The 70,653-nt window shown below is 38.8% G+C and overlaps 7 protein-coding genes across 8 annotated transcripts; 4 read left to right on the top strand and 3 right to left on the bottom strand.

Annotated features, from left to right (window-relative positions):
* Nucleotides 1–18,697: 18,697 nt before the first annotated feature.
* On the top strand, nt 18,698–19,390 carry LOC122004249 (putative disease resistance protein RGA3). Its single transcript, XM_042559169.1, has one exon. The coding sequence runs from the start codon at nt 18,698–18,700 to the stop codon at nt 19,388–19,390; it is 693 nt and encodes a 230-aa protein (XP_042415103.1).
* A 1,114-nt stretch (nt 19,391–20,504) lies between these two features.
* Nucleotides 20,505–26,416, top strand: LOC122005551 (5'-adenylylsulfate reductase-like 5). The gene is made up of 4 exons (XM_042560628.1): nt 20,505–20,761; nt 24,985–25,166; nt 25,280–25,404; nt 25,725–26,416. The coding sequence occupies exons 1-4, from the start codon at nt 20,588–20,590 to the stop codon at nt 26,150–26,152; spliced, it is 909 nt and encodes a 302-aa protein (XP_042416562.1). The 5' UTR covers nt 20,505–20,587; the 3' UTR covers nt 26,153–26,416.
* A 1,805-nt stretch (nt 26,417–28,221) lies between these two features.
* On the bottom strand, nt 28,222–30,694 carry LOC122005552. Its single transcript, XM_042560629.1, has 7 exons — nt 30,280–30,694; nt 29,981–30,067; nt 29,650–29,904; nt 29,419–29,583; nt 29,287–29,340; nt 29,001–29,147; nt 28,222–28,875 (listed from the first exon to the last, which is right to left on the bottom strand). The coding sequence occupies exons 1-7, from the start codon at nt 30,448–30,450 to the stop codon at nt 28,498–28,500; spliced, it is 1,257 nt and encodes a 418-aa protein (XP_042416563.1). The 5' UTR covers nt 30,451–30,694; the 3' UTR covers nt 28,222–28,497.
* A 1,328-nt stretch (nt 30,695–32,022) lies between these two features.
* Nucleotides 32,023–37,997, bottom strand: LOC122005553 (O-fucosyltransferase 36-like). The gene is made up of 3 exons (XM_042560630.1): nt 36,478–37,997; nt 32,614–32,863; nt 32,023–32,504 (listed from the first exon to the last, which is right to left on the bottom strand). The coding sequence occupies exons 1-3, from the start codon at nt 37,839–37,841 to the stop codon at nt 32,328–32,330; spliced, it is 1,791 nt and encodes a 596-aa protein (XP_042416564.1). The 5' UTR covers nt 37,842–37,997; the 3' UTR covers nt 32,023–32,327.
* A 20,061-nt stretch (nt 37,998–58,058) lies between these two features.
* Nucleotides 58,059–60,999, top strand: LOC122005554 (primary amine oxidase 2-like). Of its 2 annotated transcripts, none has more exons than XM_042560631.1 (5): nt 58,059–58,989; nt 59,229–59,598; nt 59,662–59,775; nt 59,855–60,384; nt 60,456–60,999. In XM_042560631.1, the coding sequence occupies exons 1-5, from the start codon at nt 58,229–58,231 to the stop codon at nt 60,661–60,663; spliced, it is 1,983 nt and encodes a 660-aa protein (XP_042416565.1). In that variant the 5' UTR covers nt 58,059–58,228; the 3' UTR covers nt 60,664–60,999. The 2 variants fall into 2 exon arrangements, with proteins under 2 accessions (XP_042416565.1, XP_042416566.1); XM_042560632.1 differs by having other exon boundaries at nt 58,060–58,989; nt 60,459–60,999.
* A 1,542-nt stretch (nt 61,000–62,541) lies between these two features.
* On the top strand, nt 62,542–63,675 carry LOC122005555 (mavicyanin-like). Its single transcript, XM_042560633.1, has 2 exons — nt 62,542–62,848; nt 63,078–63,675. The coding sequence occupies exons 1-2, from the start codon at nt 62,671–62,673 to the stop codon at nt 63,506–63,508; spliced, it is 609 nt and encodes a 202-aa protein (XP_042416567.1). The 5' UTR covers nt 62,542–62,670; the 3' UTR covers nt 63,509–63,675.
* A 1,920-nt stretch (nt 63,676–65,595) lies between these two features.
* LOC122005556 lies at nt 65,596–67,571 on the bottom strand. The gene is made up of 3 exons (XM_042560634.1): nt 66,773–67,571; nt 65,970–66,041; nt 65,596–65,881 (listed from the first exon to the last, which is right to left on the bottom strand). Exons 1-3 carry the CDS (start codon nt 67,463–67,465, stop codon nt 65,879–65,881), a joined length of 768 nt encoding a protein of 255 aa, XP_042416568.1. The 5' UTR covers nt 67,466–67,571; the 3' UTR covers nt 65,596–65,878.
* Nucleotides 67,572–70,653: the final 3,082 nt, after the last annotated feature.

Below are 70,653 nucleotides of genomic sequence, written 5' to 3' on the forward strand. Positions count from 1 at the left end.
AAGGATTTATCAAGAATTGAAATGAAATCAAGAAGAACAATTAAAGTGGATGAAATATGTAAAAGAAAATAATTTAATGAAGAAAATGAAAAGATGAGAGTATTGGAGGAATATACTGTTAGGATGTATACTAAAAGCTTAGCTTTTTGTATGGACATTTATTTTGAAATAAGAATCACATTGGTCAAATATCTGCATTTAGTTAAATGCAGTTGTCTATTTAATTTATATTGTAGATAACATGGTGTGTGGTGTCACATAAAAGATCATGTTATCAGTTCCTTATAAATTATAAATAGTAGCTCACAACTAAGATGGATTGGGACAAACCATTGGAATGGTTGTAGTGTAATTTGGTATTAATTTATTTTGACTATAAAATTACACTAGTACACTATGTGTGTATTAAGCAGGACCATTTGAGGTTGTTCCTTTTATACTGACTGCATTAAAAGAACAGAACCTCTATTATTATAGATGTGTGTACTCTTAATCCCGATATAATAATAAGCACATATATTTAGTATTTATTTCTTTAATTTATCAATGGGCGTGATTTATTCGTTAAATCAATAGGCCCGATAAGTTGGAAAATAATATTATTTATATGGTGTATTGTTGATTATAGAAGGAAACTGTGTCCTAGTTATCTAGGTTGATAATGTCCCCTTGAGGAGCTCATAAGGATTGTCATGTAAACTCTGTAGGTGGACTTAGTCCGATATGACAATGAAGTTGATGTGAGGATGATCGGTGGTCGTCTTGAAGGGGGGTTGGATAGACGACACCCTCAAATCCTTTCTTTCTACACTTGTTAGCTTGCGTAGCGGAAATACAAAACAAACACGCTAAACTAAAGATAAGAATAAGAAAGAATGCAAACCGCTAACAAGCTCGTTTATGTGGTTCGGAGATAACTTGCTCCTACTCCAAGGCTGTACGTAAGGTGGGCGATCCCTCAATCCGTCGGTGGATTAATCCCCGGAAACTCCGACTAGCACAATCCTCCTTGTCGGTGGAGAAACCTCGCCACAACTCGATCAAGAGCACTTGGATTGCTAGGGCACTAGTTGACTACTAATTAGAGGTTACCCACCACTAATTTCGTCAACTATAACCAAGCTCCCAAGGCTTGGTTATATAGGCCACGGGTTGGAAACTCCGCCTACCAGTTGACTGCCAAAACATGCAGTCGACTGTCCTCTGTGGAAATTCGACCGTTACATCCCAACGGCTCGATACCAGTTGATTGCTAAAACTAGCAGTTGACTGATCCACACTGTCCGAACGAACAGAAGCATTCTATTCGCTCCCAATCGACTGCACGGTCGACTGCACCAGTCGACTCCTAAAACATGCAGTCGGCTGCTACAGTAACGCTATAGTACTGTTACAATCTCTCGTGCACTCGTACCCTCACCCTTATGACTCACTTGACGCTTCTTTGCAGCCTTGACCTCTTGCCTTCAAGCCTACTTCCTTTGGCTCTCGTCCCTCGTATGCATACAAGATCGCGGCTCGTCCCTAATGTCATCCTTCGCGTATGCCTCGAAGTCGCTACCCTCGGCCCTTGTCCTCGCTGCCTTGTCCACGGTCCCTTGGATGCTCCATCCTTTACCAGACCCGAAGCCGTCAACCTGAGTCACATGTGTATCCTGCAGTCCTGCACAACTCAAGTACACATATCAAATAACAAGGGTGAACCTAACTTAAACCCTTTGCCCAAACATCAAAACACATGGTCGCACAGACCATTGGGATTGCTCCAACAGTTGAGTGGTACTACTCTTGGAGCTCAATATTAATTAAGTGAGTTGTCAGTAACTCATTTAATTGATGTACATTAGGGAGATTAATGCACTCATGATAAGAAGGAGTCCATAATGTAATATAGGATTGGTGCGCTAGTTCAATAATAACTCTTTAGTAGTATGAGTTATTATTGATGAACTTGAGTTGGGTGTTCAGGTCGAACACAGGAAGCTCAAGTCCATTAGGAGGTCAAAATCAATTCCTCCTCTCGGTCTCTGTTTTAGCCTCTATATATAATTCTCGCATCCACCCAAGCCCATCTTGGTGTCCAAGATGTGGTCGGCCACAATCCTTGCTTGTTGTCCAAGCAAGGGGTCGGCCAACCCCTTGCTTGGTGCCCAAGCAAGGGGCCGGCCAAAGATAGGAATAAAAGAAAGATTTTAATAAAATTAAAATCTTTCCTTTTATAGTTCATATGGTTTTAAAAGAGAGTTTTAAATTTTAAAATCTTTCCTTTTTTTTTGTAGCCATCTACAATGGTTAAAAGAGATATTTTAATTTTGTTAAAACTTTCCTTTTTTATAACCATGATTTAAAAGAGAGGTTTTAATTTTAAAATTTTTCCTTTTTTTAGTCATCTACAATGTTTTAAAAATAGAGATTTTAATTTTAAAACTTTTTTTATAGCCATCTACAATAGGAAATTTAAAAGAGAGAGATTTTAATTATTATTAAAATCTTTTCTTTTTAGCCATTGTCAAGGATTATAAAAGAGGAGGAGGGGGTACTCCCAAAACATCCTAAGCTCTCTCTCTTTTATTTTCTTGTGGTCGGCTCTTCCCTTTTCTCCCTTTCCTCTTCATAAGGGTCAGCGGCACTTGGAGAAGAAACCTCACCTTGTGGCCAGTTGCTTGGAGGAGGAGAAGAAGAGAAGGAGTTTTCCTATTCTAGCATCCCTTGGTGGCCGAAAGTCTTGGAAGCAAGGGAAAGTTTTGGGTGGTGTTGTCTTAGTAGATCGTCGCCCACACGACGTCCAAGAGGAGGAGAGGAATACAGCAGAAGATCAAGAGGTCTTTAACTATAAGGAAAGGTACAACTAGTTAATTGTTTCCGCTACGTTCTAGTTTAGTTTTTCTTTGTATGGATCCTGAAATACCAACACAAGAGGCTATCGATTTTGTGTTTCGATTATGATCTCTGTAGTTAAATCTAATGTTACTGTAAGGAGTTTAAATATTCAATTTCTTTGAAAGGCTTTGTCTAGGAAGTGGTGGATGATCTTATACCCAAGAAGGCCGAGTTTCTTGCCATGACCTGGAAGTCAATCCTTGAAATAGATATTTAATCAACTTCTGTAAATTGGTTTAATTTTTGAAGAACACATAAGTTAAACTTGGATTAAGAATGTTAAGTTTCGTTTACAATCCAAGTTTAATTTTTAAAGAACACATAGGTTGCTAGGAAAAGTTCTGTGCTTGTACAAATTTTTGTACAGGGGAAACAAAATGAAATTCCAAGTAGCACCCAACATATACTTGATGAGTTGACCAATTTGATGTGTAAAGAGATGAATACCATTTGTCATTATTAACACAAAAGACTAAGCCAAACTCTCCTTCAATTTGATAGCTATCCAAAAATCTTGATACTCTATCTTCACACTTGATACACTTAGTCTTACCACTGTTTTTTTTCCTTTCACTATTTTTCCACTTTAATACTGCTTTTGCACTTTAATTCCAACACTTGAAAGCTCAAATAATCTTAACTCAACTTATGAAGAAAAGTTCCCTCCCCCACACTTAAAACATTGGTCGTCTTGGACAATGAAACATATCATGCTTTAAATTACTTAACACACTTTGAGCTACTATTTTTTTTATTCTTCATTCTGCATATCCTGTTCTTTTTCTCTGTTTCTGTCTTTGGCAGATTCAATAAAGGTGTGCATCTCTATTGTATTGGTGGAAGACCAAATCAAATTCCATTAACCACTAATAGCAGCTTTGATCACAAAATTCAACAATAATCAATCACAGCTCCAAAACCAACAATTCAAATCTATTTCTGCAACTCATAATTTTAGAATTTGAAATTTTGATGTACATTCGGACTCAACCTCAAATCTGATATTGGCTTCTGTAATCTGTTGCTATAGATTCTAATTACAGAAATTGTGAACCAACACACAGTTTTGAATATTGCAATTTCCAGTACTGCATTAGTGAAAATCCAAATCACATTCGTGCAGACTAGTAGTTTCACTACTACTAATTCCAGGATACCTTATTTCAGGAGTTTCAGTTTCAGTTTCAGAATTGAGGCAATTTAAGTTTCAGAAATCATAACTTATTAGAACCTTGCCCGAAGAATTTAACCTGATAAAGAATTTCATTCAGCAATGCATTGGTTAGAACTTGAATTCCCATTAATGTTGATCAACAACTGCAGTTCCTTTCTGCAGAATTTCTGTTTATTGAAATCTGAATAATAGAAAATTCACTGACTTGAGATACCTCATGTTTCAATCATATCTTTTGCTTTTCCAAAATCTTATTAACTTGATGTAAATCTCAACTGTTAAGCATTTCAACATTCATAAACTTTAGAAAGCAATGCCAATAGGAGCTTGATGCACCTTTAAATCTCATACATTATGAAGGATTTTGTAGAAGTTATGACACCTTTCAATTTCTACCCTACAACAGTTTCAAGCATTAGATTACTATTTTTACACAAGGTATCTGATTCAGATATCAGATTCTAAAGAATCTGGTTTTTTTTCTACAGCTAATACTCAATGCTAACCACTAATTCAGAGCCAAAGAAAACTCCCAATTCAAAGCCCTCAATTCTGTTTGCCTTCAGACTTCTTCTTGAAGTTGATTTCAATATTGACTTAAATTCTGAATCCACATCAATTATAGTTGCTTGCGTAAAATCATGTAAGGTTTGAAGAGATTAGAATACCAAATGGTAATAGAAGATCATCAAATTCACTCGGACCTCTTACTAATTAGAAGTTTATAACCAAGACTTGGCACACAAACCAAACTGAATTCTGGATTCTGGAATTCAGCTACAATCAGCAAACATATTCCTAAATTCAGTTTCCATGAAGTTTCTGTATTTTAGCAATTCAGAAATTAAAATTTGCAAGAATTAGAAGTTTGTAGCTACCCAAGGTTTCAAAATTCAATTTCAATTCTAGATTACAGTATCATTTTCCTTCGAGATTCGATTCACCAAAGGGTCCTATAAAGGGCAATCACTTTACATCAACAAGAAAGCAATGTGTTCCACTTAGACTTTCACTGAACATATACTTGCAATGGGTACTTGGCACACAACTTATAATAATTGACATATCAATTTCAGTATTGTCATTCTGCTAATTTGTTTCTTCAACAACTACACAGCAAGATAAATTATTGTGTTCAGCTGTAGCTTCCGAGATCATATTCCAATCTAATTCTCAAGGAACTCCTTCGGCAGCTACAATGCTTCTAGGATCCAATTAATTTCTGCAATTCGTGGACTCATGAATTATGTCAAATTCAAAAATACAACTGATTTCTCTGGTTTCCAGATTCCAATTTCAACATTTCAGAAATATGCTTTTTATCCACTCTTATTCAATCCTTCCTTCGAAAGACAATCCGTTTAAATCTCTTTCTAAGTATTCCAACTCACTGATTTCAGCTCAGAGGTGCAGTTGGCCAATTCCAAAAATTAGCTACTTCTGCATACTGCAGTTCCAGTAAGCTTAAGAAATGTATTCAAGTATCAGATTTAAAGAAATTACAAATCTTCACAATTGCACCAAATCAGTACCTCTTTTCCTTTCCTTCTCTTATTTCAATCTTTTCTCTTCCTCCTTCTATTCCAACAGCACAAAAAACAAAACTGAAAACAGAACTGAGGCTGATTCTGAATTCTAGTTCTAGTGATCTTGCTTGCTGTCCTGAATTGTTATGATGCCACCAATAGCTACAAAAACCAAATCAGAAATCTACACTATTGAAACTCTTTTATGAAATTCTCAAGTTACAAAGTTCAGTTTCATAATTCTAATTCCCAGTTTATGCTCTAAAGATTCAACTTATCAAAAGGTAGTATTTTTCACTAAGTTAACAGGAACTCCAATTGAGATTGTTGGCAAAAAAAAAATTTGGCAGCTTGAATTCCTGATTCTGGAAATCAGTAATTCAGAATTCAATACCAGCAGAATTCAGCTTCCTAATTTTTCCAAATAAATCAATGAGATTTTCCTACATCTTTTATGATTCCAGGATAAGTTTTGGCTCAATATCAACTAGCTATTACATTTCAAAATTCATCATCCAACACAGCATTTTCAGAATTGATCTGTAAATTGAATTCTCACTTTCAGAATTAAGTTCCCATTGTAACTCAACTTAAGGACCAAGGAATTCAGCTTGGATTCTAATTACCTTCTGCCAGAATTAAATTGCATGTTTGGCACAATGTTGTTTTGAAACAGAAATTGCCTTTTGCAGACCAATTATAACTCCTTGGATTAATTTCAGAAACTAAGAGTTGAGGTAATTCCGGCTTGTGTAATGAAGATTTCAGATCAAAAAGTCAGATTTCTGAAAGCTGGAGACAATTTATCAGGATGATCAGTACATCATCAACAACTTCTGAATTCTGGATTCCCAGATTTCAACTTCAGACTTCAATTCCAGTTTAAGTCTTAATTATGGATTTGATAAACTGTAATAAAATTTGGCATACAATTGCTACATCAATTTTAGACCATTCCTTGCACATTTTACATTATTGTACTAATCCAACAACTTTTTCCCTTTTCTGCTCTTGTTTTACTTCTCCCATATGCAGTACCCTCATCCAATGTCAATCAAGATGCAATTCAGATTCAAACCACTTCAAGCTGTCAAATTCATGCAATTGCAACATTCAATTATGTTTATCATCTATCTAGAATGCTGGATTTCGAAAGCTTGAGGATGTGTTGCCACTTGTTTCCTCATCCTCTTAATAGGTGAATCCACTTCACATTAGTAGAGAACTAAAATGAGGTTTATGACCACTAATAACAACTTCAAAAAAAAATTTCTGAAATTTCACTACTGAAATAAGGCTCAACAGAAAACCTTCTCTGCAATTTCAACATTAGAAATTCAAATCTATAATGCAACTCACAGTATCAGTTCTAGATATTAATTCTCAGAGAACTTAAGGTTAAAACTTATAGGATTTGGCTTAGGAGAAAGTATCATTTGACAGTGCCACAATTTATGAAGAAATTACTGATACATTTTCTAGTAACAAGATCTATTTGCAAAGCATCCTTTAACCTCAAGCAATGCATCCATCAACTTGAATTCACAGCTACAGAATTTCCAAACAATTGAAATTGGAAAACTCATGAATTTTAAGCATATATAATTCTCCCCACACTTAAAACTTTGTCCATCTTGCAAAATCTAACTCATCAAGAATTCAACCCAAACTCTCAATTAAATATGACAAGCAAAGATGATCAAAGGTTAAAATGCTAGATTAGAATTAAAGAAAATTGTGGGAAAAGAATTTGGAAATCATTAGGGAACAAGAATGAAAAATATCCTTCATTTTCATTCATACATATGCTATTGTGACTTTGAAAAAAAAATAAAGCAAGTTCTAGAGTTCAATTGCTATGAGTACATGCCACACAAAAAGAAAATAATGAAGTATAGGCTTTAAGTGGTTCTCTCTAGGTAATTTTCATGCAATCTAACTCAATTGATCAAAATAGAATCCACCACCAAACTAACCAATATCATGTAAGTAAAGCATCCAATCATGCCAAATGACCTAAAATTGATGATCAAATTTAAGAAACTTTTACTATCTTAAAAATATTACTTGAACAAATCCATGGAGAATTTTATTAAAAATGACATGCTATGAATACTAAATAAAATACAAAGTATGGAAGCAAAATGTAAATGTGAAATATGAAACTAAGGAAAGTCGCACACAAAGAATTTATTAAAGAAAAAACTAAACACAAAACATGAATTAAAATGCAAAAGAAAGCGAAATTGGAACCAACTCCCCTTTAATTCTCGGTGGTTGAAGAAGATTTAGAAGAAGAATCCATGCTGGTAGTGGAGTAATTGTGGTTCCAATCAAATCCTTTTTATTTATCATTTTTCCTTTCAAAATTCTTTCTGGAGGTCGAAGACGGTTCAGTTTAAGCATCCACTCCGGAAGCTTATAATCTCCTACATAATCAATAAAAGACAACACCTCCCACACGCATATGGGATAAGAAGAGGATAGGAGAATATTAGTTTTGATAGAAAATTTATCCAGCAATGAATCACATCTAATAAAATCAATGAGTGGTACCTCTATTATATTTTCTGATAAATCACAAGAAATACTAACCTTGTCATGTTGAAAGGTACCTGGAGTGGTGATTATTACCTCCTTTTCATCAAGTAATGGTTCAAGCTATGGTTTAGGTGAATTTTCAACCTCAAGTAATGATTCTTGGGTCCTTACCTCCATAGCACAAGTCTCTACACTCTCATCAACAACATCCGGTTCAGGTGATCCTTGGGGTATTGCTTCCAGTAAGCAATCCCCTACACTTATATCATCAAATAAATTTTCATTTCTTGGATCATTCACAACATCTAAAGCAACAACATTAGTAGAATCGGAAACTACATCATCATCACAAAACAATACTAGAAAAATCTTGCGAAGTAATGGAAGTAGGGTCAGGCCTGACAGAATCTCTACTTTCCATCTCCCCACTGGAGTTTTGTGTTTGTAACTGATTGATAGATGACGCAATTTGATCTAACTGAATCTGTATATGTTGTATCTTTGAGAATTGTTGCTCTTGATGTTCTCTCATTTGTTGCATGACCTCTTTGAATTTCCATGTTGACATTCCAAATTGAGAATCGTTCTGTTGAAAAGGATGTAGCAAAGAAAATGTTGAAACCTCTTGAAACTCATATGAATTCAGGTAGGTTGGATATGGCTCAATGAATTGTCCTTGTGCATTTTCATACCTGCAACATGAATGATCCACCCAATTAGCATTATAAGTATTAGAAAATGATTCATACCTATTTTGTTGATCCATGGTTGGGTAAAATCGATGCTCAGGCTGAAAATGCTGATGCTCCATTCCACCTCCAAAATACTGAAAATATGGATTCATGCTTAAGAAATCTCCTACTCTTGCACTACAACACTAACAGTCAATATTAGAAGACTCAAAAGCATTAAGTTTCAAACACATGAATATATGAACATTAAAGAAATTAACAATTCAAGAATAGCCAACATGAAAATACTAGAAGACAAGCAATCAAATCAATAAAGATTCTAACAAAGAAAACCAATCAATGCTCAATTTAAAATAAGCACACACTACTAGTTATGTTCCCCAGCAACGACGCCAAAATTTTGATGTCATCATTTTTCATGTCACAAGGCACTTCAAAATTAATAAAAATTGGAACCCATTAAAACTAAAGTTAAGGGTTGTAGTAAGGAGTCCCAAATCTTATTTTTCCAAGGATAACTAATAAATGTCAACTAAGCACTTCTCTTTGACTCACATTATAAATTGATCTTATCTAATAAAATCAAGATTTGAATCAAAGAAACGTTAATCTCAGCTAAACATGATTATTTCCATCTCATCAAATTAACAACAATTCATTTCATATTCTAATGCATCATTGAATCAAATGATTTAATTTCTATCTCTATAATTCACAATCACAGTATCCATTAAACTCAAAAACTCAATACAATTGCAAAATCGAAATTAACATTTCATTCACCATCACAATCAAATTCAACACTCAACCCAATCACCAAGTCTTCAATTCTCAATCACATTCAACAATGTCTATTAGAGGTAAACAATGAAAATCTCAAGTGATTCATTCAACATTCAAGCATGAACACTGTCAAACAAATCTAATGAATCGAACAAGGGGGTTTTCTAAATCTATAAATTGAAAATAAACACTAATTTGTAGAGAACGAAATAGGAAATTCAAACTAAGAAGTAAACTGGAATCTAACTATCAGATCATCATATCTGAGTAAATGTATGAGAAATGAAAAGAAAACACTAACTAATAACATTCCACAATCCAAATCCGGAACCAAACCTCTCCTCTTTGCTGTGAAACAGAGTTGCCTCTGGGAAACGCCCTTCCGGCAATCACTAGCGAAGAATCAAACTCCCAGCTAGTGCAAGCCTACGGTCACAGCTTCTGGGAACGCCCTTCGAGCTCACAGACTGGCTGACACTCTCATTGCACGAAGAACAGATGCTGAATTCTGGAAATTGCGTCACTCGATCGATTGATCAGATCAACTTGAGTGCAGCAGATGAAGTGGAAGTCGGAATGGAATTGGAAGCTTCTGGGAACGCCCTTCGAGCTCACGATCAGCTGATGAACATCACAAATCAGGGAACGCCCTCGATCTGGATTGCGGATCAGAAATTCAACTCGCAGACCGGGAAACGCCCACTGCCACTCTCTGACATCGGACAATGAACGACGGCAGCTCAGTGATCGCTGGCGATGAAGAAGACTCGCTCACAGATTTGGCTTGTGGAAGGAGCGTCGGGACGAAGGATGAACAGTAGAGAATATCGCGAGGAAAAATGAACGCCCGAGCTCGCCATCACCACTGTAGCTTCTCAACTTTTAAACCTCTCCCAATATGATCCAAAGGTTCAGAATGTTTCAGATCTCATCTAACGGTTCAAACTTCTCAGATCAGGATCAAAAGATCTAGATCTTGTTCGATGGCTATGATGTACTTCCTCTTGGCTTGGATGGATCAGATCCTTGCCAGATGGCTCAGATCTCTCCGATCTTCACTGAACGGTCCAAATCACTCCAAGGCTTGATCGTCTTGTTTAGTCCTAGATTTGAGCCCAATTTTGATCTGATTTGATCGGTCCATGATCCTTTTGAAACCTACAAAGAATATATCAACTATTAGCATCAAATACCATGATTATAAGCTAATTTGCAATTAAGTCCAAGATAAATGTAATGCATGAAATGTGATGTCAATATAGGTTTTATCTATGAACAAGATCATTAAAAACATGCATTATGAATCAAAATAATGTAGAAAATCATGATTATCAACCTTCCATTGAATTTAATGGTTAACTTCCTCAATTGGGACCTGCCAACTCCGATACCAACCGACACTAAGCATGATAGCGATTATCCTGCGAGCTGACGAGAAGTGGAAATTAAGAAGAAGATAAGAAAAAAAATGTTGTCCTTTAACTTTTTTAAAAAAGGAAAATATTATTTAATAACTAAGGATTATCTCCTTAATAGCTAAGCACATGTTTATATAAAGTCTAACTCTAAAATTCAAATAAAGGAAAGAAATTCTAATGTATATGATCCTGTCTTAAGATGACGCATTGGGTAAATGGCACTATCGTTGATTGGGAGAAGACTTCAAGCTAGCAAGCTAGAAAATAGGATGAAACTTGGCTCTCTTTCCTGTGCACACCAAAGAGATCACATAGAACGTTAGGGCGAGAATCAGGGAAGGGGTCCCTAGCGTAAGCACTCCGAGCTCAAGTCAAGAGGGTGATCGAGAGAAAAGTGGAGAAAATGAACAGTAAATGTGTATGCCTAAGGATGTTTCCACATACCTGACCAACGGAGAGGACTCTCCTTTTTATATCGCCTCTCATAACCCTCCCTCACAATAATGAGATGACAAAAAATATTCAATGTCAGAATATGTTATATGATAGAAGACATATAGTCATGAAGATGTACAGTCATCCTCCGTGGAGTCTTCCGTTACATGCATATGAACGGTTTTTTATAACCTCCATAATGAATTAGGCGGCTGAGAATGTCTACTGTCAGACACTGGAAGATGTATAGTCACGCTCATAAGAAGATTTTATTGCAGGTATAGTAGAATATTCCCTGACAAGTAGCTATTATTATCTGCCAGATTGTTACAATTCTCTAACAATGATGTCCCCTGAAGGTAGTCTGACCGACCTAATAGCCGGCCGATTGTATGATGAGAAACTGACTATAGAAGTAGGGAGCTAAGTCCCTTAAGTCCAACCAGCTCTTTGACCCAACCAAGTATATGCTTAGTGCTTAGACATAAGATAAGTTCTGTAAATCTGTCCGACTCTTAGGACGACTGCTATATGTTAAGAGTTATATTGTAATAGTGGGATGTGAGTTGTCCTCTAAGTCCGGTCGACACTAAGTCCAACCGATTGTATATTAAGAGACTGCTCTTGCTGTGTGTTGAGTGAATACCTCTGAAAGATGAAGAGTTAAGCCCCGTATGTTTGGCCAGCGTTAGGTTCATTCGAATTTATTCTATATATCTTGGTACTGAGTAGAACGTTAATATCCTCCATTCCGCCCGGCATTCATGCCGACTAGCTATATGCTGAGGAAATTGTGCTCAAATAATGGGGAGTTGGGTCCCTTAAATTCGAGCAGGCATAAGTTCGTTACTAATACATATTCCGAAGAATCTTTGTTCACATGTTTATCGTTTTCTCAAAACCATGATTATTTAGCATTTTGTTGAGCCAGTCTTAGTGTTTAATTTTAGGTAATGTTATGGATGGATATTATAACTTAATTTTATTACGGTAATAAAATAAAACTATAAATCACGAGATGATAATTTAATGTTAAAAGAATAAGTTTGACCAAATTACCATTTTTACGTACAATTTTAAATGTTAAATTACTTAGGATCTCTAATATAAAATTTATAAGAGGTTTATAAAATTTAAAATGCTGAATAAAATTTTAAAATTATTATAGAGGTGAGATTTAAAATTTATAGTTTAAGAGTAATAGTAGAAATTTGAATATACTCTTTTGTCTTAAAATTGATAAATATGTATGAAATCATATGACTTATACTATGAATTAAATCATAAAAAAATTTATTTAGAGTTTTAATCCTCGAAGATATTTCAATAAATTTTTATATTGATGATATAATATATTGAGATTATAAAAAATACTCATTTAAAATTTTAACTATTGAAGATGTCCTTAGGTAAATCTCAACCAAGCTTACATTATTTAAGGAAAAAAGAATTTATTTGTTTTTTTAAATCTGATTTGATTTACAACTAAGGGCACCTGCAATGGGAGGTTTATAGTTTGCAATTTATGCTATAAATCTCTCAATATAAACCCTTCCCCCACTACATAGGTGGGGTTTATAGTTTTTTTTATAAACCGATATTAAAATCTTTGGATCAAGTTTATAAAAAAAATAATGGAGAGAGGATAGAGAGAGAATTTTAAAAGAAGTGGAATTTTTAAAAGAGATATTTTATAATAATAGAGAGTGGTTTTTAAAAGAAGTAAGGTTTTTAAATTTTGATGTGACAATGATGTGGCAGAGCATAAACCTCTTTAAGAGGTTTACGACTACGGATGCCCTAATAAAGTATAAATCTACTTTTATATAAGCAGTAGGTTTACAAATTCCTAAGGTGGCCTTAGGTACACGATGAGGTAATGCAGGACCGGCTCAAGCCTATTTGGGACCCTAGGCGGAAATTTTTTTTTAGGCATTTGACGTTGTTTTAAAAAAAAAAATCTCTCATCTTTTTTCATTTAGACTTGGATCGAAAATTGTGGTTTAAATTTTTTTTTAACAAATTAAATATTAATTTTAAAAATATTTTTTTATACAATTTAATTTTCTTACTTTTTAGATGTAAAATTATTAATTAAATTTTCATATTCAAGATAATCAAAGAAATATAATTTTTACGGTATTAAATATAGATTATTATTAGATATAATAATACACCTCAAGTAGATAATAAGTTTACAAGTCACTTAACTTAAAAATGAAGAAGGATAAATGTATGTCTAATTATTTAAATATAAGACGGAAAGAACAACCCTTAAAAGAGGAACAAAATTGAGAAAATAAGAACAATGAAATAGGATAATAATACAAAAAAAATCATTCTCATATGCTCAACTCATCGTTGTCATCGGCAAAGTACAAAACTAAATAAAAAAAATAATGTAAAAAATGATAAAATTGAATACAATCTTTAGAAAATAAAGATCACAATGAGACTAAACCAGCCATTATGATTTATCAATAACTAAATAGAAGTGTTTTTAAGCAGCACAAGAAAAAATAAACTATAATTTTTATTACCTAAACTAGAACAATTATAAATGATAGAATGCAAACAAAGGGAAAATCGAATAATTTGTGACGGTAAATATATCTAAATAAAAGTTAAAATTAATGTCTATCAAGGAAGCGAAATGGCAAAGGTATCTAACTTGTTATTGCTAAAAAATAATAAAATCTTCCATTTTGATATGTCATAATATGGATGAATGCATGAACATTTAAATTTAATCAAGCAAGGAGCATTGTAATACCGACCGAATCAATGTATTAGTGTTAGGTGGAGATGTGGAGTTTTTCTTCTCGAATCTCAATGAGTAAGAGAAGAGAGGGGGAGTTGGAAAAGGAGAAGAGGGGGGACTTAAAAAAAACTAATATTTTTATTTTGTATTGTATGGATAAGATAAAAAATTTTAATTCATGTTCTTATTAATTAAAGAGAAAGCATCACCAATGAATGAGAAATGTAATGAGAGAATGCTATGATTGAGATATATTGAAGAGGAATAGATTAAGTTTTATAAAATAACATTCATAGTTAAAAATAAATTTAATTTGTTAAAAGAGAGTCCCTTTATAAAAAATGTGGAGCCGCCACATCAGCGGCCCCCCTAGAGTCGGTCCCACGAATATGAAGGGAGGTAAATGCAGATACACAGCTGAAAGCGCATAGCCGAGACGCTAAAAAAAAATGATATCTTTGTGAAATTTGAAGTTTGATAAATGAGATCATGTAAATATTTAATCATGTGGGTCTTATTCTTTTCAATTCTTTTAAAAAATATACATAAAAATATATTTAATATATTAAAAAAAAATGATCTCAATTTTTAGAAAATGAGATTGTAAAATCTTTTAGTATGTGGGCCCTATTTTTTTCGTTCTCTTTAAAATATATATATATTTAATACACAAAGGGGCATGGAATAACTAATGCAGATGAGTTGACATGGGGTAAATTAATTGTGCAATGAATAAATTACTCTAATTCAAAGTTAACCCCAAGTAATTAACGGTAAATAAGTATTCTTTTAAAGAAGCACAAAGTATTTATTGATTGTAAATTTAAATTATTTTATTAAATTTATCTTACTTAGATCATTTTTTTTAAAATTAATTTTATATGGGTTAATACTATTTTATTGAGTTTTGACCAAAATAAAAATGGAACAATATAGTACTTTTAGAATATTTCAAAGAAAAAAGGATAAATTTGCATACACTCCCCATTGGTAAACACAACTTTACATGCAGTCTCCATCCATGAAAAACTTTCTTTTCACTCCCAAGTCAAACATATTTACCTAATTGCCCATGATATTTTTATGTACAAAAAGTCCAAAAATCAGTATAAATCCTCTTAAATTCAGTATATTAAATTAGAATCTAGTATATTTTCTATTAAATTGAGTACGATTCTTTTTTCACCTCAAAATATACTCGATTTTAGTTTAATATGTTGAATTTAATAGAAAATATACTCGATTTTTAATATAAAGTACTGACTTTAAAAAGAATTATACTCAATTTTTGACTTTTTGTACCTAAAAAATATAGGTTAATTTTAATATAAAATATACTCGATCCTAGTATAGAGTACTGGATTATAGTGTAAAGTGCTGAATTTAACAAGAATTATACTTATTTTTAGACTTTTTATACCTAAAAAATAAGAGGGATAATTTTGATAGAAAATATACTCGATTTTTAATATAAAGTACTGACTTTAAGAAGAATTATACTCGTTTCAGACTTTTTGTACTCAATTTTGGACTTTTTGTACCTAAAAAATCTGAGGGGCAATTTAGGTATCAATATTTGCATGAGGGAGTTGAAACAAGTAATACTTTGCATGCAGAGAGTGGAAACAAAGTTTTTTAAGCATGAGTATTGTATGTAAAGTTATGATTACCATTAAGGATTTTTCTCTAATTTACCGAAGAAAAAATTCAAAAGGAAAAAAAACCCATTGCATTAATTAAGTGCTTAATTAATGTGATATCCATTACTTGAAAATTATATTCACACTCAAATGATGCAGGGTGATGCTGGAATATAAAATTATAAATAGATTAAGAATAATAATAATAATAATTCAAAAATGCATGATTAATTTTTTTTAAAAAAAATAAAATCAAAGAAGACTACAATGGAAAGATTTATTTATCTTTGACGAAGTGAATAACCAACCCAGGTGTCATAAATTAAATAGAATATGAAAGTTGTTTTAGCCTTATAAAATTGCTGGAAACAAATTAACCCCGCGTGTGGCTTCCGATGACCAGAATTTATTTCCTAATTTGATTATAATTTGATTTTGTACGTAATCATAATTAGATTATAAAATCACAGTCATTCCAATCACAATTAATTATACCAAATAAAACCGTTTATTTTCAATAATTTTAAATCTCAATCGGTTCCAATCTTATTTCCAATTATTCCAACTCAAAAAATCTATAAATAACAAGCCATCCTAATCTGCTTTGAGCTGCTCGACACCACCATGACGGCGAAGAGCGAGTCTTCCAGCGGCGACGGCGAGGCCACCCCCACTGTTCCGGAGTGGGTGGCCACCTTGGCGAGGCAGCAGTACTTCACCAGCGGCGGCGACGACGACGGCGAAGCCATTGGGGTGCCGGTGTGGTACATCGCCTCGAAGAGGGTGGAGAACTCCGACCTCGACACGCAGCAGAACCGCCTCTACCTTCCCACCGACTCCGTCGGGGCCAATCTCGTCGGCCTCCTCTCCCTGGAGGAGCGCACCATGGCCAGCCTCGTCGAAGACATCGGCCAGCCTAGTAAGCGGTGCCGCACGGAGGCAGCGGAAGAGGAGATGAGGGAGAAGCAGAAGGCGGCGGGGCGGGCGCACGGAGGGCTGCCAGTGCGGGTGTACGCACGGTGCGGGTTCGTGTTCTACCTTTGGCTGACTCTATGGGACGGAAGCGGTGACACCGTGATCCAGGGCCACGAGCTCAAGTTGTTCCGGTCATTCAGTTCGCTGAAGAAGGGTGAGGACATTGACGTTTGGGCCTTCCGCCGCCGCGGGGAACTTTGCTTCGCCATCGGGAGGCCATGAACTGCTAGCTGGACCAATCTCTCAAGTCAAATCGAGGAGTCACGTAGACATGGAAAAAAGAATTTAATATTTTTTAAATAAATATTAGAAATATTTAATTTTATTAGTTATAGTGAAAGGTGAAATTTATCATTCTAGCAACACAACACGATCGATCCTACGACCAAGGAGGTAAATCGAGAAGCTGCAATTGGCTACTGTGGGGAGAGTATTTTTATTGACTTTGTCGAGATTCGACATCTTACCCATTGTAACAATATTTACCTTGTATTAGCCAACTCAATTATGTCCCAGGCCACATTTAATTTTGTTAGTAAAATTTAAAAAGGTAATTTCATATATTATCAATGATTATTCATATAATTAGAAGCAATGACCAACTAGGTCACGCAATAATAACTTTATCTTATGTCAAACCTCACTTTATTAGTAAAATTTTAAAAATAAAAAATATTTTAGGTTTTCTAATTTAGAAACAGCAATAAATTATTGTAATACTATGAATATACATTTTAATTATATATATATATATATTTTTAAAAAATATCAATTATTTTTAATTTTGAGGAAGGAAAGTCTCAACACAATAGTAAAATTATTGTGTAACCTACATAAAATAAGTTCGAGTACTAGATATAGTCACTACGTATAATAGACTCTTCCTCGGAATCCCTCATTGACGAAAGCTTTGTGAACTAAATTATATTTTTATCAATTTTAATTTTGATAAATTATTAATAAAATTTATTTATTTATATATATATATATATATATAATTTTTATCATTAAAAAATTAAAATTACTAATTAAATTTTAATAAAAAAATAAAAAAAATTACCAACTAAAATCTAATTTTAAAAATTAACAATTAAATCTAACACAAGTAGAAAAAATAAAAATGTTCTAAATTTAATCTATAAAAAATTTAAAATTTTTTATCAATTATAATTTAGTTAGTAAAAAATTAAAATTACCGATAAAACTCAACTAAAATTTATTTGAACCATAATTTTTAATATTTAATATCCCTATTCATATGTTTTTAAATTAATATTTATATTAAATTTATATAAATATATATATGTAAATTTTATGGACCTAATATAACAAGGGCCTTAATCGTCTGTGCCTTGAGCCCGCCCTGAGGTAATGACCTCCTAGAACAAGTTGACTATTAATGCAACTTAAGGACACGCCCTGATGAAACTTGAATTGGAGGGATTGTTAATGCATCTTAAGGACACGGTTTATGATGGTGAGGATTTAGTGGAAAAGATCGAGCACGATGTTCTGCATCATGGAGTGGATCAGCATCAATACGAGGCACGTAGCCGATCATCATCCTCTTTCAATTCCTCTGCAACAAAAAGTGAAAAATGCATCTTCTCCTGTTAAAGTTCACACTGTGGTTGAAATTGAGGATAGCCGTGTTTATAAATTAAGGAAAATTTATCTAAGTTTAGACAAAATTGCAACTGCACTTGTAAAGATCATCAAAGTTGTGAATTCGACCCCATAGGTCATCCGAGTTAGTATGTGGTGGGATGCTTATCACATGAGGTCGAGGGGTCGAAATTCGAGGTAGCCAGGGCGTAAATCCCCGGTCCCTGTGCAACTCACCCCACCTGTCACATACTCGCTCAGGATGCTATGATTTATCTCCCTCGTGATGACCTTGGGTCGGATACGGCGGGGACGCTGGGGGCGAACGATTTCACCTTTTGCCACATCAAAGTTGTGAATTCAGTAGATGCAGATGACAGACAGAACATACATACTGCAGACTCCATAAGCAGTAACGCAACTTCCTTCTTGGTCAATGGTAAAGTGTATGGACGAGACATAGAGTTCAATACACTCAGACAACTGTTGTTGAAACCTTCTCTTGGTTCGGGATTCAGCAATGGCAGCCTGTCTTTCATAAAAATTTTGGGGGATGAAGGCGTCGGAAAGACAACTCTGGCTCAGCGACTATACAGCGATACGAGCATAACGGAATATTTTCAGTTGAAGATCTGGGTCTATCCATCAGAAAACTTCAACGGGAAAAGAATCACCAAAGAGATATTGCAGTCTGCAAATATCGACACTCCTGATTGTATGAATTTGGATATGCTTCAAGTTATGGTTAAGAAGAAGATAGCATCAAAAAGATTTTTGATTGTCCTCGATGACCTATGGAATAAGGACCGACACGGATGGGACATGCTTTGTGCATCACTAAGCTCCGGAGTGCCTGGCAGCAAGGTGCTCCTGACAACTCGCTTTCCAAGGCTCCCAACTGTGGCTTCCAATGAATGTGCATTCCACCTAAATAGAATGGACGAAGAAGAGTTCCAGTGAAAAGGTTTAAAGAATTCATCTCCCTAAAGAATTTGTCAATAAAGAACTGCCCCATGCTTATGAGCTCGACAGAATACAAGAGCGACGAACTTCTCCTGCCGCCTTCAATTCAGAAATTAACACTGCTAGACTGTGGAAGTCTCAGCGAAGCTCTGCCGCGTTGCTTGCTTAATCTCCCTTCAATTTCTCAGTTGGAAATAGGCCATCCTCCGACCCAAGGATGATGTCTTCCAAACCTTTGCAAAGGTACTTTTCATTGACAATGTACTCTAAGATGAACTTGCTAGACGTGCTTTTTACATTACTTTAGGTCTTGCTTTCAGAAACTGTGTTTGTTCTCATTTATGATTTCAGTATCATTCACCACCCTGCGAATCATACCATGTGATCTGCTATATTTTGCTTTGTAATCTGCTTCTATGGTCTACCAACTTCTTGATTGGACTATATGTATCAATAAGTCCCTTGTTCATTCCTAGAAAACTCATCTCTGCATGAATGATACCCAAAAAAAAAACACAAGTGAATCCTTTAGAAGTACTTTTGCTAGAGTTTACGTGTAGTTTGTGAATTCTAGCTCTAATCAAGAAAAAACCCGGCAATTTCAAAATTTTCTTTAAAAACACGTAGCTAATGCCCTTGGTCAAGTCACGTTCAAGTGCGAGGAAGCATCATATTCTCATGGGGCGGTGCCGTTGTCATACGCCTCTATTTAACCAAATATTGTTGACCTCTTCCATAACACGAGAAGAATCATTCCACTCAGATTGTATGATTAATAAATTTATAGAGCATCTACCTTTAAAATTAATTAATCATGTAAAATTTAAATATCTGAATTATTAAAAAAAAATACCTGTAACCTTCACTACATTTATCAATATTAATTATTTTGTTCAATCGTCCAAAAGAGAAAATGTTAAGTTATCTCAGAAAGTGGTCTTTTGCATTTTATTATATTATATTTCTCGTAAAACAACTGTTCAAAAATATCTCTCGTCGGAATTTTGTAAGAGATTCTTTTCTTTTCTCTGCACAATTTATCGGATTCGGATTTACAGTCTCGGGCGGATCCGATGTGTTACCGACCTGTTAGAAGTTTCGATTTAAGAATCGAAACCCAATCCAAATGAGAAGACGCGCAATTTAATAAGTAGGAAAGAGAGGTCGAAATCTCGCTTGCATTGTTCCTTCGCTATGGTTGAATCCTACTGCCATTTCCTCTCTCTCCTCCTCCTCATCTCCCCTGCCGCCTCCCTCGGACGCCTCCGATCCGCCGAGCAGCCGCTGTGTTCTCGATCGGACCACGTCTTCCTCATCCACCACGGATCTCAATGCCCTTCTTCAGTCAACAAGTCTCTGCCTGTGGAGGTACGCTGTCGCATGTTGCTTACTTGTACTCTCCGTTTGAGTATTTCTGTCCAAAGGTGGAAGCTTTCTTGTCGGAAGTAGGTGACGAGATTAATTACGGTTTGACTTTTATCGGATTGTTAGGTCTGTAGAAGGATTCCTTATGACTATTTACCGGGTTTCTTAGAATCTTTTTTTTTTTTGAGTTACTTGTGTGGGTTTTGTACTGAAATATGACAACTAGGCTTGTTGTTTTGATTTGGTTTGAAGGAAAGACATGCCTTTTCATTATTATGTCTTTGATTTCCGGTTATGCTTGATTAGGTAGGTTACATGCTGCCGATTAAGTGTAGAAAGGGCAAACTTTGATGTCTTTCATGAATTTGAGACTGTAGTTTCGATGATTACTGCTTGATAAACTGCTATTGATTTAACTCCTTTTTTTCTATAAGCAGAAAGGTGAAGAATTATAAGTATCTGTTTTATTTAGATACAAAGTGGGTTGCTGACCTCTTTTATTTGTTTCTCAGATTTCTTTCCACCCCTCCCTTTTTTTTTCCTAATTTAATCTCATGCTTTAATGGGATGCTAACTTTAATAGCTTTCACTTAAATTTGAAGTATGGTACTTGGTAGCTATCTGTTGATTGATCTCTTATGCTTCTTGAGGTGTGTGGTGTGCTTCATAGTTTCCACCCTAAGCTGAATCATTTTCATGCCTTTTTTTTTAACATTTGGGTTCGTGTGGCCATTCACTTTGGACTTTTGCTACGGTCTAAGTTAACGCGTGCTATGAAGGGAGTAATTTTTAATGTCCATTTTCCAACAATGGACAACCAGATAGTAGTTTAAGATATCTTGTCTATGCTGGTTTCTTTGTGGATCAACAGGATAAATTTTATTATATTTTACTTTCTCGTTATCATGGACTAAACTCCCACTATGTCAGTTGAAAGGGAAAAGTTGGATATTAGTGGACAAACTGAACGTGTCACGATTTTTCTTAGCATATAATCATTGTGTTGGCCTTTAGTGTTTAGATTAAAGTTAAACTTGTAAATAAAAAATAATGTATTAGTGTAATATATATGTACTGTTGATGGTTTGATTTGTGATATTGCCTCAAAAACTGCTTTGTTAGAGAATAAGATATATGTGGGCTGAATCTATGGAACCATTTGACATTATAATCACCATTAATTTGCAAAAGAAAATTATAAGCACAGATCTTAGCAACAAATGAAAATAACAATTATTTAAAACTGCACTTGCTTACCAGTATCAATGATCTTTTGACCATCACAAACTATCGATAGAGTTATACTAGGCACAAAGAATTCTAGTTGGAGATATGAAAGATATTAATGGAGATTGGACTAAATGGATTATATATTAGAAATAAGAGAACAAAAGGAAAAAATTTCAACGCTTGTACCGTCTCGGCCGCCTAGGCAGTTGAATTTTTTTTTTACTATTTTTATACATAATTAAATAATATATTAACTAAAGGATAACAAATTAAATAGAGGATCAAAAATTTTAAAAAAAAATACTATAAAATATATTAATTAAAATAAAAAAGTTAATCTAAATATTTTTTAAAATATATATTAAATTAATAGGATAATTTTATTGGATTTTAATTAAGCCTATTTAAATTATCTCAGTCATGATTAAAATTATTAATCAAAAGTTTCAATTAATTCCTAAATTTAAAAAAAAAACCTATTCTATTCGGCAATCGTCTTCGACATTTTGGAGTTGTATATGTCGTCGGACGCATCGCGTCCGAACTCGTTGTCAGGCCTAGACGACAAGTCCAAACCCGTCGCTCGTTTCTAGACGCAACACCTGAGCCTAGCAATAGGCCCGAAAGTGTCACCCAAGTCCAACGACAGGCTTGGAGGCGCCGCCCGAGTCCGACAATGGGCCCGGATGACTCACGTGAGTCCATCGATGCGTCAGCACACATAAAGTCCGAAGCGGAAATGCTGAATTGCCGCCTAAACCACCGCCTTTCACAAGGTAGTGCGGTACAAGGTCATGCAGCTGAGGTCTGCCTTCCGCCTAGGCGACGCCTCAACCACCGTTTAGAACAATGCCAGGAATTCAGAACAAGATTTTTAACTCAACAATGATAGTTGGAAATTTAAGAGAATAAGGGAGTTGGAGGACTGAATGACTTACAAAGCTATTTAAGCTGATATTGAAAAGAAAGTGTTTGATTAAGAGAAGGTACTCCAAGTACTCTCTAGTCTCCTGTGTAAAAACAAAGAAGACGTATAAAATTATGCGGATTATAGGGGTGTTAAATTAATGAGTTATTCTATATAAAAAAAAAGGCAACCCGGTGCATGAAGCTCCCGCCCTGCGGGGTCCCGAGGAAGGATCCATTGTACGCAACCTTACCCTGCATTTTGCAAGAGGCTGTGTTTTTTTTATCTATGAAGATAGTATTACATATAAGACCAACTTTGAGTTTAAATTTTTTTTATACTAGTTATGAATGACACATTCAATGCACGTTACTACAATGCACGTTATTTGTAGATAAACATTATTTTGATTGATGAAACATGTGAAATAGTAAATGCTTAATAAAGTAAAGACGGAATATATGAAATTTAAGTTTAGTAGTAGACATAGTTATTAAGATAGGAGATGATAGACTTTTAAATATCTAGGATCATTTTTGTAAAAGATAAAGTGATTGATATTGATGTTTTACATAGGATACAAACAAGATTGTTAAAATAAGGAGAGCATTAGGAATTCTTTGTAATTGTAATGTCCTCTAAAGTTTAAAGAGAAGTTTTACAAAACTACTATTAAACATATTATGTTATATGAGATTAAATATTGGAATATAAATTGAGCACGTGAGCAAAAGATCAAAGTTATAGAACTGAGGATGTTAATATGGATATGTAAACATACCAGGACAAGAAATGAGAGTATTAAAAAAAAGATAAAGGTTGCACATATTGAGAAAAAAAAATCCAGAGATGCATTTATAATGGTATGGATATGTACTTAAGCGATCAATAAATACGCTAGTAAAGCGATGTGATACCATGACAAATATGCACATTAATCAAGGAAGAAAGTGGCAAAAAGATTTGATTAGCAACTATAAAATAGGATAATATTCATTTAAATTTAGATGAAAATATAGTAGATAATTAAGCCTAATGGCGTAGAGAGATTCATGAGAGAGTGTAGTGCGAGCAGTGAGGAGAGCTGAGAGGGGAGGCTACATCGGAGGGAGTCATGGTGTAGAGTATAAGGATTGTATGAGATGATAGTGATGTATAGGTGAATAAATCCACGTTGGAATGATCTATCTAATCCATAGCAAACGGCTGGTGGTAAAGACACGTCAAATCCGTTATGGCTGGGGCTTTGCCAAAAAGCCTATGAAGGTGAATAGATCCACTAAAAAGGTCTATCTAGTCTGCAGTAAACAGCTCGTAGTAAAGACACATCAAATACGTTGAAGCGACTCCGTGAGGCTTGGAGACGACATTGGATGATCCTATCCTCACAGACATAGGAGGAGGTTTGGCAGAGACAATGCAGAGCCATCTGAGGCTCGTGGACATAGGATGGAGTTTCGACAAGGAGGATGTAGAGTTAATTGTGGCTCGTGGACACAGTGTGGAGTTGCGACGGTGATGATGTCTAGACATGCACAGTATGGACAGAGATGGATCACATGACGATCAACAATGCTGATCGATACCTCATCTTCGATATCTTATATTGAGGACGAGTAGACGGCTAGCACGCGTCACACAGAGAGAGATGATACCCGAGTGAGCACATGCACACTTCCATGGTTTCCCTTCCATCTGACAATTTGTCAGACATGACATAAGGAGCTCCATGGTTAATTTGTATCGTTGTACACATTTTGATGATATATATTTACCTTTTCATCAAAAAAAAAAAAGAGGGATTCATATAGCTGACGTCACTTAGTGGGATAAAAACTTGATTATTGTTGTTGTTGTTGTTGTTGTTGTTGTAAGGGTGTTGGAGGACTCACTACATTATTATTTCTCTAACCATTGTGAATAATTGTTTATATTTGCAATTTACATCTCCCTGCCTTCTTTTATTTCGACTTGAACTTGCAGTAGTAGTAGTAGTACTGCCTCATATTTATGCTTTCCCTTGGCATCTTTTCATTTGTTTTGGTCGCGAGCTACAAGTTTTGTCTAATTTGTATGATAATTTTTGAAGGTGAGTGGAGAGATACTCGAGAAAGTACTGGGTTCTCACAAGATAAGTACTTATTTTTCTGTTCTCTTCTATGCATCATGGTGCCCATTCTCACTCGGCAGTCAACCTACTTTTGATGCTCTTAGTTCCATGTTTCCTCAAATAAAACACTTCTTAGTGGAAGAATCATCAGTCATGCCCAGGTATGCTGCACCAAGTTTACTAGTTGATTTTCTCTACTCTTCATCTAGCTTGCCATGTATTCTTTATGAAACTTACCATTTCATGTGTTCAACATTTTTTTGTTGCTACTCAGTCTCCTCTCAAGATATGGTATTCACAGTTTTCCAGCTATAATTTTGATCAATGGGACAGCAAGGCTTCACTATCATGGGTCAAAGGATCTCACTTCCCTTGTCTATTTCTACAAGAAAAGTACAGGTACATTAGCTTCGGTTACATTTCTTTTCTCTGTGCGGAACTTCTGATTTACACTATCCAGTTTCATCCAGTATATTTGATGCATAGAAAAAGTCAATGCTCATGACAATTTCTTCAACTCAACCTTATGGTGTTAGGTTTAGCATGGACCTTGCAAACATAATAGGTTTGGGCTGTATAATATCAGTTCAAGCGCCGTAATTTCAACTTCATTATTTTGTCTTTACATTTTCTCTACCTCATTTAATTTTAATTTCCAGATGAAACTATTTGTAGCATCTTAAACATATAGCAAACGTATCTTTGTTATTTTTATACAGGTTTTGACTCAGTCATACATCTGGAGATAGATCAGGCTGGTTCTGGAAATGTTAGGACTCAAACACTCCAGGTTGAAACTACAAAGGAATTGATAACGAAGGAACCCTACTTCGCATTTAGTGTTCTTTTCATCTTTCTGAGGATGATCATATGCTTCGTCCCGGCAATATACTCCCATGTGAAAGTCTTTTGGGTCTCGCACGCCTGGCATCTGACATTGAGGTTTCTTTGTGAATTGAGCCATTTGTCGGAGCAGGTGCTGCATTTGGTTGATGTCAGAAAGTTATGGAGCAATCTTAGGATTCGCAATCGGACTAGGAACCTCCGGAAAGGTGCGAATAATGCACGAGTTTGGGCTACTAATCTTGCTTCAGTCTCCCTAGGTGAGTCGTCTACTTCGAAACTAATTCTTACTGACCCACAATAATCTCCTTCGATTCTGTGGTAACGTTCCCCACACTTGTTATAGAGCTATGATAGATAGGGATGTGAGAGGGCATATGAGAAGCAAAATCTCATGTCATTCTTTGTTTTTCTTTTTCTTTTTTTTGGATATGTTATCATATCTATACTGTATACAGTTTACTCGGACTGCATTTTAAGAGCATGCAATCTGTAGCTTTTCTGAGTTGTATCTTCTTGCTTTTTTTTGGCAAATCATTGTAATCTTACATTGGAAGTTCATGCATCACATTTCTCCGGTTACCCTCCGGTCACCTGCATCTGTGTTGCAAGTAGAAATTAAAGCGGGTTTTGGGTTATTGAACTTGCCTCGATGGTGTTTTGAAGTCGACAACAATTGAAAACTCTATATGATTGATGTGGCGTATAACGGATGGCCCCAAAGTTAATATAAGGTCAAGGGTCAAGGTAATGTATCAGTCAAAAGTCAAGAATATGGTGATGGTCAATGTCAAGGGGTGCATGTCTAAATTGATTGTGCATGTCTCAATCCCCTAATTGCTTTGGGGCATAATTTCTCGTCTACTTTCGATCAATTCTAGGACGGTCGGATCATAAGGGCTCAGTCCTCTCACTGCTCTCGGGCATAGCTTCCCGTCTACTCCCGGTCGGCTCTATATTAGTCGCACCCCAAGGGTCCGGTCTCCTCACTACTCTTGGGCACAATTTTCAATCTACTCTTGATCGGCTCTATGTCGGTTGAACCCCAAGGGTTCAATCTCATTCACCTTCCTCCACCCAATGAGAGTTCGTTGTACATTTTCTATCATTAACATTCTCTGACAGCCAACATTCGTACAAAGGCAGTATAAAAAAGAGGTCTTTACATGGCCTCTTTCTAACTTGAGCGTCGGAGGACTTGTGCCAGAGATCTCTTGCCTGATTCTTGCTTTAATACTCTTGTGTGCTTAGTATGTGGTATTTGCGTGCTCGTAAATATCATTGGCAATTACCCTCCTTTTTTGCTAGTCCTAGGGTCGGGTCTTCTCCCCGTCAACATTCTAGCTCTTTTTCTCGACATCTCCATCCGATTCAGTTTCCAGAAAGGATCAATGATAAAGAAAATACTTTAATATAATAATATTATATATAATAATTTTAATCAAGTTTGAATAATTTTAATTAATACATGGGTAAAACACATGTCAATGGTCGAGTAGTAACAGTGCTAAAAATACTAGCATTAACCTCTAGTAATGCTCATTGTATTGCATTACCAAACTCTGAGGAGCTTTCACTCCAAAAGACAAACAGGGACAACTCATGCGTGAACGTGAACATGTTCATGAACATGAATATGAAATTACAGTGAACAGGCTGAGTGCCAAATCCTAATCATTCACATGTTGATTGATGGTCCAAAAAAGAGAGGGAATAAAAAAAAAACATCTCGACTTTCTTATTCAATCACTCATCCATGACAACCAAAAGAGAGGAAGGAATGGACGCTCTTGTTCTTCTTTTTCTTCGCCACACATGGCTCTGCAACATGTTCAGGAATCTAAATCATGAATGGAAAAGCCATACAAAGTTAGGTGAAGGGCCCTCCAACAAAGAAGACGCAAGCAATAATTCTCCTCATTTGCACATTGCAACAAATAATTGGCGGGCTTAGGGTTCACAGTGAAAGGCAAAAGAAGCCACTCACATGCACAACATTGATCCTTGGCATCTTTCGAGCTGTTCACTGTGCTCTTCTTTTGGAACCATCTACCACCAATTTGTGCAACACAATATCGTAGTCATTCTAACCATTGCACCATCAGATATTCGGATTAGACCCGAATGAACACTGCCTCAATCAGTCTTGGTCAAGCAAAAACCATATCTTGTTCACTATCATCACAGAGAAAATTACAACAAAACAAAGAAACAAATAGCAGAAAAAGAATACTGCAACAGCAGGATTTATTTCTTCCAATCCAAAGAAAATATCATCACTACTTTGTATTTTATTTTTTTTCCTGATATTTCTACCAAGTCCATGCAAATTTTTGTATTTGTCCCCACGGCACATGCTGACAGTAGCAAAAATTTACAGTTGTCCTTGAAAACATTCAAAGACAAATCTCATTAGATATCATTATAGAACTGAACAAAGAACCCAGAGTATAAATTACAAGAAAAAAGGAAGAAACACAGGACCACAAGCCTTATCTCTTCCAAGACGCATATCACCTCTCTCCATACACTTTCACGGAGAGGACAGCATTAAGAGAAACAAGTAAAATTAATACAACTGAGGAAATTAAAGGAAGATCATTGATGAGGAATTACACTTGGGATGAGGAATTTTTTTTAGTTTAGTTTCTAGGGACATTCTGAGTTTCTGCCAGGACCTCCGTAGTAGAAGTAGTGTCCCCAGTGACCCCCATTTCCAACCTGCACATCGTAGCAGTTGGGTTGCTCTGTGAAGGTGGCAACGTCCGTTGGATTCCTCAGGATGTTGGATCCATCAACTATTTGGATGTTCCTGATGTAACTGGACTTGCGAAAGCCTTCTCCAGGGAAGTGGCCACTGCCCATGGCAGTGGACGTGTGCTCACCACCTGCTTCAGAGTTCACAACTTCCCCTCCCCACTCGATCATGGAGGCGCCCTCTGCGAGGTAGGAGAAGAGGAAGGAAGGCCAGTAACCGAGCACTTGGTTATTCCCAAATTGCATCCACCAATGACCTTCCGTTGGGTCCTGTCGCAACCATCAAATCTTTTTATTGGTGAGTTTTGTATTGGTTCGAGCATTTGGTGAGTCCAATCTAATTTTGTTTTGAAAGAAAGGAAGATAATTGATTGCAAATTGTCTATACTTTTTACCTTCCAAACAAGTATACTGATATCATATTGCGAACCCTCAAATCTTGAAATGGGATAGATAGTTGCACCCATTGCAATGTCACTGTTGACTTGAATGAATCCAGAACATAGCAAATTGTAGCATCCTGTGGCTTGATAAGAGTCACTCTTCAATTTTTTTTTTTTTAAAAAGAAAGAAATGTGTCAGAACATGTGGGTTTCTTATCTGATTCAGAAGCCAAGTCCAGAAAGTGCCAGTCCAGCTTGCATGCACAGGATGGACATTCAAAGGTTAAGGGGAACTTACAGTCCAGTAAGTGAAGAGTCTGGTGTTGTCATCCCCATAAAGATCAGGGCTTACCTGGGGAATTGTACAAACAATAAAGATTAATGCCTGAAAAACAAAATGGTTGATCAATTACAGCAGAAGGGATGATACCTGCCAACCGGCCTCAATGCTATTGAGATCTTCCCCAAAGGAACCTCCCAGAATCCAAATCTGAGACAGGCTGAACTCATTGCCCTGCGCAATCCTTGGCTCCCACACATTGATGGTAGCCTTTGCCCCGTAGTAGGTATCTCCTTCGACGTAGGCAATTGCATGCTGCCAAGAAGAGTTAAAGCACAGAAGATCAGAGAAAGAATCGAAATTGCAAAAATTTGGTTATACCTGGTGGCCATTCTCATTGAGGAGGTCAGGTTCAGCAGAGAGTGGATTAGGGGTGCTCCTGTGTTGTTTCCTGCCATAATTCTCCACGGACATGGCTCTGAGCAGATCATCCTTTTTTGTTCTTCTGATGGGGATGGTGTTCTTCGGGCACCTGCCGTTTTTGTGCCAGAGCTGGGATTGGGATGGAAGCGTCTTCTTCGATGCAAGCTTGCTCTCGTCAAAGAGCATGCCGTCCGGGTGAAATGCTGGCCTCATCTGGCGAGTTTCTCAAAAGTGTCAGTGGAATGGAGGATGGATTTAGCAGGAGGAAGGGAAAAGGAACTCCTTGAACCTGGATGGTGTGGTTCTTGAGGAAGGGGTGATCGAAGGCGGGTTGTTTGGAGATGTGGACGCAGTCTATGATGTCTCCATCTGGGCTCTGCAGAAGCGGATTAGATTTAGGGTTCTTGGCTACCCAATTGGATGGAACTTAAGCAGCAGAAAGAAAATGTAGATGAAACCATCGGAAAGAGGACGAAATTGGGTCAAAAGTTTACTTCAAAAAGTTCGAAAGATGAATCTTAGAAGGGAAAATGTAGGATTGAATTGCACCAAAATCTAATCATTAATGTCCTGTTAAAAAGGAGTGACCTTGATGCTCTTGACGGCCTGCTTGTTGAGCTTCTTAAGATGCCGCTTCACCTCCACCCTCCTCGTTGCCGCCGCCGCCGCCGCCGCCTCTTCGCTGCACGATAAGCATACTACTGCTGCCACCGCCAGCAACCACGCCGCCCGGCGAGTCGCACTAAAGTGTGCTGTCATCACTCCTTTTCCCACCTCCACCTCTCTCTGTCTCTCTCTCGCTCGCCAAAAAGAAAAGGTTTCCTTAAAATTTAGCTCCTTTCTGGGAACCTTTTATCTCCCTCGCACTCTCCTCTAACTCCCCACACTCACCCACCGTCCGTCCTCCACACCACCACCCCCGCGTACCTACACGCTTCGATGACCTCTGTTTACGCCATTGCCGTCTAAATCAAAACCTTCGCTATAAATTAAAAGCGAAGCAATTCCTCTTTGTGATTAATTTAAAATTTATAGCGAAGCAATTCCTCTTTGTGATTAATTTATCTCCTGCGCAGCTGTAGCAGTGCAAGAGTGTGGATAAGCGACGAAAGCCTTACTTTACAACTAGCTCGTTGTCGTCTTCTTCTACGGCCTCTCTACTCTAGCTATTTGCGTTTCTCTTGTCCCCTGTTCGTTATTGCTCGCAAAATTGACTCTTTTTACTGCTGCATCACGAGGACGCAGGCTTCATGAGTCGAGGTAGAGGAGCGGCCGGTGTGGCGAGCAAGGAAATGATTGAGCGAGACGGCGGTGCAAATGGATATTTGCAGGCGCACGTCAGTCCTAGCGCTGAGAATTCGTTCAAAACCGAATAGGATTGATCAAAAATTGAATAAAAATTTTTCTATAAAAATAAAATTGGCAGAATCAATAAAATATTAATTAAATTTTATTTAATTAATTATATTTTAAATAAAAAAATTAATATTAATTTAAAATTAAAATCAAATAAAAATTAAAAATTAAATTAATCAAAATGAATTTTTAAATTCAATCGATTAACTTGGATTAATTCAGTTTTATCGAATTTTTCGCACCCCTGCACGTCAGATTCTGCATGACTGTCAAATTTGACACCCGCAAGAATAGTGAGGTCTAAATTCTTTTTATTTATTTATTTTTTTTTTTTGAACGGTTTGCCTTTAATGTTTTAAAGTTTCTGCTATCTGCTCCAATTCAAGTTCTGCTTATCGCCATCACAAAGGCTAATTCCGATGCTCTTGTCCCTCCGTCTCTTTCAACTGGGAGCATAAATTGCTTTACTGCTTTCTTCAACACCTCGTTCTTGCAATTAGGTGGGTCTTAATGAGTTGCCAAAGAGGGTAATGCTGACTTCGTGTTGGAGATTTTGGAGGCTGACACAAGTAGTTCAGAGATTATTAGATTGGCATATGATGTGCATATATTGACATCTTAAGCAACAGCTTCAATGTTTTGAACTCATTAAAGGTGTTATAGAAACGTAATAAACTCCTGCTGAACTTGAAAATGGAAAATGAACAGAAAGAGGGAACTGAAATTGGGTTGAATGCTTCTTATTACAATCTATATCAAATACAAGAAGTAAATCAAGTTACTTAGACCTACAAAGGAATACACAAAACGGTAGATCTCCGTTTTGTCTCTCTCGATCATTGTACAATATGGCAGGCGAATTTTGGTACAAATTGTGGGAGAAGCAGTGTGCACTTTGCAGATGTGAAGCATCCACAGGATCAACAGGGAGAGACTTTCATTTTTTTATCACTCTGATGCCAAGCCATTCAGGTGGAAATTTTAATATCCAGTATATTTCTCATCCCGGTGATGTTTCATTCCGCATCAGATCCTCATGTGGACTAATCGATAAGTCTTCCTCGAGATGTTTACCCTCTTTACAAACTTCACAAAAATGAAAGATTTCTTTCTCGGTTCTAATCTTACAAGCAAATTCCAATAAACAAATTGAGATCATCTGTAAGCAAACGCTCTTGTACAAGTAAATCTACACAAAATTTACAGAGAGAACCACTGAACACAGCAATACAGGCCATGGTTTTTGTTCTTTCTTCAACATGCAGCTGGTCTTCATTCTTTCACTCGTTTTCAGCAATGTAGTTTGGAAGCTCACCCTGACAGAGGTATTCGTCGCACTGGGAAGCCGATTCCCAGCCCCTGCGAAGTCTGATTATATCTTCAGTGAATGTCGAACCTGATGCACCTATGAATACTGATGACATGGCACAAATTGTCTTGTCCAGCATGGCCTCAACCTGCAGGAATAGCTCACTGTAAACACCGTGAAATGGACATATTGAAAAGAGTCTGTAGCTTTCACCCCCTAAGTTTCGCGTATGAAATTTTCGAGCAAACAATGTTTACCTGACCATCTCCCCCAAGTCGATTTCGGTATAAAAGAGCATCCCATTTTTCAGCACTGTTATGACTTGGCCTCTTGACTAGTGGAATTTGTTTGTCGCCTAATACAACCAACGACTGGAGAAGATTTGTTTCGCTTTCAGCTGCATCTGTAGATAGATAAATAACTGGAGCATTGGCTTTCTCAGCAACACGCAATATGCACTCTGCAGCTTGAGGAATGGGGAAAAAGCAGCTTTCCTTCTTAGCATTGCTGCGACAGATGTCAACAGATCACAATTGTCTTCTCTTTCAGTAAACAACAATCAACAAAAAAATGTGTTATCTGTGTTCTGGCTAGGTTTGCATGACATATGAAACAAATTTTTAGTGTACGATGAGAGAAATACTTGAATTGGTCAGTGAAAAAAAAGCTTTTGATTGGAAAAACATGGGAATTTGTGAGATGTACAGTGAAGGATGATTGAAACTATCACAAATCAACAAGTATGACCCTTACAATATAGATAAAAGATTACATCTCAACACACTTCCAATGTTAAAGATTTAACTAATTATTATACCAGTTCTTATCTATAATATGCCATCGAAGTACAGATACACATTATGATAAACTTGAGTCTTGGGTGAGCAATAAGGCTGCATTAGTTTGATTTATTTAATTTCTCTCTTTAGTAATGATTTTTGTACTTTACAAAACTAAGTTATAATCCACATTATAAGACATTGAACCTTGGGCTAAACAGATAGGGAAACCTGTATAACAAGCTGCAACTGTGCATCCATAGCCTAGATCCAAAAGAAAGACACTGGCAGATACGCCATTGCATCCAGCTACAAGTTAAGCTACTTAGTTGCCTCGTGAGTGACTGACCATGGCAAGGTAGTGCTGACGGATAATATACTCATTTAGTATCACAATGGTAAGAGAGCAGATGATCCATTAGTTGAAGTGATTAAGGAGCTCCAGCACTCAATAAGTCATTTGGGTTGGTTAATTGGTGAAAAGCCGCGAGGTAATGTGCCATGGTTCGTGGCTTCTAAGCTATTTGCAACTTCCAAAGAATTGTTTATCAACCTCTAGGAGGAAGGAACATCAGAATTTATTTGACCAACTATCCAGAATTTGCATACAATGTAATCTTTTAGATACTCTCCACATGACATCATATGTACAGATTTCTCAATTGTTGGGAAGTATTCCTTGCCTTCTAAAAGTCAATAATCAAAATGCCATGCGATCATCTCTCAATTTAACAACTGATATGTTGCTGGAAATTAAACAAGTAGTCTGCAGCATGAAGAAAAAAGGAGCATGATGGAACAAAATAGATCGTTGAACTGAAAGAAAGACTGATTTCTCCTAAGAACAAAGAAGGAACTTGAGAACTTCATGTAATGTATCATGGAAATTGAGAGAGAATAAAAGACACCATATAGAAAGAATTCTAGCATAATACTCTGACTAAAATAATATAAACACCCATATAACAATAACCTCTAACACTTGTCCCATGGAGGATAGATATTGATCAATATCAAATTTAATTATTGAAATGAAGAGACAAAGGATGAAGAATTGCAGGAAAAAGAAGTGGATCCTGTACTGAATACTATAACCAATTTTGTCTCGTTTTCATGTTCTGATTGAATTCATTCCAGTTATGATCAAAGGAGAAACCGACTAGGATAAGGCTTGGTTGTTGTTGTTTATATGATCAAAGGAGAAGGTTATTCTTTTTACCAAACTTTTGCGGGATCAAATCATAATCTTAAATTTTATAATCAGATAAGAACAAAAAATATTTCTCAATGAGTCTCTTTGCCCCTTATTTTTTGAGAATTAGAAAGACCCTTTTCGAGTTTAACTTACAACATATACTGTTGATATAACGGGGAGACAATATCAGAAGAGAGACAACATAAATTCTGAAATAACTCAGATAAGGAGAATATGTAAAGACAGAATATTAGTTCTGACATCTAGAAAAGAAAAATCATACTAGAAGGTACAATTTCAGGGTTAAAAAAATGTTGTAGGAAAAAATGAGATCAGGATTACACATCTACTTTGAGAGAGGAAAAATGACAAGAGTCCTAATTTTTTATTTTACTCATAGAGAAAAAGATGGCAGGAGAGGCCATGTAAAAGCCAGAAATCAACTATGAGAGCAGAGAAATGTTGCAAGAGACAAGATACCTGCAATAATGCACAATATACTTAAAGATGGAAGGAAAATTAGAAAAATGATAAAGAAGAAATCTGCAGGAGATGAAGAATATTAAAGGTTCGTAACTTCCTTTATTTCAACAGTGTGTCCTCCTTTCTAAGAATATGTAATTTATTTTTCACATTTCTCTGTTGTGTACCGTCATTTTAAAAAATACATTCTTTTTCAAAGATGTCCAATTATTTCTTAATGTTCTTTATTGATCCTGCCTTTTGATCTCCTTTGTTATTACTCTCAGCTCTTTTTTAACTGTTATTCCTTTCTTCTGCTCCCTTCTTTCAATTTTTTTTGCTAGATTGGACCCATTGTGGTTGGGCCTGAACTTGTTAGGCCAAGACAAAAGACACTAAGGTTAAACAGGTAAGTTATGGAGGTTGTGGCATATTGTGGTCAAGAAGAATTGCAAGTGGAGAGATGGAACAATAGAAGGATGCAGAGGAGGCAAAAGTGAATCTTCAGGTGACCGTATGGACCAGGATGGAATGGAGGCCAACACAATAGATGAGGCTCTGTTGTTTAATAACATGAACTGTAGGTCAATGAACCTTTTGGTATTGTTATTATGATAAAATGTCAAGATGAGCTTGTCTCTGCATTTCCATGGTGGCAAAGGTGTAGCGGGCATGATGATCCTAGGTGAGAGAGCTCAAGTTGATTGTACTTAGCAAAGAAAGTGATGTTTAGCGCTATGTTTATGGAGAGTGTCCTTACCCACCCAAATGTGATAACTAACCATTACCCTGATAAGCCCGACCATTGACCCTAAATTCCCAACTCAAGTTAGTCGTAGCTATCTCATTTAAGCTTATAAATCACCCAACACTCACTATGTCAGACTAAACTAAGCCATGTATGTCTCCATAGGCCATGCATATCTCCTTGGTTACGACTTGACTTCCCAACGCGATATAAATAATCTATAGTTCAAAGCCACCTCTAATTGAACATATGATATGGGGCCTAATGGTGGCTTCACTACCACACAAATAACTGTTTCCAACACTTCCCCATCCTAATACCATTTGCCATAACCTACAAGATGAGAGTAACCTATTAACTTGTCAAGCTCAACTACTGGCTAAAGATACATAAGCCTAAGTTAATAAAAGATCACTATCTAGGATTATGAACCATTAATCAGTTCATAACTTACCATGTACTACTAAACAAGGGTGTTATAAAAGTATTTAAAGGAAAGGAGATACAGGAGAGTGAAAAGGCTTTGCATAATTCAATGCGATAAGGAGATGAGGAGAGGTAGAAATAGGCAATAAAGGATTGAGAGTATAAGAAAGACAATGTGAAACATATATTCACGACTAATATAACACTTGATCACCTAATTACCAATGTGGGACAAACACTATACATTGTTATACATATAACCATTAACTCTAACAGTGTAATGTACTAAGCATTGAGCATCAGTTAGTTGGATAGTACACATTACCATCGATCATCGACTTTAATAATCACTACAATTTACCAAATTCTCTTAAGTGACATTGATGAATGAGATTATAAGTTATTAGTGCACCAATTCAGTTACTTAGGCAAGAGAAATTGCAAAACATGTATCTGAAGCTCGAAAAATACATCATATGAAGAAATCAGAAGTGGAGATGCGATGGCTTACCAAAATTTCAAGAACCCATGTCGACGAAAATGAAGGGCAATGAAATTGTTTCCTAAGAAAGTTTGCACAAACCGTTGTGCTGTGAGATAAATGTACCGACTTGGCTGGATCACTGTCTTGCATTTGTGAGCAAGTGGTCCTCCTGGCTGCATCACCCATTCTTCCTCCACATCAGCATAGAACATATCTCCGATAGCAATCACCTCATCATTTGATGAAAATTTGGGCATTATGTCGCCAATGACCCTCTTCTTTTGTGTCTTCAACTTGGCATCCTCGGGCCAAGCAGCCTCAACTTTAGCAAGAGAAAGCCCCAGGTTCCGCAACCTTTTAATGTGCTCGTCATCCAGAAAGCAAGGTGGCGAAGCAATGTAGCATATAAACCTATCGATCTTCATCTTATTCTTTTTCATCTCAGCAAACTCGTCGAATGAGATCACCACCTTCCTTCCAAAGCACTCATTAATGTGGTTGATATCCAAGACGCGATCATACTGGTAATCAGCCTTCGCGCTCGGGAGCACCAGCACTCGGTGGAGAAGCGCCGCAAAGAACATGTGCTTCTCCAGGCAGATCAAATGATTGGACATCTGGCCTGACAAACAGATCGCAAACAAAAAACTATTTTTCTTAGGATTCCATTCGATTGTTCTTCTTTCCGCAGGCTTGTCCACCTTCCTGCACACGCCGACGCCAAGGCCAGCTAAGTCGAAGCCCACATTCTCATCCGACGCCTCGGAGGAGAGATTTCCGAACCGGTGAGAAGAAAGCAGAGCGCTCTGGATCTCCTTGTTCAGCTTGATCTGATGGACGAGGGCAGATCTGATCTCTTCGACGGTGGGAGAGGAAATCGGAGCCTTTGGTTGATCTACCTTGACGGCGGACGTGGAATTGGGCGCCGATGTTGAATTCGGAGACAAGAAAGGAGGGGGAGAAGGAGCGGCGCCGGCAGAGAGAGTGAAATTCCAAAGCCTAAAGAGCTCAATTTGCTGGTTCTTGAGGAGATAGAGAGCGCGGAGCTCGGCCTCCCGCATGCGGTCGCCGCCAGATGAGGAGGAGGAGGAGGAGGTGACGACCGGGACGAAGGAGACGCCGCGGAAGAGACGACCGAAGTCGAGGGAGAAGAAGAGGAGAACGAGGATGAGTGGGAGGGAGAAGGCTAGAAGCAAGGACTTGCTGGACCACAACCGGCGGCCGACGCGGGTAGGGAATGCAGAGGCGATCTCGAAGACGGAGGAGGAAGGAGACGAACGGCGGAGAGGGAGGGGCTTCGCTTCGTTCTGCGGGACGAGGTTCCGTCGTTCCTCCTCGTCCTCATCAGAAGAATGCGAAGGGGAGGCGGGGAGCGATTCCATCCTCGCCATAGGAAGGCCGGCGAAGAAAAAAAAACAGGAGAATGCGAGAAGAATCAAATGAGGAGGAGGAGGAGAACGGCTGTGTTGAAGAGGAAAGCGAAGGAAAGCGAGGGAAAGCGATGCCACAACCGATGCCGACGAAGTGTTCGATGGTTTTACACAGTGAGGAGTAAAAAGAATGGAAAACAATAAAACTGATTATTTATTACCATGGGAATGAAAGCATAGCATCGAATTGATTTTTCTTTTTTATCTTTATTTTATACATCATTACAATAAACAAATATTTCGAATTGACCATTTGCATTTCCCAGCACGTAGAATTAAGTTAGCTTAATACGATAAGGACTTCACTCCGAACTTCTAGTACATTAACAGAGTGTGGGAGAGTTGGTAAGATGGACCTGTGAATTAATTATTAGGGTGTGTTTGGTTCGAGATTATGGTGGATAATCTTAGTTATTTGTCTATAATTATTTATGATAACCATGTTTGGTTCGAGGTTTTTTTGGATTCCTAAGTTTTCCTCGATTCCAAAACGTCAGCACATGTCATCAATTGGGGCATCCAACCCGGAATAGAAATACCTTTGGCTGTCTTGGTTTTTCTTGATTCCTGAGGTTATGAAATTTTTTGTCCGAAATTATCCTTCTATATGACCAGAGCACGAAGGTGGCGGTAGTAGGCTGTAGTAAAAGGCGTCGGGCGGCGTGGGCAGCGGTCGGCTTCGTCGGAGGTGGCAGCAGATAGCAGATCGGCAGGAGGTCAGCGGTGGGCGGCAGGCAACGAGAGACGGGCAGGTGGTGGGCAGCGAAGGCGGTCGGCTGCAGCAATAGGCGTTGGGGTGCGGTCGGTGGGCAGCGGTCGGCGTTGTCGGACGTGGCAACAGATCGTTGGATGGCGTCGCGACAGGTAAAGGGAGACGGGCGAGCGGTGGCCAGTGAAGGCGGCTTGTGGGCAGCGAAGCGGCTTGTGGCGGTGGGAAAAGGTCGGCAGGAGGCAAGCGGTGGGCGGTAGGCAAGGAGAGATGGGCGGACGGTGGGCAGCGAAGGCGGCTTGCGGCGGTGGGCAACGCGAGGCGAAGGCGGCTTGCGGCGGTGGGCAACGCGAGACGAGGAAGAAGAACAACTTTACTTTTATCTACAACGTTTTTTTTACTTTTCTATTTTAAGTTAAATGTTACTATTTTAATTAAAACTTTATTAAATGAAAACAAATTGTAAGTAAAATTTCATTATTAACTTTAATAAATTATTTAAATAGATTATAAAATAAAAAATAAAATATTATCTAATTTTCTTTATTTATATTATTGAATATTAATATTATTAATTTAATTTATTTTAAAAAAATAATCAAATATTAAATTGATTTAGTTATAAAATATCTTTGATGGAACAAAGGATAATACCGTAAATATAAAATTAGGTTATACATTAGAACCTCCAAACAAACAAGTTTGTGTTACATTACTTAGAATTAAACCAAACGACATTAGGTTATGTTTTATTCCTTATAACCTTAGTTATATGATTACTAGGTAATTACATAACCAAGATTATAAATGATAACTTGAACCAAACACATCCCTAGAATAATATTTATGTAGATGTACCTGATCTACATGTCGCTTCATTTGTTCTTTTTGATTTTATTTTCATTTACTCGTGCGGTTGACAGAGCCATAGGTTAAAGCATTTCTAATGATTAAACCTCTTAATAATTTTTTAAAATTTTTACTATGTTTATCAATATCATATCATAAGTATAAAAATCTATTAGAATATTTCTAATAGTTAAACCTCTTGATCTTATTCGAAGGCGCGAATTTAGAAAGTTAGGGAGATGATAATTCTGTTGATTAGATGAAGACCTCATTTTCTATAAAATAAAATTAAAATTAGGGAAGGGGTCCTTGACGTTAGCCCTCCGATGCTTAAATCAGAAACAGGAAAAGAAAAAAGTGAGTATTAAGGATAAAGATTTTTTCTTATCTTTTTTTTCATACATGACGTGCCCCTTTTATACTTTTTCTGGTGACCTTCCATTTTTCCTTATTTAATAATATTGATTATCAACAGAGAATATCTTTGTCCATACTTCTTCTCATTTAATGATAGATGGAGTGCTCTATTTAGTTTTCTCTTTCCTTTATTAATTATCCATCTTTTTCTCTTTTATCATTTTATTGCTTCATTAAGTGTATAGTATCAACGCCATTCTTCGAGCCAGACGAGTGGCCCGCTCGGCTCGAGCTTCCGGCCTGCGTAGCTTATTCTCCTGCTGACTGAATTAATTATGTTTGTTTACTCAGATAGCCGATCGGACAAGGGTCTCTCTGATCGGCTAATGATCCTTTCAGATTCCTGTCCTTAATTTTCATGTTTTAATCCTTTCATATGATTAATTATTAATTCTTATCATGTTTATTGAGTTAGATTCATATTATGAGTTTTATTATAATTCTTCCTATTTTTATGGATTTCTATTTATAATTGTGCACTTATATTTTCTAGGGATTGAGCTCAAGTTGAACAAAATTAGATCTCAAGGCTTTAGTCAAGGAGAAGTCCAATCTGAAGAAATTGTAGCCATTGGATCAGATCTGAAATAAATTAAATAAAAGATTCAGATCTGATTAATTCTAGTCGTTCATCAAGATCTGGTTGATTCTAGTCAATCTGTGTAGATTTGGGATGATCTGAGCCGCTCATCTTGATCCAACCATCCTGACCAATCAACAGGATCCAGTTGATCTTGATCGTTCAATCAGATTTGATCTCATCCATTCACATAGATTTGGGATAATCCTGGTCGTCTGATCATAATTGGGGAAATAAAACTCACCGAGCATAGTAGATCTGGATGAGGAACGTTGTTGGCCTGACGCGAATGCGGCGAAGCACTTCTTCTTTGTCATCCACTACACTAAAGTCGCCGCCGGTCCACCTCCACACCACCGTCGGTCGACCACCTCCTCTCCATCTCAATCTACGCGGTCATCCCTTCCCTTTCCCTCTTCCGCCTTCATTTCATCAACAGCTTCTCACGTCGCACCCACCTCTACTTCAGATCCAGACCGCAACCCTCTTCTCTTCGGGCTAGAAGAGAAGAGGTCCTTCATAGTCCTTCATCTGGATCAAATTTGGACAGAACCCTATAGCTCTGTGTTCATCAGCAATTCTTCTTTATCAGATTTCAGACAGCTTTGGATTGTTCCATTTCTTCACTTGATTCGAATTGATTTGTGATGTTTCTTTTAGTTGGTTGATTAATTGTTGGACCCTGTGGTTATTTTGATGTGATCAACCAAGTTTATGTTATGTCTTGTTTGTCTGATCCCTGTGTCTAAGTGTGCAGGAGCTTAGGAGCGCAGGAAGTCGAGCGGAAGACGCGGCTAACGAGAAGGACGGCACGGGAAGGGAGCAGACGGGTTCGGTGCGTCCGAAGGACGAGAGAGCTGCGGAAGAGTACACCGATGGGCGTGAAAAACGTGCGCGGCGTTCGAGGGACGTAAAGCCGGGATGGAAGATTGCTCAAGGAGAAGGCCGAGAATTGAGTTCGGGTGAGCCCTATTCCGGTTGGCTGAAATCACCCAAGCAAACCGAACCAGAGCAAGTCAACCGGGAGTTGACTTGATAAGTGTTCGGTCGACCGAACACCATGATCGGTCGACCGAACACCATGATCGGTCGACCGAACTCCTAACTTCAGAAGCCAATCGCTCCAGCCACGTCAGCAACCAGCAGTTGGTTGATCGGTCGATCGAACCGAAGATAATCAGAGACTTGGTCGAAGCGATTTGATCGGGTCAGATCGAGACCGTTGGTTGATCGGTCGACCGAATACAAGGATCGGTCGACCGAACCTAAGCTCGATCCACAGAGCCTACATCCAAACGGGAAGATGGGAAAGTACACAGGTTCGGTCGACCGAATTTGGGGATTGGTCGACCGATCCCCCTCTCGAGTCAAACCCTGATCCCGAAGATCAGGGGCTCTGGATGAGTCTTGGAACCCCTATATAAAGGGGTCTCGAACAGAACAATAAACAACGAAATTCATCAACTCTGTAATTCTTTTCTAAGCAACCTCTGTGCTCTTAAAGTGTAAAAGGCTTCTCTGCCTTCAAAGAAGGAGACTCTTTTAGTGCGCCTTTCCACGCCTTGGATTAACAACCGTCTCGGTTGTAACCAAGTCAAATAGCTGAGTCGTCTCTCTTTTCTTTTCTGTTAATTACTTTAATTATTAGTGTTGCTTTATTTTAGAGTTGAAAGTTTGAGGAGGGTATAATTTTTTATTGAAGGCAATTCACCCCCCTCTTGCCGGTTCCTGTTGCACCAACAAGTAGTATCAGAGCCCAATAGCCTCAGAAGGACTAATCGCCATCTGAAGCACAAAGATCAGAACAATGGCCAACGCGAACATTCATCCCCCGAAGTTCAATGGAGATTTCGCTACATGGAAGCGAAAAATGGATGTATTCTTTAAAACAGATTTTGACATTCTTATTATAATGAAATATAATTTTGCAGCTCCAAAAGACAAAGAAGAAAACTAATGGACGAAGAAGGAGCAGATTGATTTCGTCGCTAACGAAAAGGCTGAGTTCCACTTGCTCAGCGTTCTTCCGCCCTGGAGGTAAATCAGATCGGAAGCTACGACTCCGCAAAAGACCTCTGGGATAAATTCCTGGAGCTCCACGAGGGTACCTCAGAAGCAAAGCTAGCGAGGCGAGACATCCTTCGGACACAACTAACGAACCTCCGGATGAACAATGGCGAGAAGATAGTGCAACTCCAAGCAAGGATTAAGGAGCTAATAACTCAACTAAGCAATCTTGGAAAAGAAGTAACAAATCGGGATTCCATCCGATACGTGCTCAACGCCTTCCCCAGAACTCCAGACTGGGCGTCCTTAGTAGATGCATACTACATCTCTAAGGACTTTGAGGTAAGTAACTTAGAAAATTTATTTTCTACCTTCGAACTTCACGAGTCTCGACTTGTAGAGAAACCAGTAGAGAAGTCGAACCTCAACATTGCCCTACAAGCCGAAAAGGACGATCTCGACTCCAAAGCATCGATCAACAAAACCGAAGCGACGCTACTGGTAAGACGTTTTAATAAATTTCTTAAATCTAACAAATTTAAATTGTAGTCGAGGAAGCATCAACACAACAGAAGGACGATCCGATGCTACAACTACAACGAGGAAGGGCACATCAAGGATGACTGCCCTAAACTGAAGAAAAAGAACAAAGAGAAACTTCAAAAATCGACGTCCTCTACACGCAAGAGCCTGAAGGCCACATGGGATGATTCTTCATCCTCCGAGTCAAAAGCCGAAGCTTTCTTGGGACTAGCACTGGTGGCCAACCATCTCTTCGAAGATGACTCAGACTCAGAGATGAGCATTGATCAAGGGGGAGAATCAGAAAAGGAAAGCTACGATGAAGGGGGAGCATCACCAAGTGAGGTAAGTAAGGTACGTGATCTCACTCTCTCTCAGTCTTTTAAGTTTATCAAAGTGCTTACTAAAGACTTAGTCAAATCAGAAAAAGAAATTGTCAATTTAAAAACAATGTTAGAAAATTTGAACTTAGAAAATGAGAAATTAAAAGTTGAAATTGAGAAATTGAAAAATAATGATGCATGCTTAAGTAAATTTCTAAAATCAAAATTAAGAATTTATAAAAAATTAAATTGGTATATTAGAAAACATCAGGGACAACATAGGAAAGTTCCCAGAAATTATGTACCCCCTAAATTTCTGAATAACCAAGTAGGAAAGAATCTATACTGGATTCCAAAATCTTTGTTAGACTAAAATTTTATAAGTTAGAGCTTACAGCGAGTAAATTAAACAATAAATTTCTTTATGAAGCTTTGTCTAAGGAAGTGGTTGTTGCTCCAATAACCAAGAAGGCCTAGTGCCTCGCCACGACCTGAAAGCCGAAATATCGAAATAAAATGTTTAATTAACTTTCTGGTAAAAGCATTAAAATTAGAATAAAATAATGCTTTGAAAAGTTTTTAAACATTTCCTTAGAAATTTTTCAAAAATATTTTTTTTCTAGAAAAATGGTTTTTGAAAGTTTTACTTAGAAAAATTCTCATTTTTCTCTAATTAAGATCTTTTCTGGAAATTAGATTTATCTAAGCTAAGTTTTTCTGAAAATAATATTAAATTTTCACTTAGCAATTTTTTTTTCAAAATGACTTAGAATATTATTTTTACCCCGTTTTTGCTGTGATCAAAAGGGGAGAATTAAGTAACAAGTTTATGGGGAGTTAGGAAAATTAAAAAATTTTCTAACTTATGGTGAAAACCTTATTTTTTGTACTTAAAATGTTAGTTTAGTAATTTTCTTAAAATTACTATTTGTTTTTTTTACCTTAACTTAAACTTGGGTTGATGCAAAAAAAAAAGGGAGAGATTGTTGGACCCCCGTGGTTATTTTGATGTGATCAACTAAGTTTAGGTTAGGTCCTGTTTGTCTGATCTCTATGTCTAAGTGTGCAGGAGCTTAGGAGCGCAGGAAGTCGAGCGGAAGACGCAGCTAGCGAGAAAGACGACACGGGAAGGGAGTCGACCGGCTCGGTGCGTCTGAAGGACGAGAGAGCTGCGAAAGAGTACACCGGTGGGCGTGAAGAACGTACGGGGTGTTCGAGGGACGTAAAGCCGGGACGGAAGACTGCTAGAGGAGAAGGCCTGGAATTGGGTTCGAGTGAGCCCTATTCCGGTTGGCTGAAATCACCCAAGCAAACCGAACCAGACCAAGTCAACCGGGAGTTGACTTGACAAGTGTTCGGTCGACTGAACACCATGATCGGTCGACCGAACCCCTAACTTCAGAAGTCAGCCGCTCCAGCCATGTCAGCAACCAGCAGTTGGTTGATCGGTCGATCGAACCTTCTTATCGGTCGATCAAACCGAAGATAATCAGAAACTTGGTCGAAGCGATTTGATCGGGTCAGATCGAGACTGTTCTCTGATCGGTCGACTGAATACAAGGATCGGTCGACCAAACCTAAGGTCAATCCACAGAGCCTGCACCCAGACGAGAAGCTGGGAAAGTACACAGGTTCGGCCGACCAAACTTGGGGATCGGTCGACTGAACCTGGGGATCGGTCGACCGATCCCCCTCTCGAGTCAAACCCTGATCCCGAAGATCAAGGGCTATGGATGAGTCTTAGAACCCCTATATAAAGGGGTCTTGAACAGAACAATGAACAACGAAATTCATCAACTCTGTAATTCTTTTCTAAGCAACCTCTGTGCTCTTAAAGTGTAAAAGGCTTCTCCGCCTTCAAAGAAGAAGACTCTTTTAGTGCGCCTTTCCACGCCTTGGATTAACAACCGTCTCGGTTGTAACCAAGTCAAATAGCTGAGTCATCTCTCTTTTCTTTTTTGTTAATTACTTTAATTATTAGTGTTGCTTTATTTTAGAGTTGAAAGTTTGAGGAAAGTATAATTTTTGATTGCAAGCAATTCACCCCCCTCTTGTCGGTCCCCGCTGCACCAACATTAATGCTTGTACTTAAGTTGTTCTTCCATGTTTTAGAGCATGTACTCTTTGTTGGTGCAACCTTAGGTCAAGGTTGACTTGGTTGACCAGGCTCGAGTTGACTTGACTCGAGTTGTGTTTTGATGTTTGACGAGTTATGTTTGACGTGAACAGAAAAGTTGTATCTTGATGTTTTACAAGGATACAAGCTTGGGAGATTGTGGGTGCAACCCGTGGTCAAAGTTGACCTGGTTGACCCGAGGTGAGTTGACCTGACTCGGAAAAGTCCAAGCAGGGAGCTTGGCACGGGAAAAGTCCAAGCAAGGAGCTTGGCATGGGAAAAGTCCAAGCAGGGAGCTTGGCACGGGAAAAGTCCAAGTATGGAGACTTGGCACGGAGAAGTCAAAGTTTGGAAGCTTGGCACATGGGAAGTCGGAGAGGGCTCGGTAGCTCGTTCTCCGGACTGTGGTCAGAGAGGGCTCGGGAGCTCGTTCTCTGGACCGGATGGAAGTCGGAGAGGGCTCGGTAGCTCGTTCTCCGAACTGTGGTCAGAGAGGGCTCGGGAGCTCGTTCTTTGGACCGGATGGAAGTCGGAGAGGGCTCGGTAGCTCGTTCTCCGAACTGTGGTCAGAGAGGGCTCGGTAGCTCGTTCTCTGGACCGGATGTGGAAAGTCCTGGTGAGTGAAGCCAGGCAGACGGTAAGTCCTGGTGAGTGAAGCCAGGCAGTGGGAAAGTCCTGGTGAGTGAAACCGGGCAGATTGGAAATCCTGGTGAGTGAAGCCAGGTGAAAACCCTAGTGAGTGAAGCTAGGTGAAAGTCCTGGTGAGTGAAGCCGGGCAAGGGAAAATCCAGATGGATTAAGGGTGATCGGACATCTGGTGTTGAGAAGGTCAAGTAGGTCAAGGGAGTGACCGGATACTTGACACGAAGAGAAAAGTCCAAGTGGGTCAAAGGGATTGACCGGACACTTGGTGGGGAGTCTTAGCAGGTCAAGGGAGTGACCGGATGCTAAGCATGATGTACCAAGAGGTCAAGGTTGACCGGATATTGGTTTGGACTTGGTTTAGGCAAAAACCAAGACCTGGATCGGTCTGGAGACCGATCAGAAAGCGATCAGTGCCTCTGTGAGCTTACTGATCGGTCTGGGGATCGATCAGCAAGAAGCCTGATCGGTCCCCGGGACCGATCAGGGTGCGCACAGCAAGTTGGGCAGAGTATTCTGATCGGTCTGGGGACCGATCAGCATAGAGCCTGATCGATCCCCACGACCGATCAGATCAGCCCCAGACCGATCAGGGTGATGCCTGATCGATCTGGCCCTAGCCGTTGTGACTCAACGGCTAGGTTATTTTGGGCTTCTGTGTTCTGGTCTTTTTGCCTGCAGGTTCGCAGGTTGGCTCAGGATATCAGAGGTTATAAGAAGAGATTGAGGGCTGTTGACTGCTATTCTTCTTCTTCCTCTCTATTTCTTCTTGCTGCTGCAAGTTCTTCTGCGAGCTTCGCTGAGCTCTTCGTTCCTGAAGCTTTTTGTGAGCTTCCACTCGGCTGGGACTTCAACTGGACAGTTGGTGCTGTGGTTGGATTCCCGTGAAGTTGCTGCTTCATCCAGTCGACAAGAAGGCAAGCTAGGGTTATTACATTTTTGTGTTGTACTTAGTTTCCTGCTGTATTCTTGTACTCCTGTTTATCTTACTGTTGCAAGACATTGTGGCGAGGTTCCTCCACCCATAAGGAGTTTATATTAGCCGATTTTCCGGGGACTCATCCACCGACGGATTGATAGGCTTCGTCCACCTTACGGACACGCCGAGGAGTAGGAGTTTCATCTCCGAACCTCGTTACATCGACGAGTTTGAGGTTTGCTATTCTCCGCTTTCGTTTCTATTCGTTTTATTTCCGCTGCGCTAACCTTGATTTGTAGAAAGAAACGAACGATTTGGGGCGGCTATTCACACCCCCCCCCCCTCTCTAGCCGCTATCATCGGTCCTAACACTCTTGTTATTTTGATTCATGCTCATAAGGTGTTCGACAAAATGCTTCTTCCAATAGTTAGGTTTAAATTGGTGCACTTTATTTTGCTTAATTCTTGCTTATCTTGTTTCTTTCAATTGCTATAAGTTTTGTTCTTTGTTTGAATATAATTATGTTAGATTAGATTTCTTTAATGCACTAGATTTCATTCAATGCTTACTTTATGTTACTTTAATTTTTTTACAATCATAGTTTAAGTTACACTAGATTTTCATACTTGCATTGCTCTTTTGTTCATTAGGTTTAATTTCATACTTGTTTTGTTATTTCATATCGTAGTTTAGAACTCAAATCCAACCCCTCGATTTCATGTTAAAAATTCAAAGTAATAATCAATCCTGAAGATATCATCCTATCATTACATTCATTGTGAGACGACCTGAGTCATCTCTATACTACTTTAGTGTAGAAGGGTTCGATGACTTTAATTATAATTTTGATAAGCTCCCGTAGTACAACACTCGAGCTCGTACTAAAATTTTGGCATCGTTGCCGGGGAATTGTAGTGGTGTTTGATAATTTTAGGATTGCTTCTTATATTTCTATAAAAATTAAAAAAATTGTCAAGTGTTTTAATGTTCATATATCCATGTATTTGATATCATATGCTCCCGTGTCTTTTAATCTTGTCTTTTAGTGTTTCAGTGTAAGACTAGGACAATTCTTTCAGTTCAATATGGATCTTTATTCTCAGCAATTTGGAGGTTTCAATGAATATCACAATTTGGATACTGGGCAAGTGAGGCACATATGTACTAATTGTGGTAGTCCATCACATCCAGTTGCTATATGTCATCTCATTCAAAAGACTGCTAGATTTCCTATGGAACCCCAATATTTCCAACATCAATATCAAGAGGCATATGATATAGCTCCTAGTACTTATAGTCATAACTAGGACAATTATTTGACTCGGTACTTTCAACCCCAGATTCTAGAGCAGCATGGATACTTTCAACTCAAGATTCCTGAGCAGTATGGGAATACACATCAACAGGCTATTGAGCATTCTCAATGTTACAATTCAGAATGGATGGACCATCAAGATTTCATGTATGGGAATGAGCAACAACAATTGGATCAATCTTTTCCATCATATCAGAGGCCACAAGGATTTCAAGATGATTCTATGCCCACATGGTCACATTCGGTTCAGTAGATCGATCCAGTACCTTGGGGAACATTTCAAAGGTTTACTGAAGAAGTTCATGCCCATAGTCAATCAGGATTTCAAGATCTGAAGGAGTTAATGTAGCAGATGCAGCAACAACAAGAGGCATATATCCAATCTCCGTAAAGAAATGAAGCATCACTACAGAATTGCCAGATGTATCTAGATCAAATTGCAGCATCCATCAACCAGCGACAAGCACAACTATCTAGTGAAGAGATGGATTATAGAGCTTGTGACAACCCTGATCCTAATCCTAAAGCTCTATAGGACTCCTCTGATTTTGTGTGTTGTGATGATATAGTTGTAGTTGATCCTAACTCAGATGATAATATTGTTGTTGTAGATATTGTTGATGCAGGTGTTGTTGGTGATGTTGAGGAGGTAGCTAAGTTTGATTATGAATTAGTTGATGAGAAAAGTGTAGGGACTTGCACGGTAGAAGCAATGCCCCAAGAATCACCTCTTTTGGCTACATAGTCACTTGAACCAGTTGGTGAAGAGGAAAGTGTAGGGACTTGTGCAGGTGAGGCAAAACCCCAAGAATCACTCCTTTTGGTAATAGAACCACCAAAGCCAGTACCTGAAGAGGAAGTCACATCCACTCTTCTAAAACCTTCAGATACCTTTTAGCATTTCAAGGTTAGTAAGTTTTGTGATCTTTCAAAAAATTTCATTAAGGTACCTATTATTGATTTTATTGAATGTGATGTATATTTTGATTCATGCTCTATAGAGACTGGTATTATTTCATCTGTTTCTTACTCCGCTTGTGTGCGGAAGGTTTCTCTTTCTTTGACTTTATAGGTCGTTGTAGGCTTTCAAATTAGTTGCTCCATCTGAACCACCTTCGACCTCCAGGAGGAATTTTTAAAAAGCAAGTGGTGGTAGGAGAAGTGTTGACCCCAGCTCAGGTAATTCCACTTGCAAAGTGGATTCTGCACCTAAATCATCTCCAACCACCTAGGAGTGACATTGATGAGACAATAAGTGTGGGAGGGATGCTTCATTACATTGATCACATAAAGAAGGTCCTCACCTCTACTCATACCACCCTACTACCGACATGGCTTCTACTTCTGAGCCATCTTCAACCGCCAAGAATAAAGGGGCGTTCATTCCTTTCCTTTTCTTGCTTTCCTTTATCTTTATACTTGCATGTTTGTTTGCTTCTATACTTTGCTTTCTTGTTTTGCATTTTGTTTGGTCTTGTTTATACCTTGCTTGATTTTGAGTCATATCTCCCTACATATCCCTTTATAATGCTTTGAGAATCGTAAAAGACAGTTAAGTTGGACTATCAAGTTTTGGTTTCCTTAGTATAGTTGGGTGCATTAATTACATTTAGTCATTTGTTGTGGTGATGGACTCTATCTTGTTAGATTATGCATATTATTTGGTTATTCACCTAGTGATGTTGTTGCCATGCTTATCTTAATCTTTTTGTGTGTGATAGCACTTGTGATACTTGACACTCTAGAACTTGCTTTGATTCTTTTTGAAATTATGGTAACATAAGCTTGCATGAATATGATAGAGACAAATTTTCTTGTTGATCTCTTAGTTGTTCCTCTACTTTGTTGTTATTACCTGTAAACATTCCATCTATTGCTTCCATGTTTCATTATACCTCCCTTGTCATATCTTTTCATTGGCATTATACTTTCACTATCATATCTTTATTGATTCATTCTTTCCTTGATCATGTGATGAGAGCATTGGGTGATTGCATGATGAGTTACATTTTCTTTATCGCGTCTTTATTGGTTTATTTTTAGCCCTCTATTGTTGTGAGTTTTAAATGATTATTTATATTGTCTGAGACAGATAAGTTTAAGTATGAGGGGAGGCAAATTTGTATGGACGAATGCTTGTTGGAAAAAAAATCTCTCTATCTAATAAAAAAAAGAAAAAAAAATAAAAAAAAAAGTTGAAAAAAATAAAAAGAGAGAAAAAAAATCTCAAACATTTGTTATTTTGTTAGTGATGAACAAGAAGAAATATTTCCATGGAAAGATTGATGTATATCCATTTAACATTGTTATTGAGAGATTCTCATGAGTTAAGTTGTTAATACATACATCTATTTTGGAGATGTTATAGTGGTTGATGTATATCACATTGAGAATGTGCAAAGAGAGTTGAGTGTTGGATGTTTGAATGAGTTTTTGAGTATATTATTTAATTGTATGCTTCATGTTGATTACCCCAATGTTCTCATATTCTCTTTGAATTCCTTTATTGTCTATCGTTCATGTTCTATTGTTTACATGTGTGGTTTCATTATTATTCATGATAAGTCCTCTTGATTTATGTGTACTTATGTTTAGATTAGTGGAGAAGTAGAAAATAAGCAAACATATGGTAGTGCAATGTCATGAGTTGCTCTAGAGAGAGCTCCACTTTCATGTCTATTATTTTTGTGAGCATTAATGCATATATTCACCTTGTAAGGTTCTATCATGCTTAATCTATTCAAGTGGATTGAAAATTCCATACTTGTTGACTTATGTGAGGATTGGAATCATGAATACCTTGATTTTTATAAAATTTGATGATCCTAAGTAACGTCCTTTTACCTGTTTTCAGAGTATTTCTAGGGAATTGATAGGGAGATGTGCTTTTGGTCGCTTCATAGTTTTATTTCACTTTCTCGAGACGTGCAAGAATAAGTGTGGGGGAGTTGATAATTAACATTTTGATGCATTATTCCTATCCTAAATTTTTCATGTTTTAATCCTTTCATATGATTAATTATTGATTCTTATCATGTTTATTGAGTTAGATTCATATTATGAGTTTTGTTATAATTCTTCCTATTTTTATGGATTTCTATTTATAATTGTTCACTTTTATTTTCTAGGGATTGAACTCAAGTTGAACCAAATTGAATCTCAAGGCTTGAGTCAAGGAGAAGTCCAATCTGAAGAAATTTTAGCCATTGGATCAAATATGAAACAAATTAAATAAAAGATTCATATCTGATTAATTCTAGTCATTCATCAAGATCTGGTTGATTCTGGTCAATCTGTGTAGATTTGGAATGATCTGAGCCGCTCATCTTGATCCAACCATCCTGACCAATCAACAGGATCCAGTCGATCTTCATCATTCAATCAGATTTGATCTCATCCATTCACATAGAGTTGGAAAAATCCTAGCCGTCCGATCATAATTGGGGAAATAAAACTCACCGAACACAGTAGATCTAGATGAGGAATGTTGTTGGCCCGACGTGAACACTGCGAAGCACTTCTTCTTTGCCATCCACTCCTCCAAAGCCGTCGGCGATCAACCTCCACACCACCGTCGGTCGGTCACCTCCTCTCCATCTCAATCTACGCGGTCATCCCTTCCCTTCCCCTCTTCCATCTTCATTTCATCAACAACTTCTCATGCCGCATCCACTTCTACTTCAGATCTAGACCGCATCCCTCTTCTCTTCAGGCTAGAAGAGAATAGGTCCTTCATAGTACTTCATCCAGATCAAATCTAGACAGAACCCCACAGCTCCGCGTTCATCAGCAATTCTTCTTCATCATATTTCATACATGTTTGGATTATTCCATTTCTTCACTTGATTAGAATTGATTTGTGATGTTTCTTTTATTTGGTTGATGAAGCGTACTTAAGCTGTTCTCCCATGTTTTAGAGCACGCACTCTTGTTATTTTGATTCATGCTCATAAGGTGTTCGACAAAATACTTCTTCCAATAGTTAGGTTTAAATTCATGCACTTTATTTTGCTTAATTCTTGCTTGTCTTGTCTCTTTCAATTGCTATAAGTTCATGCACTCAATCATGACTAGCGTTAACGAGCTAGCCAATTTAGTTAAGTCGTCTGTCGAATGATTGTCTAATCGAGGAATCTTCTGTATAGTGACTTCTTGAAAACTTGTCCTCAGTTTTTCGAAGATTTTTGCATAGAGTTTGAGTCGGGAGTTGTTTATTTCGAATGTCCCTGACAACTACCAAGCGGCTAGCTAAGAATCTGAGTGAATGAGGACCTTTGTGGCCCCAACGTATCGCGCTGCCTACAAGCCGGTGATTAACGCTTCATACTCGGCTTCATTATTGGTGACTAGGTATTCTTGCCACACGGAGAGCTATATTCGATCTTCCCTTGGTGAGATCAATAATATGTTGATCCTGCTCTCTTGCCGAGTGGAAGAATCGTCCACATATATTCTCTAGGTTGCTTCTAGTTCTGCGTTATGGACTTCTGTGATGAAATTAGCTAAGGCCTGTGCTTTGATCATCGTTCGGGGTTGATATTAAATATCAAACTCGCTTAATTCAACTATCCATTTGATCAACCGCCCGGACGTCTCTGGCTTGAGGAGGACTTTTCCTAGGGTACTATTAGTCATGACGATAATCGGGTGAGAAAGAAAGTAAGGGAGGAGTCTCCAAGTGTCAAGCATCAGAGTGTAAGGTAACTTTTTTAGACTAGTGTAGTGATATTCAGCATCTTTCAATATATGACTTAAAAAATACACAGGCTGCTGTTCGTGGCCATTCTTTTTGACTAATGTCGAGCTGACCGCATGCTTAGTGGATGACAGATAGATCAAGAGAGGCTCTCCGATGCTCGTCTTAGCTAGCACAGGCAAAGAGTTAAGATACTCTTTGAGCTATTCTAAAGCCCGGTCGCACTCTGCGCCCTATTGGAATCTCGTAGTTCGACATAGTACTTTGAAGAATGGAAGACTTTGATCGGACATCTTAGAGATGAACCTTGAAAGCGCGGTGATCCGTCCGGTCAGCCGTTGGACTTTCTTCAAATTGTGAGGTGGAGCCATGTCTTGCAGGACCTTCACCTTACTTGGATTTGCCTTGATCTCCCGCTCGGTCATGATATACCCGAGAAAACGATCGCTTCTCGCGCTGATCAGGCACTTGCTGGGATTCATCTTTATTCCATAGCTTCTTAAAGTTTGGCGCGTTTCCTCAATGTCCATACAGAGGTCGGTCGCTCGGAGGGATTTTATTAGTATGTTATCAACATAGACCTTCATATTTCAATCGATCTGCCTATGGAACATTTTATTCATTAGTCTTTGGTAGGTTGTTCTGATATTCTTCAGTCCGAACGACATGATATTGTAGCAATAGGTTCCATCAGTCATGATGAAATTGACCTTCTCTTGATCTTCTCGGGCGAGCGGTACTTGATGGTAGCCCTGATATGTGTCTAGCATGCATATTAATTCGTAGCCCGTTGTGGAGTCCACCATTTGATCTATCCGAGACAACGGATATAAGTCCTTCGGGCATGCCTTATTTAAGTTGCGAAAGTCGATGCAGATCCGCCATTTATTACCTGGATTGGAGACTAGTACCACGTTAGCAAGCCAACTTAGGAATTGGACTTCCCGTATATGGCCTGCCTCTAGTAATTTCTCTATCTCCTCCTGGATGATCAAATTCTGCTTCGGGCTCAAATCTCTCTTCTTCTGTTTAATCGGCCAGGAGTCCGATCGAACATGTAGCTTGTGCTGAGCCACATTCGGAGAGATGCAAGACAATTCATGCGTCGACCAGGCAAACACATCATAGTTTCATATGAGGCAGGCGGCCAACTCTATTTTCTTCTCGCTTTCTAGATCGACGACGACAAAGGTCGTTGCCTCCGAATGGTTTGGATGGATCTGGACCTCCTCCTTTTCATCGTAGACCAGAGAAGGAGGCTTCTCCGTGATAGCGCTCACCTCCAAGCGAGGTGTCTTCCAAGTGGTTCGTGCTTCCGTTCTGACCATCTTGATGTAACAATGTCGAACGGCCAACTGATCGCCTCTAACCTCGCCCACCTTGTCCCCTAAACCCTAAACACATCATAGTTTCATATGAGGCAGGCGGCCAACTCTATTTTCTTCTCGCTTTCTAGATTGACGACGACAAAGGTCGTTGCCTCCGATTGATTTGGATGGATCTAGACCTCCTCCTTTTCATCGTAGACCAGAGAAGGAGGCTTCTCCGTGATAGCGCTCACCTCCAAGAGAGGTGTCTTCCAAGTGGTTCGTGCTTCCGTTTTGACCATCTTGATGTAACAATGTCGAACGACCAACTGATCGCCTCTAACCTCGCCCACCTTGTCCCCTACTGGGAACTTGATTTTCTGACAGAAAGTTAATACCACCACTTGAAACTCATTCAGCGTTGATCAGCCCAGAATGATGTTGTAGGCTGACGATGCATCCACCACGATGAAATTGGTCGTCTGTGTCCTCTTCAGCGACTCTTTCCCGAGTGAGATGGCCAGGCACAGTTGGTCGATCAACAATATTTCATTGCCAGTGAACTCATAGAGTGGAGTCGTCATGGACAACAAATCGCTCCGGTAGATTTGCAGCTGATCAAATATTTTCTTAAAGATGATTTTCACCGAGCTTTCTGTGTCCACAAAGGTACGGTGAATAACATAATTAGTTATTACCGCTCAGATAATTAGGGTATCGTCATAGGGGATCTCTACCCTCTAAATCTTTCGAACCGAAACTGATCTCAGGTCTCTCGGCCTTCTTCTTGCTGCAGCTAACTGCGTGAGTTTTAAGCCGCCGCGCGTGCAACTTTCTTGCTCGATTGAAATCTCTGTCGGTCAGCCCCCGGTGATCATCCCTATTTCACCCCGGGCGGTGTTGCTGTTATTTTCTTCCTCTCGAGCTGAGTGTCGTCTCCGTTCGGCCTGTTCCCGAACATGACTTGGAATGTTCCGTCATTGAGATTTATGGCGGCGTGGTTCGACCGCTATCTTTTCATCTTCCCTTCGCCCAGTTGATTGGCGCCTATATCTCCGATCGGGCAACGGTGATTGATGATACCGCATTCTTGGGGCAGGCCTGCTAGCTATGTAGTAGTCCTGTGTATTATGAGTCGTCGACTGATGGAAGGAGCAAAACATAGATTCCATCCTAGGCTTTTGGGCGTCCGTCCCTAACGTGCTGCACGACATGTGTCTTAGGCTCATGTTGTGGCTGAGTTTCTCCCAATCAAGACCCTTTAGGAGGCTGATGGCTGCTCGATTGACGCCACTCGGATGTCGCCGCTGGTTCGGCGGGTGCCTCTTTTTCTTGGTCGCTTGGGCTTCTTCTACATTGATGTATTCATTGGTCCTTTTTTGTAGATGACCAAAGTCCTTTGGCGGTTTCTGAATGAGAGATTGGAAGAATTCTCTTTCAATGAGCCCCTGAATGAAAGCATTTACCAATACATTCGAGGAGACCACCGGGATGTCCATCGCCACCTGATTGAAGCATTGGATATATGCCCTTAAGGCCTCTCATAGCCCTTGGTTCAGTGAGAATAGATTCACTCTCGTCTTCTGGTGGCGGTGACTGCTAACAAAGTGATATAGGAAGGCCGCTCGGAAGTCTTTGATGTTGTGGATCGAGCCGCTCGACAAACGTTTGAACCAGCGTTGTGTCGATCCAGATAACGTGGTAAGAAAGACTCAACATTTAACCCCATCCGTGTATTGGTGTAGCGTGGTTGTGTTGTCAAACTTGGCCAGATGGTCGTCAAAGTCGGTTGTCCCGTTATATTCCCCAATCATCAATGGGGTATAGTGCTTCGATAGAGGGTCATTTAGAATCCCCTCTAAAAACTATTGGTTGACCTGTTCAGGCGAGTCACCTTCCCTGGGTTTCCTTTTTCTTATGTTTCGAATGGGTGTCTCATCAGAGGATGATCCCTGATCTCTGTCAGTCTGGCCCCTCTCTTCTGTCGAGGTCCAAAGTAGCGCTCGATGTATGGGGGTCGGTGCGTGAGGTTCTTCCCCATAGGTGCCAATCGGCCTCTTTCCATTCAAGTCCTGAATGGAAAGATGTTTCGGTCGGTCTTCTCGCTCAGCCCGATGACTTTCCGCGGAAGTTGCAGGCTCTTGTACTTGTTGTTCAGCTAGCGCCTATTGTTGCTATTATTCCAATATCTTCGTCACTTAAGCCTGTATTCATGCATCAAGATCTTCTCGTGTCAGCATCACTATTGTGAATCATCCAGTGTCTTCCATCTTCTTGCTCAGATGCAAGTTATGTTCCCACAGCCGATACCAAAATGATCCTATCCGAAGGCACAAAGCTAAAAAGCCTGGGAGGTGGCAGTTCCGCTGATTGAATGAAGACCTCGATTTCTGCAAAACAAAACAAAAACTAGGGAAGGGGTCCCTGGTGTTGGTCCTCTGACGCTCAAGTTAAAACCAGGAGAGGAAAAAAAGTGAGTACTAAGGATAAAGATTTTTTCTTACCTTTCTTTATACCTGGCATGCCCCTTTTATACCTTTTTTGGTGACCCTCTATCTTCCCCTATTTAATGATATTGATTATCGATAGAGGATATCTTTGTCTAGACTTCTTTTCATTTAATGGTAGATGGAGTGTTCTATTTAGTTTTCTCTTTCCTTTTTAATTATCCGTTTTTTCCTCTTTTATCATTTTATTACTTTATTAAGTGTATAATGTCAACGCCATTCTTCGAGCCAGACGGGTGGCCCGTTCAGCTCGGGCTTTCGGCCTGCGTAGCTTGTTCGGACTAATTATGCTTGTTTACTCAGATGGTCGATCAGACAAAGGTCTCTCCGATCGGCCAATGATCTGCTTCCTTGGTGTTGACCGTCTTTGACTTTGACCTATACTGTGACAATTGACTCATGCCAGATAAACTCTTCCTTATCGCCACTTCACCTCTCAATAAATTTTTTTTTTGTAATTTTTACCACATTACAAGTATAAAAATCTACTATTCTCTCCACAAATAAAAACCTTTATATAATTTTTTTTATGTGTCCTACGTTATAAATCATATATCTTTATTTATTTTTTTCATTTAATATCTCTATATAATTTTTATTTATTTTTTTAATTAATTATGATCTTTAATTTAATTTATTTATAATTTATAATAAATAAATAAATTAATTTATGATTTTTAGTTTTAATTTAATATTTAATTTATTTATAAATTTAATTTAATTATAGTCTTTGTATATTTTTTTAATTTATCTCAAATATATTTATTTTTAAAAAGAAAAAACAAGTACCATTTTAATTATTATTGATCATTTATAAAATAAAATATTATAATTAAATATTTTAACAAATAATTTATTTTTTAATTATTTGGAAAGATTCAACCATATACATTAATTATTTGTTCCACATGTAAAATAAATAGGCTTGAAAATTCAAACATACTCTAAATTAAAAACTCCAAATCTTTTTATATAATCATAATTTTTTAAAAATAATTTTCTTATGTGTTAGTTATTATTTTAAGTATTAATAATGTCTATAATTTATTTTTTTTATATTAATCGAATTGACTAAGACACTATGACTGAACATATCTTTGGGTATTGCTAAATGGCTAGAATTTGGCCAGTTAGAATATATGCATGCATGCATATGCATGGGTATTTTAGTAATTTCATATGACCACATTAATTATATACATGTCCATGCATACATTTTAATTGGAAGATAGAGATTTCTAACTGGCCAGATTCTAACCAGTAAGATTTACTCCATATCTTTTGTCGCCATAATTTTTCTTAAGATTTTTTAATTTAATAAACCTACGAAAAAGTTTGTGTTCGAGATGCTCTGGGAGCCCGGACTACATGCACCATTAAGCCACAATTCAATTCTATCCATAACTAAGTGCCAGCGCAACAATACCTTCGCTACTCAATGGCTTTGAACTTTCTTCTCTTCCTCCGCCTCGTTCTCACTCTCGTCTCCGCCGCCGGTCACCCGCTTGATCCCTTGACTGCCGACGAACTTACCAGAGCCATCGACCTGATCCGCGCTTCCCCCCTTAATTCCTCCTCCTCTCTCGCCTTCCACTACGTCGGCCTCGATGAGCCGCCCAAGCCCGCCGTCCTCGCGTGGCCCCGCTCCGCACCGCCGCGTCGAGCCTTCGTCATCGCCCGCGCCGGCGGCGCCACCCACGAGATCCACGTCGACCTCTCCAGCGACGGCGGTGGCCTCATCCTCTCAGATACGGTCTATCGCGGCGCCGGCTTCCCCACCTTCACCATCGATGAACAGGTGGCGGCCTCCAAACTGCCGTTCCAGTACCCGCCGTTCGAGGCGTCGGTGGCGCGGCGGGGGATCCCTCTGTCTGACGTTTTGTGCACGACCTTCTCGGTTGGGTGGTTCGGCGGCGAGGAGAGGTGGGCTGGGCGTAGGGTGATCGTGGTGCAGTGCTTCGTGGCGGCCGGGACGGCGAACTTCTACGCGCGGCCGGTGGAGGGGGTGACGGTGGTGGTGGACCTTGACGCGATGGAGATCGTAGAGTACGAGGATAGAGAGGACCTGCCGGTGCCGAAGGCGGAGGGGACGGAGTACCGGGCGGCAGAACAGAGACCGCCTTTCGGGCCGGAGCCGAAACCTGGAGCTGTGGTGCAACCGGAGGGAAGAGGGTTCCAAGTGGATGGCCACATGATAAGGTAGAAATGACTCCTAAATAATTTTTTGGTTGACTCAAAGTCAGCCATTCAAAGAATTCGGATGATACTTCCAAGATTAATGCTGCGGTTGACTGACCACAAACGAAATCATGGTTTTTTTGCGCCAAGCTTATCCATTTAGATTTAAATATTGCCGATCGTATTCGTATAATCACACAACTAAAGTGAAAACGGCATAAAAGTTAAATTTTTGTTATTAATTTACTGTAAATTTGCAGGGGGACGAACTGGGAATTGCACTTGAGCTTCGACGCTCGCGCCGGCGCCGTCATTTCTTTAGCGTCGGTAAAAGATTCCGACAAGGGTGTATTCCGGCTCGTCCTCTACCGTGGCCACGTCTCCGAGCTCTTCGTGCCGTACATGGACCCGTCGGCAGATTGGTATTTCAAGACCTTCTTCGACGCCGGCGAGTTCGCCTTAGGCCTTTTGACAGCTCCGCTGGAGCCCTTCACCGACTGCCCGGCCAACGCCGTGTTCATGGACGCAGACGTTGCCGGCGTCGATGGATCGCCCGTGAGGAATATCCCCAATGCGATGTGCGTGTTCGAGCGCTACGCCGGCGACGTCGCGTGGAGGCACACCGAAGTGGTAATCGATTAATAAATTTGATTGTATTGGTGAACGATCACATAATATTTCGAGTTGATGTAGATAACAGAGGTGAGACCCGAGGTGAGCTTGGTGGTGAGGTCGGCGGCGGTGGTCGGTAACTACGACTACGTGATTGACTGGGAATTCAAAACCACCGGCTCCATCAAAATTGGAGTAAGATAAACGCACGCTTTCATCTTAATTCCAACTAGTAGCTTTCAAATCCGACTATTAAATTCAATCCGATTAGCAGGTAGCGCTGAGCGGAATCCTGGAAGTCAAAGCCACATACTATTCTCATGCCGACGAACTCTCCGGCGACGCACACGGCTCGCTCATAGCCGGCAATACGCTCGGCGTCTACCACGACCACTTCCTCACCTTCCGGCTCGACCTCGACGTCGACGGCCCCAACAACTCGTTCGTGAAGTCCCGTCTGAGGCCAGTGCGGGCGGCCGCCGGGCCGAGGAGGAGCTACTGGACGGTGGAGAAGGAGACAGCAAGGAGGGAGACGGATGGCAGCGTGGAGCTCGACGCGACGGAGCTGATGGTGGTGAACCCGAACAGGAGGACGAGGATAGGCAACGAGGTCGGGTACAAGATTGTTAGCCACGGCGGCACGGCGACGTCGCTGCTCGACGACGATGATTACCCGCAGCAGCGGGCGAGCTACACGAAGCGGCAGGTGTGGGTGACGGCGTACGATGAGGCGGAGAAGTGGGCGGCGGGTCTCTATACGGACCAGAGCACTGGCGACGACAACTTGGCGGCGTGGAGTCAAAGGTATTATTATTTCAGAAAAATATTACATTTAACTATATGAAAATTGCTAGAATTTTCTTAAAAAACAAAAGCAGGAATCGCGAGATTGAGAACAAAGACATAGTGTTGTGGTACACGGTGGGGATTCATCACGTGCCGTGCCAAGAAGACTTCCCGGTGATGCCAGCGGTAACCGGCGGTTTCGAGCTTCGGCCCACCAACTTCTTCGACCGCAATCCATTGATCAGAACGAGGCCCAACAAGCAAGCGACTTGGCCCAATTGCTCTCTTATCAATTAGCAGAGGAAGACTGACTGCTCTGAGATTGGCGATCATCTCCATTATTTGAATTAGTTAAAAAAATATCAGCATTTATTATATCCTGTGTCATATTTAAAACATCACATTGTGAAAGATAAGTATGTGTTTGGGACCAAAAGATGAGCTAACAGTTGCATTCCAATCTATGTTTGATTTGGGTGGCCAAGATACGAAGAAATGAGTGCCCGAGAAAAGAGATAGCTAGAGAGCAATTAAAGAGCACAAAATGCTGTCGCGTCCTTGTTGTTTGGTGAAGCAGCAACATGTGTGAAGTTGGTGAGTTGGGTACCAAGTCCAGTAGGGTCCTGTACTTTAAGCCAGCTCAAAAAAGATCAACTATCTCCATTTCACTAGTTTTCGCTATTAATTTAATCGTATCATAGGACACTTCATTATCAATGATTATCAATGCTCGTTATTATTAACACCGTTGTTATTGCACTCGATCTCCTTCCGAAACTTCCTTTTTTCCTCGAACCTTCATTTCTTAGGCGATGTCTGGACTTAGCTTCTCGAACACTAAACTTTAAGGGTACATTTGGTTCAAGTCATCATTTATAACCTTAGTTATGTAATTATCAGGTAATCACATAATCAAAATTATGAGGAATACAACATAACTTATTAGGTGTTTTGTAATTACTTAATTTTATATTTATTAATTTACCCTTTAACTTTTTGAATTAATTTAATTAAATGAAAAAATTTTTATCTCTTCTCTCCCGTGACTTCTCTTCTTCCTCGACGTTATTTCCGAACTCCAATCACGAGTCTCTTTCTCATTCGCACGCGCATCCATCGGCCCGACCGCAACCACCGCCGACGCCGCACCTACGTTCTCCACAGGCGTCGCAGGCGGCCACGATCTCGCTGCGGAGCGGGGACCGAAGCTCGCGTGCTCCCTCTCCATTCTCACGATTTCCTATCTTTCTCTGATGGCCAACACCACCCCGACTACAAAGAACTGACACTCGCTCGCCTCCGTCGAGATGCCGCTCGCGTCCGTGTCGTCAACGGCGCGCGGCCTTCGCTGTAGGTGGCGTCCCTGCGGCCGATCTGAAGCCCGTTGCGGAAGAGAAGTTTCTGCAAAGCACCGCGGCGGCAGCGGCGATTGAAGGACCCATCGTCTCCGGAACCAGCATGGGTAGCGCCGAGGACTTCTCTCGGGTGGGCGTCTGTAGTCCGGCAAGGGCGTTGTACATGGTCCTCGGCACCGGGAGCGACGTCAGTTGGATCCAGTGCGTCCCCTGCGCCGATTGCTACCAGCAGTCCGACCCCTCCGCCTCGAAGGGTAATTTTGGGGAAAAAATATTGATAACTCCGGAATCGTAGAAAACCTAAGATTTCCAAGGTTTTCTGATTCCTGGTTCTATTCCCTAATTGCTGATGTGACGGAAATGTTGCATTACCAGGAATCACCAATTACTTAAACCTAATAAAATTATCGTTGATAACCAACTAAGGTTATCAACGATAACCCCGAATCAAACACACCCTAAGACCCATCACTGTGGGATTCTGAAAACGATTCCCGAGCACCTTCCGGTTCTTAGTACGCTTTCCCTAGTCTGAGCACCAATCGCATTTATTTCCTGAGCCCCATTGTGATCGCGGGCTCCGAGCCTAGTAACATCCACTAACCTCTTATTTTTGGGTCCGACCCTTTCAAATTCAAGTAGACCTGGCCCACATGGTTCCTTTAATTGTAGATTATAATTGCTTTATTTTAATTCCAAAATTTAAGGCATGATTTACGCTCAACTTGTTAGTCCAGAAGGTTCCTTTGCCAAGCGACGGTTGCATGACCTTACATATTCTATTATTAGCGTTAAAATACTTTTATTATCAATAAAACCTTAATAAATTAGTACATCCCACAGCCTTACTCGTTCCTCCACTGATAAAGGGAGCGAGCAAGAAGCATAGGTCAGGAATCAGGAGAGGAGCTTCCAGATTTTTTAGTTTTCGCTGCTCTGTTCTGTCAACATGGAGAGGAAGGTCACGGTGGCGATGACGTTGGTCGCGTGCTTGCTCGCTGCCGGCGTGGGGTTGTCGGAGGCCGCAGTGTACCTGGTGGGAGATTCCGCGGGGTGGACTATCATGGGAAGCCCTAACTACACTGCTTGGGTCTCAGACAAGATCTTCCATGTGGGAGATGTTATCAGTGAGTCCTCTCTTCCTCTTCCTTTTCCCCTCTTTCTTTTTTATAGATATTAGATCAAAAAGATGTTCTCCCCCCTTTCTGTTGTTTTTTCCTGAGATTCTTTTTTTTTTTTATAAAAAAAAGCTTCTGCTTATTTTTCACTTTTATGGCGATGATCTACTGGTCTTTTCTGTGGAAGAAAAGCAACTCATAGCTTTATTTCTTTTCATCTTCGCATTTGTTTTGGCAGTGTTCACCTACAACAAGAATTTTCACAATGTGTTGGAGGTGCGCAAGACGGAGTACAGCTCATGCAACGCGTCGACTCCCATTGCCACCCACAACTCCGGCAATGACTCCATCGTCATCAAGAGCAAGGGCCACCGCTACTTCTTCTGTGGCATCCCCGGCCACTGCGCCCTCGGCCAGCGGGTGGACATCAAAGTCTCAGGTCCATCCTCCTCTGCTGCCCTTTCCATCCCCCCTACTGCGTCGGCTCCTTACGTCGCCCCGTCGGTTTCTCCGACATCCGGCGGTGCCAGTGGAGCCGTTTCCACTCCGGCAGGCGCCCCGATTAATCCTAGCGCAGGAGCAAGACTCGCTCCCAAGGTGCTCGCTGTCACTGTCGCTGTGTTTTCCTTCGCCACTATCTCTGCGTCTGGTGGCCTGCAGCATTATTAGTTAAACCCGAGGAGTTTTCATGGGGACTGTTATGGTCATTTTGGGGGCCTAAATGGTAGACCATCTTTTATTTCGGTTCACGCTGTTTGTGTGTTCTTTGAAATTTGGTTCTTAAACGTTTGAGAATCCTTAGTCATGTGGCTGTGATGGTTGCTTATTTTATTTTATTGTGAACATGTTGTAGACTTGTAGTTTACTGCAGGCTGCAGCTACATTTCAGTCTGTGTTCGATACTAATAAATGCTTGCCCTAACTAACCACCACCTTCGAACTAGGCAACCCTTTATGCACAAAGATGCCGCTGCTTCTTTGGACTCCAACTCACTGTCCACTGGCAGCTGCTCTTCCTGCTCTTTACCATAGAAAGTGTTGCATTGGTCTTATTCCGTCAGTCTCCTCCAGTTAGGGATGTTGTAAATGAGTTGAATCGAACTGAACAGTAAGTTTGAGTTTAGGTCATTTAAGTTATATTTAAGTTTGAGCTTGGTTCGAGTTCGAATCAAATTTTTATCACAAGGCTCGACTCATTTTGAAATTACTAAGCTCATGAATATTTCGAATTCGGTTCGTTATTAGCTCGATTATAATAGTTAACGAGCCTAATTCATTAAGCGAGCTCAGATTCATTTTTTGACTCATTTTAAGATTTGTTCAGCGAGTTCGAAAACTCATTTGAATAAATATTCAACAACCCTAATAATTAAAATAATATAAACTCAACATATCATTGAACATTCCAAACTACTACATTAAACTTCCAAACTCAACACATCATTGAACATGTTCGTGAGCCATTTAATTGAGCCGAGCTCGAACCCGATTTCACGAGTTTTAAACGAACATGTTCTCGAGCTCTTTAAACGAGCCGAGCTTGATCCCTTTAAACGAGCCGAGCTCGAGCCTTTTAAACGAGCCGAGTTCAAGTCCGAACTCACGAGTCTATAAACAAATATGTTCGCGAGCTCATGAATTGGATGTCCTTAAGCTCAAACTCGACTTAATAAAACTTCAATAAGATAAATGAATAAATTCAAACAAGTTTTTTACTAAATCAAACTCCGAATAACTCGCGAATCATTTAATCCATTTACATCCCTATCTCCTGTTACACTTTCTGTTTGCACGGACGTTGCTTGGCATGTGCCACTTGCAGTGCGAAGAAAGCAGCACCTTTCCTCGTCAGAAAGGGAGGATACTTTGGCGTGAAAGGCATCAATGCTGTTGCCACACTATTATTATTATTATTATTATTATTATTATTATTATTATTATGTAAGGTTACTGAAAATTAATTAAAAAAACTCCAGCAGCTTTTGGTACATGGGATAAAAAACTATTGATATATTTGGTGAACACAAATTCATTTCTAATGAACCTTGACACCCTGATATTGATTCTCCTCCAGCTTGGCAGATGATGCCTGCCTGTGTGATTCCGTTCCAATTCAACACCTCCACCAGTGGATACCGAGGGCCTCAAACTAGAGGATCGACCTTCCGTACAGAAGGTTGGCAAGCTCGATGATTTCATTCTCCATGTCAACACTTGAACACATGAAGATTCACACTTACCAGTTAAGTGACAGACAAGCTCCTCTTGTTCTCCATCCCTGATCAGTTCTCTACTTGAAATACTCAGAGCTCCCTGAGCTCTCCCCGAACTTTCAGGGCCGATCTTTCAAGCTCTAATATAGCAGTCCTTACGATTAGGGCATAACTAGGCATGACCCCTTGTGATTCACACTTTCATAGCCCATGATTCTTTGGATCCAACATAGTGAATTGGCTAGGTAGAGTCTCTTGAGAAAGTTAAACTAGCCCACAAGGCTAGATAAAGAGCCTACCAAAGGACTAAGCTGGCCGAACCATAAGAATTAGGGACATATTAGAACAAAAGTATGATTAAACTGAATAAACCAATAGTCTGAATTCAAAAGTTTAATTAACTTATTTCAGATTTTTTTTTATTAATTCGATCAATTAACTGATATTTTACCAGTTTTCAATTTCATATCTATTTTATTAAGATCATTTTCACTCGGTGAAGCAAAATTTACCATTTGAAACTAAATTAATCTGTCCGATCACTAGGAAAAATATATAACTTCATATAAATAAAAAATCTAAAAAAAATACAAACAGATAGCCAGAATGATAAGCTATTACAGATAACCAGTTCTGACAGCCACATTCACTGTATTTATAATCCTTCCCTTACAGATAACCAGTTCTGATATGCTTGTTTCACCTCCAAATAACACGTATATTACAGGCAAGATAACTTCAAATGGACGAGGAAGCATACTGAATTCATCCATCAACAAGTTGAATTATCAATACTCATCCATCCTACAACACCAACTGTTTGCAATCACTGGAGAATTGGAATGAAAAAGTTGCATTACAATTCAGATGTTTAAATGAAAAATCACTTAATGACACCAATTATACGATATGTATACCTGGAGGTAGCAATCTTGATGAATAACCTTCTGGGTGCTTGGATTAACCGTCACTGTGCATGAAACTTTACCCTGAGAAAATGTAGTTGGCATTTAACATTTGTAGACATTAAGTGATCGGACATGTAGTTGGATTAACCGTCACTCTGCATGTAGTTCTGACAGCAACAGGCTAAGACTGATGGAATGAGAATAGTTGTGAGTAATTTGCATAGTAAAAGCAGGGACTTTGGCCAATGGAGCGAAAAAACCAGATAAGTAATCGTTGAGAATGAGATCGCTGTTCTCAATCTGCTACAACTCAATGGAATGAAAGCGAATCCTTTGGGGGTCAAAAGTCTAAAACATTTGATCTTGTTGAATTGCAAGCGGAAGCACAATGTGTTGAAGCACCAAAACATTTAGTTGGGAAATCTAATCACATATGATGTTCAAGGACTAAAGAATGAATTCAAATATCTGATGATGTTGAATTGAGAGAGTGAAGGGGGCACAAGGAATCCTCAGAGCAACAAACCTTAGTCGCAATTATAATCATATACAACTTTTACAGGGGAAAAATCTCAAACATTTGATTGTATATGAATTGAACTTGAGTATAGGTGCATGGAAATCTTTCCCATTTTTGATTTCTCAACTTCTTATGTTTATCTTAACCAATCTCTTCTTGATTGTCTTCTAACAAATAACAAGAGGAATTGGATCTCAATAGGAGGTCACTAGAAGGAACCGGCAAAAAAAAAAAAAAACATAATGTTCAAGGTGCTGAAAAGGAATCAAGATCAAGACTTAGCAAAATTTACCTCGACGGGGACATCGAAGAAGAAGAGCCGCATCCTGCCCTTAACCTCGGTTACTGTGCCCAAAGGCAACGATCCCCTAGCAAGGTCCTCGACCAAATAGATGGCGTCACTCAACACCCGGATCCCGTCGAGCTTGAGCTTGGCATGGATGTACGAAACCCCCCGAGCCCTAATATGGCCACCGCTTGAAGTGACGAAGCCAAGCTGCCTTCCCCGGTACCCTAGGGAGACCACGATGGAGCGGTAATTGAGGGCGAAGAAGGCCGGGTTGCGGATTCTGATCTTGGCGCCCATGGAGATGCAAATAGTGGCGTCGGGTGTGACGTCCACACGGATGTCATCTAGATCGAGGCGGGCTACAGTGAGATCGGGCTCGGAGGGCCACAGGAAGAAGGCAGCGGATAGGAGGAGGAGGAGGAAGAAGGCTAGGGAGAGGAGAGTAGAAGAGGAAACAAGCGAACCAACACACCGAAAGCATCCACAGCACCGGGGACGCCGGCGGCGGCGGTGGCTGGGGTAGACGGGCAGCAGGACGTACGCCTGGGGTTCAGGGAAGTAGGGATCCTGGAAAACGGCGACGGAGGAGGTCGCGGCTGGGACGCCGTAGCATGTCTGCGCGGACGACGGTAGAGGAGGCGGCGGCTGTGGGAGGAGGGGCGCCGCCGGGTCGCCTGTCTTCTCGGTGAACGTCATGTGTGTTTACTTCGACCTCTCTGTCTTTCTCTCTCTTCTCTTCTCTTCGCCTCCGATTTCTACTGTTTTTTTTTTATTCAAAGCAGACAGTTTTGGAGATTGGGATTGGAACGTCGCCTAATTGAATTGTATTCCTTCGCTGCGAATAAAATCCAACTGAGCCGCTCGCTGTGGATTTGGTTCATTTGGACGCAACATAGGTTCAGCAAAAGCTTAAGATTTGTGTCAATCTGTGTCCATTAACAATTTACTGAAGACCAAAGTAAAATTTTATAATGTTTTATTTAGTTTCCATATTTATTATAATATATAATTATTTTCTATTATATCCTTCTATTACTAGTCGACTATCCCGAATTTATGAATGGATTGTTAAATTTTATGCGCTCTATTATATAAGAATCAGTTCGTGATAAAATATTTTAAAATCATGTGTGAGAGTATAGAGTAAAATATTTTAAAATTATGTTAATTTTAAAAACTCATAGCTCCATGCAGATTACACGAGAGTGAGAGGGTAGAATGTAATGAATTTTATTTGGAATGTGATACCGGGTATAATATGATTATTTTATAGGTTAATGAGAAAGGGGAATTAAGAATAAAGTAAAAAAGAAAATTTAAAAATAAAGAGAAATCTATCGTTTTTCAAAAAAAAAAAAAAAACTTTGTTAATAATTGAAGATAAATTCTCATACAGGTAAATAAATATTTATATAGACTTTGAATTCTAATACTAAAAGAAAGAATATATGTACATCAATTCCTATTTTATAAAGAAAAAAATTATATATGAAAAGAAAATTTCCTAATAAAAATTTTAATAGAAAGAAATTAAAAAAAACAAAATATAGACAAACCTAACTTATAATTACTAAAATTATTCTAAATACCATTAAAAAATTATTAAAAATAACAAAAAGATCTTCAGAGACTCCGAAAAAAACCTAAATAGTACTTTTTAGATCCGAAACTTAGCGATCACAGGCCCCCATAATAAATATAGATCTATGAATTTTGTATGCATGAGTGTTGATAGAGCATGATTCTATTTTTGAGTCAAAAGTTATGCCCCTTTTAAGTTCAAGGGTCATATTAGATTGGTCTTGCATCAAAGTATTTTTGAGATGTCTAAGATCATCAACAATTCTAGTAAAAAATTAGCTGATGATTTTAGGAACCTCAGAATCACTTCAAAATAGGATCATTGTATTCCTATGAGCCTTTTGAGTGTAACAATACTCTCAGATATAGATTGTATATCCTAAATTGAGAACTATGAATTTTTAAAAATTTTTACCACCTTAAAATATTTTGGCAGAAACTTATTAAAAGGTCTAAACCTATCATACTTACCAACACCACTAAAAGATTCCTAAGACTTCCCTAGTTAGATTTTAAAATTTTAGATTTGTATAGTCAAAATATGTTGATGATCTTAGAAACTTCAGAATCACTTCATACCAAGACTATTACATTCTTGGGTGATTTTAAAATGCGTTGATGACCTAGTTAGATTTTAAAATTTTAGATATTATACGGTTAATATGCGTTGATAAACTTAGGAATCTCATAATCACTTAATATCAAGACCATTATACTCTTGATTGTTTTCTGAGTGAGCTATACTCTTAGACATGGATTTCACAATCTACATTTAGAGTTATGGATTTTTAAAATTTTCACAACTTTAAAATAATTTGACATAAGCTCATTAAAAGAACTTGCTATATTTACTTACTAACACCACCAAGGGTTCCTAGGACTTCCCTAGGTCAAATCATATTAAGATTTTAAAATTTTAGACATTGTAAAGCCACTAGTGAGTTTGGCTTTAAAACTCACTTATAGCCTTAGGAATCTCAGAATTACTTCACACTAGGACCATTACACTCTTAGGATCCTCCTGAGTATAATCATACTGTCAAACCTAGAATTCACAACCTAAATTGAGAGATATAAATGAAAGCATTAAAAGATACATGGAACTTAATCAATCATGCATTCATAACAAGATCTAGCGATCATCAAGCTTCTAAGGCAAAACTAAAAAAATCAAAATCAATGGCAAATGAAGGCTAACTTGAATCCATCGCATTAGCATTGACCTTACTTGTCGCTTGAGTTCCTGTAAGCATGGAATAATCTTCTGCAGGATTGGACAATGACCTTATCTTGGTCTCAATGGGGAAGAGTCCAAGGAAGAAGAAGCTTTCAAAACTCAAGATACAAGATGCCCTAATCAATTATTATTAGTATTAATGAATCGGGGCATTGAATCTACACAATCCACATCCAATATATAACCTCCCCTTTATGCTACAAGCATTAAATCACTTAATTGAGGTTTAGTTCCTTAATAGAAATTAGTTGTGTGTGTGTGTGTATTAATCAAGTGCAAAGCCACCTTATAAAGATTAAGCTCACCTATGTGAACTTAATCAAATTAAGATCGCCCATGTTGACTTAATCCTACAATCTCCCACTTAGACTATACTTGATCCCTTAATACACTACACAACCTCTTTATTAAGCTCAACATATCAAAACTTTGTGGGTTAAATACTCTTTTAAATAATCTAGTCAATTAAATCAATTAATACACAGGACTAAAGAAGTCAGAGTTACTATAACTATAACAAGATCCAACAATAATCATAGTATTAATATTATTAATGACATAGATCAAATGTGAATGTGTAGTACAAGAATAACATGAGATGTGATATATAAATGTCCATTCTCAATAAGTTCTCCTTATAACCCAAATTGGATGCAGATTATATTTATCAAAAATCTTATGTTAAACCACAAAGGTAAATCATGATTCATCCTTGTGACTCGTATTTACAAAACCATATGCAAAATCTCAATAGTAAATGGAGTCTTGATAGTGTGTTCATGTGATGTTCTATTTTTGTTGGAATGGTTTAGTTATGAAGATTATTTTGTTTGAGAAATGGATTTGAGAGTTGGTTTTTGCTAAGCAAGGAATATTTTGAGTTAATCTAATTAATGACTATTAATTCATGATGTATTCTTAGCATGTTTTAATTTGGTTTTGTAGGTAAAGAGTTGGATGCATTATCACACTTGGGTTCACTCAAGTTCAGCCAGCTTAGAATTCGAACTCAATTTGCACTAACCCGGCTACTGTTGAATCAAGCTAAGCCAACTGAACCACCTCA

The sequence above is a fragment of the Zingiber officinale genome, chromosome 7B (genome assembly GCF_018446385.1).
Source record: "Zingiber officinale cultivar Zhangliang chromosome 7B, Zo_v1.1, whole genome shotgun sequence".
NCBI classification, from domain to species: Eukaryota; Viridiplantae; Streptophyta; class Magnoliopsida; order Zingiberales; family Zingiberaceae; genus Zingiber; species Zingiber officinale.

Excerpts from the sequence above, each read along its gene's own strand:
- LOC122004249 (XM_042559169.1), top strand. The coding sequence starts at position 18,698 with ATGATTTATCTCCCTCGTGATGACCTTGGGTCGGATACGGCGGGGACG.
- LOC122005551 (XM_042560628.1), top strand. The coding sequence starts at position 20,588 with ATGGTTGAATCCTACTGCCATTTCCTCTCTCTCCTCCTCCTCATCTCC. Across the intron at positions 25,167-25,279 it reads GAATCATCAGTCATGCCCAG|TCTCCTCTCAAGATATGGTA; the intron begins GTATGCTGCACC and ends GTTGCTACTCAG. Across the intron at positions 25,405-25,724 it reads TTTCTACAAGAAAAGTACAG|GTTTTGACTCAGTCATACAT; the intron begins GTACATTAGCTT and ends ATTTTTATACAG.
- LOC122005552 (XM_042560629.1), bottom strand. The coding sequence starts at position 30,450 with ATGACAGCACACTTTAGTGCGACTCGCCGGGCGGCGTGGTTGCTGGCG. Across the intron at positions 29,584-29,649 it reads TCAATGAGAATGGCCACCAG|CATGCAATTGCCTACGTCGA; the intron begins GTATAACCAAAT and ends TCTTCTTGGCAG. Across the intron at positions 29,341-29,418 it reads GCATTGAGGCCGGTTGGCAG|GTAAGCCCTGATCTTTATGG; the intron begins GTATCATCCCTT and ends ACAATTCCCCAG.
- LOC122005553 (XM_042560630.1), bottom strand. The coding sequence starts at position 37,841 with ATGGCGAGGATGGAATCGCTCCCCGCCTCCCCTTCGCATTCTTCTGAT. Across the intron at positions 32,864-36,477 it reads CATGGGTTCTTGAAATTTTG|CAATGCTAAGAAGGAAAGCT; the intron begins GTAAGCCATCGC and ends CATCTGTCGCAG. Across the intron at positions 32,505-32,613 it reads GACTTGGGGGAGATGGTCAG|GTTGAGGCCATGCTGGACAA; the intron begins GTAAACATTGTT and ends CTATTCCTGCAG.
- LOC122005554 (XM_042560631.1), top strand. The coding sequence starts at position 58,229 with ATGGCTTTGAACTTTCTTCTCTTCCTCCGCCTCGTTCTCACTCTCGTC. Across the intron at positions 58,990-59,228 it reads GTGGATGGCCACATGATAAG|GGGGACGAACTGGGAATTGC; the intron begins GTAGAAATGACT and ends GTAAATTTGCAG. Across the intron at positions 60,385-60,455 it reads TTGGCGGCGTGGAGTCAAAG|CAGGAATCGCGAGATTGAGA; the intron begins GTATTATTATTT and ends AAAAAACAAAAG.
- LOC122005555 (XM_042560633.1), top strand. The coding sequence starts at position 62,671 with ATGGAGAGGAAGGTCACGGTGGCGATGACGTTGGTCGCGTGCTTGCTC. Across the intron at positions 62,849-63,077 it reads CCATGTGGGAGATGTTATCA|TGTTCACCTACAACAAGAAT; the intron begins GTGAGTCCTCTC and ends TTGTTTTGGCAG.
- LOC122005556 (XM_042560634.1), bottom strand. The coding sequence starts at position 67,465 with ATGACGTTCACCGAGAAGACAGGCGACCCGGCGGCGCCCCTCCTCCCA. Across the intron at positions 66,042-66,772 it reads TCTTCGATGTCCCCGTCGAG|GGTAAAGTTTCATGCACAGT; the intron begins GTAAATTTTGCT and ends ACATTTTCTCAG.